A 58,956-nucleotide genomic window follows, 5' to 3' on the forward strand; every position below is an offset into this window, starting at 1 on the left:
CTTTGCAACTTGTCTCCCCCCTCCCCAACCCCATCGTACTCTCTTTCCCAACCCCCACACTTCTGTTCACGCTGAGCCAGAGACTGCCCTTTCCTCTCCCATGCTGCCCCTCAACCCGGGCAGCCCCTTTGGCACCCCTGATGGGCCCCCTACCCCTGATTCTCTTAGACTGTGGGACAGTCTGAGGTCCTCTACGCTGCCTTTCAGAACAAGGGTCTGGGGACTCAGGGCTGCTTGCAAGCCCCCCCAGGCCTGTTGCACCCTTGTCTGTGACCGTGTAAATACACTTTATTTTCCATCTCTTTCCCGCCTGGGCGACGTGTGGAGTGTGAACAGGCAGTGTGCAAAATGGTGGTGGGCAGTGTGGGGGGCACGTGGGAGAGCCCTGTGGGTGCCCACCCTGGTCCCCAGGCCTCTGTAACACTGAGGAGTGGGCGACCGGGTTGGGGGAACTGAGCATGGATCCCCACCCCGGGAAGCGCCAGGGAGATTGCTTTGATGCTGCTCCAGGCTCCAGGAGCACCGACAGGGTCAGGCCTGAGGGTCACAAGGCCCGGGGTGCAAGGGGCTGGGGGCATCGTTGGACTTTGGCACCGTTCTCAACTCCGACTCTGCAAAGATCACGGGACCACCATGAGCAGCTGAGGGGAGGTAACCGCACTGGGAAGCCTCCTCCCCTGGGGGGGGGGCTGGGGACACAGGGAAGGAAGGGGCGCCGAGGCTGGGGACCCCCTTGGAGAGCAGGCTAGCTTGGGTGGGGGAGCCCCTCCATCATTGGCCAAGACACGGTGACAGGAGTGTCTCACACAGGAAGATGTGGGGCGCTGGGGAGGGGGGGGTGTCTCTTCACTTCCTTGCAGCTGCTCTGGCCCCCAAGAAGCAGGGACAGTCACTGCCCAGGCCCGGGCTGGTTCCGCCGTCCGCTCACACCCCAGGTGGCCCTGCACACAGTAGGGGGGACTTTGGTTTCTGCTGCAGGGGCCATGGTGCCTGCACCAGGCAGGAAAGGCCAGCCTGGCCATCTGTGCCCAGCCGCCCAGGGTGCCCAGGGGCATCATGGGGTGGTAATGTCCAGCCCCGAGCTGCCCCTTCTTCCTCAGGCCTCCTTTAGCTCCTGGGCCCTTCCCAGCAGGGCCGCCCTTGTCCCAGAAGGGGGACCGCTGGGGGGAGGGAGCTTCCTGCTCGTCCAGTCCTGGGGCCTCCGGGTCGTCCCCTGCCCTGGCTGTTAAGAGGGGCAGACCCTCCGGGGAACTGGACCCGGATGGGTAAACAGACCAGGATGGGTAAACACTGCTGGGGAGAGCGGGCCTGCCGGGGGACCCTGAGCGTCCTCGGCCCGCGGCCCGACCCTCTGCGGCCGACCCTCTGCGCCCCGCCGCTCTGGGCCTAGCCCTCGGGTGGGCAGGGCCACGGAGGGCGCCGAGCGAGTTTATCAGGTGCGGCCCCGGCCGAGGAGGAGCGGGCGGTGGCCCCCTGGCTCCCGCACGCGGGGCTCGGCCTCAGTTGTCCAGGCCCTGGCTGTAAGGCGCGGCCAGCTCGTCGGCGTCGCTGTCTGAGCTGCCCTCGCTGTCCTTGGCCGGCCGCTCCAGACGGCGGAAGAAGCGCGCGTCGCGCGGGGACAGCGGGTAGAGCGCGTCCTGCAGCGCCGCGCCCACGCCCACGCCCACGCCGAGCAGCTCCTCGTCCGACGACGGCAGCGAGTCCTCATCCAGGTGCCGCGCCAGGCCCAGCCCGTCGAAGGCCAGCGGGTCCTCGAAGGGCGGCGGGCCCTTCAGCAGCCGCACCTGGGGCGGGGAACCGGCGCGCTGAAGGCGCGGACGGACGCGTCCACGGACGGAGCCCGGCCCGCCAGGCCGCTCCTCCCGCGCCCTCCCGGGCGCCGACGCCCGAGCGTCACCCGCCGAGGACGGACCGGCGGGCCTTCCGCTCGTCCCGCGCCAGCCGGGGCGGCCCCGCGCTCACCTCGGCCTTCAGCTCCTCGATCTGGTCCTTGAGCTCGCGGATGTACTGCGACGAGTCGGAGTGGTTCAGCTGGCCCTGGATGCGGCCCTCCTCCCTCTGCGGGGCGGGCCGGGTCACGGGGGGTCAGGGCCGGGCCCGCCCCGGGGACCATCCCCCGCCGCCGCCCCGCCGCTCACCTGGATCTCCAGCTCGGCGATGCGCTGCCGCATCTCGGCCACCGCCGCCATGCTGTCCGCCTCCCGCAGGCGCACGGCCATCACCTCCTCCTTGCTCTGGGGGCAGAGGGGGCGAGGACGGGTCAAGGGGCGCGGCAGGGCGGGAGGCCGGGCCGGGACGGCGGGCGGGGGCGCACCTTGCACTCGGCCTCGGCCTGCTTCCGGCGGCTTTCGCTCAGCTGCGTCTGCAGCCCCTTGTTCTGCGCCGCCAGGTACTGCAGCTTCTCCTGCAGCGCCGCGCGCTCAGCCTCCACGCGGTTCAGCAGGTTGCGGTGGATGTGGTCCTGAGTGCGGGCGGGCGGGCGGGGTCACCGGCCCGCCGCTAAGGGCCCGCCCCGCCCCGCCCCCCGCCGCCGGGCCCGCCCCCGCCTCCGCCCCCCGTCCCGCCGCCGAGCGGGCGCTCGCGGCCACCTGCGTCTCGAGCTCCACCACGCGCTGCCGCAGCTCGCGGCCCTCGGCCAGAGCCTGGGCCTCGCGCAGACGCACGCTCATCAGCTCGTCCTGCACCTCGCCCAGCACCAGCTTCCGCGGGGACTCCTTCCAGCGGCCTCCGCGGGACAGATGGGCCTGGGGGGAGAGGCGGGCGGTGCGTCTCCAGCCCCGAGGGTGGCGCGGGCGGCTCGGCGCGCGTCGGGCGGGGGCCCTCACCTGCCAGGTGTCCGAGAGCTCCTGCAGCTGTAGCTTCAGCTCCCGCGCCGAGGCCACGGCCTCGCCCTCCCGCAGCTTGAGCGCCTTCAGCTCCTCCTGCAGCCGCGCCACGTTGTTCTCGTCCGGCAGCGAGCTGTTCCTCTGCGGGGCGAGAGGCGGTCAGCGCCCGGGGAAGCCGCGCGGCCCTGCCTGCGGGACCAGGACCCCTCCCCTCGCGGTCCTCTGAGCCCCACCATGGCCCCCCGGAGAGAAGGGGTTTGCCCCGGACCCCGGGATACACTGGGAAGGCGGCTCTCCGGCCCAGGCCCCTAGAGAGCAGACGCCTCCCACGTGGCCCTGGGCCTAGATCCTCAGGAATCCCGCCTGCAGGAGGCCCCTGCTGTCATTGGACTGTCGTAGGGTGACCCCCTAGCGCGTGGATCCTCCATAAATGTTACTGCTAGTCACACCAAGTAGGCTGGGATAGCGCAGGTACCCACCCACGTGGGAACCCAAAGTCGCCCCCTGGGGCCCATGGTCAGACCTGGAACCTGACCCAGCACCAGCTGAGAAGGCTGTGGGTCACAGCTCCCTGTCCCTGCCCCTTACTCCCCCAGACCAGGTCAGGCAGCCCCTTTCCCTGGAACAGACCAAGGGCCAGCCTAGGCCCAGGCCCAGCGATCCAAGGGCTCCAGTCTTTTGGGTCAAAATCCAGGGGCGCCTGGGTGGCTTAGTCGGTTAAGCGTCCGACTTTCGCTTAGGTCATGATCTCACGGTTCGTGGGTTCGAGCCCCGCGTCGGGCTCTGTGCTGACTGCCAGCTCAGAGCCTCGAGCCTGTTTCAGAGTCTGTGACTCCCTCTCTCTCTGACCCTCCCCTGCTCATGCTGTCTCTCTCCTAGAAATAAATAAAACATTAAAAAAAAAAATCCAGCTTGCTGCTGGAGGTCCTCACGGACCCCTGTTAGAGTCTGGGAGCTTGGGGGAGGGTGACAGGGTCTCCTGGTGCACATTTCCCTCTCACGTAGAGGGAGGCGAGAGGGAAGCCCAATTCTGGGCCACCTGGTGGAGACTGAGCCGCCCATGGTGGGGTGGAGACACCCTACTTGGGAGGGCATCCCAAATAGTGCAGGCTTGAGGGAGGCGGGGCATGGCTCCTGCCTGGAATGAGTGTGTCTGCTGCCCCCTGCTGGCTGGGGCGCCTCTCTCCCAAGGCTCTGTGGGATTTGGGTCAACATGGAGTCAGGGTGATGGCAGTTGAGGACCCGGGAGATCTGGGGCGCCCTTCAGAGTAGCAGGTGGGAGAAGGCGGTCCAGCCCATCCCATGGGTGGTCTCTGTAGGGGGTGGGGAGGGGGAGAGCAACCCAGATGGGCCTGGCCTTCCCCCCCCCCCCCACCCCGGCCCCCGGGGCGGGGGGGGGGGGGGGGGAGAAGGGGGAGACACACACAGGTGGGACCAGCTGTTCAGGAAGCCAGTGAAAGCCACCACACTGCTGGTCCTTGAGGAGTCATGTTGCTTTGTGTGTGCCCTGACGTGTGGGTATACGTCCAGGGCAGGGGGGTCTGACATGCCCCACCGGCCCCCGCCTGGTCACCCCTTCTCCACTAGGGCCTGCTCACGCCCCTCCCCCCCCGCCATGGTTTTCCCTGCGCCCACCCACTGGCCGCCCAGTCGCACCTTCTCCATGTCTAGGACCTTGTCCTGCATCTCCCGCAGGGCCCCCAGCGTCTCTGTCTCCCGAAGCCGGGACTGCTCCAGCTCCGTCTCCAGGTGGGCCACAAAGTCCTCCGTGAGGCGCGGGTTGTCCTGCGGGCAAGGCAGAGGGCTGCGTCGGGCCCGGGCTGCAGCTGGGGGTCATGAGCCTTCCTGCCAGCTGACCGCAGGCCCAGGCTTTGCACCCCGCCCCCACTCCCCCCCCCCAGCCCCTGGGCTGGCAGAGGGCTCAGGCTGCAGGTAGAGACAGGCGATGAGGTGCCTTCTGTCCCTGGGGGAGGGAGCTAACCCCATCATGGGCTTCTGGTGGGTGCTCTGTGCCTCAGGGTGGAGCCCGCCTGGCTTAGCCTCTTTGCTGGGAAAGCCACAAAGAGGGGACCTTTTGAAGGGGTCTTTCCAGGGTCTCAGGCTCGTTCCCTGGATTGCTGGGGTGGGGGTGGCGGGTTCTCCCAGGAACGCTTCCCGCTGTGAAGGTGGCACCTAACCACACAGTGGGGGTGGGAACAGCGGGGGGCTGGGGCACTCTTGCCCCTCCTTCTCTGCCTCCCTCCTCTCCCTGCACCCCCATTTCAAAACAGGAAGGGATGGGATGGGGGAAGAGTTTGCTGGGATCACGTTCTTGCTCGGCCCAGAAGGCTTCTCACACATACCCCATGGGGAGCCCCAGGGGCTTGGAGACGCGCCTGAGGGGTGAGGGAAGCCCCTGCCCTGGGGCTGGAGCCCAGGCCCCACCTCGATGCCTGGGGGCTGGCACGGTGCTGTCCCCTTTTCCCAGGAGAGGCCTCCCACCCAGCCGCCCCGGGGCCTGCTCGCCGCCTGCCACACCCCTCCACTCCCCCACCCCCGATACTGTGGGTCTCAGAGATTCACGGTGCTCACGGTGAGAGCAGCCCTCACTTGGATCCAGGCCCCACGCTGAGCCCCAGCCCCAGAGGCTGTCTCCCTGCCTCATCCACCCCTGCAGCTCAGGGGCATCGTACCAATGTTGGATGAGCCCAGCCTTGGTTTTCGCATCAGCCTTGCAGCTGCCAGAGCTACAGGGCTGCTGGGCGGTGATCACCTAAGGAAGGTGGCCTGGGCAGAGCCGAAGGAAAATCCTAAAAGCCACCTCCAGGAGAAGTGGACTCTTCACAGTGCTCTGGCTTGAGCCTCCCCACACTGACCCAGAGTTCATGACTCCAGAACTGCCCCCTCACCCCGACTCTGCCAGCTCAGATGGTGGTGCCCTTCTGAGGGCAAAGTGCTGGGCACTGGAGCAGGGAACCCCCTCCTCGGCCCCTCGTTCTAGCCCCCACCCCTGCATGGCTGGCCCCAGGGAAGCCCGACAGCCCTTCTGACCTCAGGAACATGCGGGGTCTCCCCTAGGGACTCACAGCCCCATCAGCTGCGGGAGGGGGCCCTGCAGATGCAGCCTGGTTCCCAGGGGCCCTTGCGCTGAGCCTGCTTTGGTCTCAGTGTGGGGGGCCAGGCACCCCACTGGCGGGTGGGACAGGGAAACCACAGATCTCCGCAATCTGGGTGTGGAGCTGTGCGGAGGGGGAGCTGCATTCCTTCTGGCTTTCTCCATCCCCAACCCTGCCCGCTAGGAAGTAACAGGCAGATCCGGAAGGCCGGGATGGGGGGTGTTGTGGAGGGGGCTGTGGAGGGGTCCCCCCTGAGCACCTGCTGTTCCTGAAGCTGCCGGATGGTGCTCTGCGCCTTCTGCAGGTCCTCGGCCGCCGAGCTACACTGCTGCCGCACCACTGCCAGCTCCCGCTTGATGACATAGTTCTCCTCGGCCTCCTGCGCCCGCGTCACCTGGCCCTGAGCACAGTGAGGACGGGATGCCGTGACTCTCCACTCACATACCACCCCTGCCTGGGGCCCACCTCAGGGGGAGGCCCAGAGAGGGTGGACATAGGGTGGAAGGAAAGGGAACGAGGTCTCCCACACTCAGAGCCTGGGATGGGTCACCCCACCGGGCCTGGGCACGTGCAAAGGGGCACAGGGAGGAGCTGGGAGGGACAGAGCCACCTTGGGCCCAGGCTTTGTGAAGCCTAAGTGGAGAAAGGGGACCCCAAGCTGGGGTCAAGAACAGCTCCTTCCCCTGCCAGCTGGGGGCGCTTGGCCTCTGCCCCAGGTGGGGAGAAATGATCCTTATTTAGGCCGCTGGCATAGTAGAGGCCCCGGTGATGGTGGGGGTATGGAGGCAGCCAGGGCCCAGGGCACTCAGGGCCAGCCCCTCAGGGCAGGGCTGGGAGGTGGAGTGCTGCTCTCCTGCAACCTCTCCTGCCTCTGTCTACCCAGGGGCTAAGACCCTCCCCCCACCGCCAGCCTCATTCCCCCCACCCCACAGAATTCAGGCTCCCCCCCATTCCAGGCTCGGAGCCACCAGGTGGTGGGCAGAAGCTTCCAGATAAAAGCCATTCAAGGTGAGGCAGCAGCAGAAGCAGGTGAGAGATGGCAGGCCTTGCAGCGGGGAGCAGAGAGGAGCGTGAGGGGCCAGAAGAGGGGTGGGGGTGGGGTGTGTGTGTGTGTGTGTGTGTGTGGTAGAGAGACTCAGTGCAGTGCACACACCAGGGCCTGTTGCTGATACAGCCTCAGGGCCCCCACCTGTGTCCCCTGGCGGAAGGAGGCTTTCTGCACACGTGCACGTGCTTACACTCAGACACGCTCACACGCCCCCACACACACCATGCTTTCACGTGCGCACCCCTTCCCTCCCAGGGAAACCCTTGTTTCCCCTGAGAAGCAGGCCCCAGCCGCCCCCCATGCACAGTGCACGGCCTGCCCCCCTGGCCCCCACCCCCCATGGCAGCGGCCAAGGAGACGGCGGTTCCTGGCTGTGGTGTGCGGGGATCAGGACGGAAAGGGATGAGGGAGACGAAGGGCTACAGTACCTGGATTAACCTATCAGCCAGAGCAGCGCTCTCCTACCCGGCGGAGGGGGTTCCGAGCGACAGGGGGAGGAGGCAGAGCGGAAGGCGCGCAGGGACAGGAGAAGGGGAGAGACAGACAAGAACCACTTGTCACTAACGCAGTGGACTATCTCTAGAAGCAGGGGAGAGAGGAGTGAGACCAGAGAACCAGCAGGAGAGGACCCGGAGGAAGACCAAAGCCAGAGCCAGCTCCGTCCTGGAGGGGGTCTGTGTGTGCGTGGGGAGGTGGGGGTGCCCGCGATTACACCCTCCAGGGCCCAGAAAACTCAGCATGTGAGGGGGCGCCATCCCTGGGGGGTGAGGGATGGGGTGGCAGTGCCGGGCCAGGTGGAAGTGTTTTCACTTTAGTCTAAGCAAGAATGGAGACTTTGGGGCAAGGGCGGTAAAATCGGGCGGGGAGCTACCCCCTGTGGGCAGTGGAGGGCCACGGGAGGTGGGGAGATGAGCAGGAAGGTGCCCCCGCCTTTACTGCTGTCTTTAAAAACAGGCTGGGGGCCAGGGTCAAGGCTGTGACATCTCACCACGGCGCCAGTGCTAAGGCCTCCCTTCTCTACTCTATCTCCTTTCTTTGGAGGGTGAGGCTTCCAGATTCCGCGGTTGGAGCCTGTGGCCCAATTCGGGGCACCTCAAAGCTGTGCTTCTGCCTCCTTCCACCCCACACAGGCAGCGCAGGAGGGACCCGTGCTGGCGGTGACCTGGGCTATAACTTTACACCCGATCCCAAGCAAAGCTGCACTAGCGCCCCTGACTGTTTGGCAGCCCACATCTTGGTGGGCCTCAGGGTGGGGGCCCCACGAGATTTACACCATGCTCCTCAGGGCCCGCTGGCTCGGGGTGGGGCCTGGGCCAGGTGGGGGGCTGGTCGGCCCTCTGGCTGCTGGGTCCCACTTGGGGCCCGGAGGAGTTGGTGCCACAGGCTGTGGCCATGCTCCTAACCTTCTCCAGGGTCTCAATCCGTTGTTTCAGGAGCCGGTTCTCCGTCCGAAGCCTCTATGTGGGGAGAGGGGGGAGTGTGTCAGAACCCCACCCCACTCCCCATATGCACAGAGGTCTGTCCCCTTAAGGGCCAGGCTGCCTCTGGGCAAGACGGAGCCATCCTCAAATGTTCTGGGTGATTCCAGAAAAGTCAGGGCCAATCCCTGTTCAGAATGGCCCGTTAGTTTTTTTTTTTTTTTTTTTTAAACAAAACCTGGTTCACTTGAAACAATGTGATCAGGGGTCAGCAGTCAACACCCATGCCTTCCTCTGGAGTCTGTTTCTACCCTACGCTGGGGCCTGTCAAAGGCCAACGGAGCACCTATCGCAGGGCAGACCCTAGCTCTGGGTCTATCAGTCCCTGCCCCTCGTGGCTCTGCTTCTGGCACCAGAATGAACTGTTTTGAGCCTGGGTCCAGGGGTGGGGGTGTTGGTGACACACACGCTTCCTTCTGTGGGACAGCCACATTTCTGTGACACCCACCAAAGGCCCAGCTGTGCTCAAAAGCTGTCACTTCCCTCCGGCTGTGGTTCTGGACGCAGCTTCTCTCCTGCACTGATGGGCTGGGGTTGGATGTCTGTGGTTTTAAGTTCCCCATGGCCTTTTGGGAAGCAGGCGAGGTTTATCTATACTTTGCATCGTAGTTTGTGCCTAGGCACCCCGTAAGAAGTGGGTACGGATAGTTGGATCCGGAATGGGTGCTGAATGAACACCAACCAGACCCTGCGTCTTCCTGGCGTTCATCCTTCTTAATGAGGGCCCCGCCTCCCAGAGGACCACAAAGAACCTTTCCTGGTTTCTTCCCGGGAAGGTGATGGAAACACTCAGAACCCTCCCAGGAAGCCACTGCGGTCAGAGAGAATCTAGATATGATTGAGGGCCATTCACTGATGTCATGGGTGGGGAAACTGAGTCCCAAGGGGGCGTGTCTTGCCGGAGCCTCCCAGCTAGCCTGGGTTAGAGGTGGGTTTCAGGCACGGCTCTTGGCCTCACGCCTGGGCTCCAGTGTCCTGACCCTTCCCCCCCGGCCCCTGCACTGCTCTGCCTCCTCTCTGGCCACGACGCACCGCCGCAGAGACCCTTGAGAAGCTGCCTGTGCTTCCCCCAAAGGGAAAACAGAGACAGGGAGTGAGCAGGCATTACAGGGTCTATACATACACTGGGCTTTTTAAAAAAATTTTCTGTATTTTTGATGCTCTGATCTCCAGCCACCTTGCTAATCTTGGAGAGACTGCCTGGCCCAGGACTTGCCTTTCACATGCAAACCAGCCAGTACAGAGCCCACACCCACCCACCTTCCGTGTCAGGGTTCTCCCTGCCCCACACTGTCCCGGGGCAGCTGAGGACCCTCCTGCAGCCCGCCACTTGCTGCTGAAATTGTTCAGACTGACCAATCCTGAACTCAGACCTGGCTGCCCCGCCTTGTCCAGTCCTTCCTGGGGACACCTCAGGAAAGGAGCTGGCCCGTGCTTTCCCTCTCGTGTCCTCTGCCTCCTGACCCGCTCCGACCCACTCTGGTGCCTCCCCGTGTGGCCAGGTGTGGTGGGTGTGCCCCCTCCTTTTGGGAACTGTGAGTAATAAACCCTTCTTTCAAAGGCAGTGTCGTTCTCTGTGTCTGTCACTTGACCACCCGATTAAAACGAATTCCAGGTACATTTTGAAACAGGCTACAAGTGAAAGTGCCAAGGGTGGGGCCATCCATGAAAGAAGGTGTCTGCCTGGATCCTCTAAGGTCTGTGGGCTCTCAGTCTCCTCTCATGGGAAATTCCTAGCTTGGGCATGCAGTCTGAGTGTCTGCTGTGTCCCTACCTACCGCTGGGCCCTCACGGTCACCAGAGGGGTGCAGGCCCATGACCATGCGTGAGCAAGACAGGCACGCACGTTTGGACTGGTGCATCAGTCAAGCTGCCATTCCTGAGAAAGGGGGATGCTTGCAAACTCAGGACACAAAACTTTCTGGAAAACCAACAGAGGACCAGGACACTGATGCCTTCTTTCCCCTTCAGGTATGGGTGACAGGTGACCTGGATTCTAATCTAGGTTTTGCTTCTGCCTCTCTAAAGGGGGTGGAGAGGTTGATAGTGGTGATGGTAATAAAAATAAAATTAACGACAATAATAATAACTTGAACAGCAGAGCAAATGTTATTCCCATTTTGCAGAAGGGGACACTGAGGCTCAGAGAGGTGAATCCACCTTCCTGGGTCATACAGCTGGTCCAAGGCAGAGCTGGGACATGAATCCTAAAGAGGACGAGGCCAGGTGTGTTGGGGTTTGTGTTTGTGTCTGTCCCTCTCAGTGGACCGGGGGGACCCTCAGTCTCTGCGGTAACTCTGGCACACAGTAGGTGCTCAGTAAATGCTTGTTGCATGAATAACTAAAATCATGCACGGAAGGATGAAAACAGAAGGAAGCAGAGGGAGGCGCGTCTGGGTCTGAGGGGCCACAGTAGGCCCTGTTCTCTGTCCCATGTGCATGCCTCCTGCCTGTCCCCCGCCTCAGGGCTCCGCCTGTCCAGGCCAGCTTCCCTGACATTCCTTGGGTCCCCCAGGCCCGCGGTTGCTCAGCTGCTTGGCCTTCTGCACTGACTCCCTGGGCCCAGAGCCATCGTCCCCGGATCAGCCCCACCTCTCTTCTGCACATTTTCAACCAGAGCACTTTCTGGAGCCCATACTCTGTACCTATTTGTTCCCTGACACCCTCCCATGATAATGAAGGGGGGTCCCCTGAGGGCAGGGACCTATCCACCTCATTTGCCGCCAGGTCTCCAGCACTGGGGTGGGCCCTGCTCACACGCTGGCCTGCTGGCGAATGAGGGGGCAGGTGGGTGGAGGCAGGACGCCTTGGATTCTAAGCACAGGCAAGGCTGTGCTCCCAAGGGCATCCCGTCGCCGCCCCCCACCTCCCTGGCGACTCACTTTGATCTCAATCTGCTCCTCCATCTCCTTGCTCTTCATAGCTGCATACTCCTTCTCCAGCCTGCAGAGGGGAGTCCAGTGAGGTCACTGTCCTGCCCTTGGGGACCCCCTTCCTGCCAGTCCCCTGGCCGCCCGGTACTGACCTCTTCATCTTCTTGGGGTTGTATTTGACCTGGTAAGCCTTGAGGATCAGCTTGTCCGGGCAGCTGTCGAACTGGTGGGGGATCACCCTCTGGAAGTACTGTGGGGGCACAGGCGGTCACTGACACAGGCGCTGAGTGCGGGGGCCACCTGAGCCCTGCTATACTCTGCTTCCCCATGGGAGGGACTGTTCTGCCGGGGGGGAACGGCCACGTCCCAGCTCAGGGGGCAGCGTGTGGTGGCTGCTCCATCAGGGTGTATGGAGCGAGCAAGTGAGCGAGCGAAGCGGGGCCGGGGGGAGGGGGCAGCAGCATCTGCAGCCAGGACCTCAGTTTGCAGGGGAAAAGCAGAGCTTTGGAGCTCCTGCCGGCAAAGGCCGGGTGGTAGAGGGGTCTGAGCACAGGGACCTCTGCAGAGGAAGGGGGAGGCACGTCACTGCCCCTGGGCAGCAAGAGGAGGTCCGTGAGTGTGAGGACTGAGGGCCGTGGGAACAGGCCGAAGGGAAGACCCCTTGGTGGTGGGCCTGCACGCCTGGGCCCAGGAGCCCTGGCAAAGGGTTAAGTGCAAGGCCTGCCCGAGCACACAGCTTGCTGCAGGTCGGCGCCAGGCCGGCTCCCGCCCCTCAGCCCAGCTGGCCCCCTCTGGCAGCTGCGCACAATGGATGCCCGTGTTCACGGACACAGCCGCAGCCATTGTGCATTCTTCCCCGAAGCACCAGCTGGAAGTCGCCGGGAGGGGCAGGGGCCTGCGTGATGCAGACATGGCGGAGAAGCAGCCTGGCCTCTTCTCCAGCGGGCGGGGGCCCCAGGGCCAGAGGGAAGCGGCCCCAGACCCCCTTAGCCCTCTGGTGCCCTTGCCTGGCCCGGTTGCTGGGACCGAAACCACACCCAAGACCCTGTGGTTTGGCTGGTGTTCCTATTTGTTACATTAGACTTTGGAGGACCCAGGGCTCGGAGCGGGAGGTCGGGGGGTGGGGGGGAACTTCCCAGGGCTTGGCCTAAGCCTAGACCTTCCGTCAGACCATTCTGCCTGCTCCTTGGGGCCTGCCTGGGTCCTCCCAGAAGGCCTCGGGGAACAGAGGCCGCGGCAAAGGGACAGGATGCTAGGAACACCTTCGGCCTTTGCAACCCCTGCCCTGTCGCCCCCCATCTCTCAGGAGGCCCTCACTTGCCCTTGTGCCCCCAGTGTGAGGGAATCCCGCCCACCCTGCCCCTGCGGCCCACCTGGGACATCCCCTCCATGTCCAGCTGCATGAGCTCCGTCTGGTTCACCTGCAGCAGGGCGAGGCCGACCCGGAACACGATCTCCAGGCCCTGTGAAGGGGATAGCGGCACTGCTGTCCCGGGGGCCGGCCTGAGCCCTCCCCGAGCCCTGGGCCTCCCTCTGTCCGGGGCCTGGCTGGGGCTTGTTGCCCACGTCGGGTATCTGGGAGAGGAAGGGGTGTTCGGGGTCCTCACCTCGTACATGAAGATGTCAAAGACACGAGTGGCAACAGGGAGCGGGAAGGTGGTCAGGAAGAGTGTGAGGAACCAGGACGAGGCATACATAGATGTGTGGAAGCTCTGGGAGCGGAAGTGGGTGTTCAGATCCGGGAGCTGCTCCTGGGGTGGGGGTGGGGGCAGGGGGGAGGCCAGGCGCTGTGAGGAGGCCTCCGGGCACGGCTGTCTGAGCCTCCAGGGTCCCCTCTACCAGCCAGGGCGGGGCTTCGGCACCCCGTCTCCAGGGAGTCTTACCTGCCCGCCCTGGGCAGCCCGCGGCACTGTGTCTGGGGGAGGCTGAAGCACCCCAGGGCGCTGCGTAGCATGAGGTGGTGGGGATACCTACAGGGCTGGCAGGCATAGCAGCAGCTGCTGGGTGGTGGCAGGTATACACCCGGGGCCCCACTGGCAAAGAGCCCATGGGATCCTCACCATTGCCTCAAGAGGGAGCTTCTGGGGCTCGGGAGTGGTGGTGGTGGGGGTTAAATAACTCCCCAAGTTCACCCAGAGGGCGAGAGGTGGGGTGTGGTGCGAGCTGCAGCACAGCTCACCCCATATTCTGTGACCTGCCAGTTGCCATGTCCACCTGTCCCCCGCGTGGTGATTGTGCCCAGCAATGCTCAGGGGGTGCCTGTCTGACTGGCTTGAACTTCAGGCAGCTGGAAAGTGACAGGAGCTGGGGAAACCGAGGCTGGTCCAGGTGTTAGGACTCCCTGGATGTCCTTCACCAAGACAGAACAGACTCTGGGGCTGTCTCCCCTGCTGCCCTGGGGCTCCCTCCACAGCTGGGGGCTGTCTGTCCAGCTACTTTGCCAGGGAAGGCCTTGGCCACCCAGCCCAGGGTGGGGTGACTTCTTCTGTGGCCCAGGCCACCTGTGTGCCAACACGACCAGGTCCCCTCAAGCGACAGCACTTCCTTGCCCTCTGCTATGTAGAAGTACAGCCCCCCCTGCGGCCAGCTTCTGAAGCAAGCCGTGTGTGTGTGTGTGTGTGTGTGTGTGTGTGTGTGTGTGTGTACATGCATATACGCACGCCCAGTCTCTGTCTGCCAGCCAGGGGCGGGCCCTGCGGGGGCTGCTATATATAAACAGACGGCTGCTCTCCGGTATCAGCAAAGGCAGGCAGACAACACTTTCCCTCCTTCGGCCGCACTGGGGAGCAGGCAAGGGGGGGCTGCGGGTGTATCTGGCAAGAGCCAGCCTGACCCCTCTTGCCCTGGCAGCTCTGGGAGCCCCAAGTTCTCAGCAGTCCTTGCCCTCAGTGGCTGGCCCTTGCCCTGTCCCTGGAAGCACCCTGTGGGGCAGTACCCCCCAGCCCCGTCACAGCACAGGCCCCCCCACTTCTGAGCTGGAACATCTACCTGCGATTTCCCAGCCCTGGAGTTTCCAGCCAGAGAGACTGAACGGGGCAGGTCTAGGTTAGCACCCGCGGGTGTGGGCCAACAGAGAGGGGTGGGTACGTGCAGGCCACCCCAGCCCCCGCTTACCTGCAGCATGTACTCGAACTGGTAGATACACAGCCCCAGCTCGGCCATGCTGGGCTTGAAGAGCTCCCTCAGGCGGTACTCCTGCATCAGCCGCACGAACACACAGAAGGCCTCCTCCTCGGGCATCTGGGGGCGACAGTCAGGGTGGGAGGGGGTGCTGCTGCCCTTCCTACGGCCCCGGTGCCTGGCCCTTCCCCTGCCTTGTCCCGTTTAGGTTTACAGGACATGGACTGCGCAGGCTGCCTGGACCCTCCTAACAGACCTCTGGTAAATACCTTCACCCCGGTGTCATGGATGGGAAGCCTCCGGAGGCTGCGGTCGCCCGCCACAGGCCGGCTGGCAGGAAGCAGGGAGCTGGGATTTGAAGCCCAGGTCTGACCACCTCCAGAGCCTTATGGTTCATCCCCAGCTGTCTCTATTCTCCCCACCTAAGGCTGCGTGTTCTCTGGAGGAGCCCCCCCCCCCCCGCACTGGCTGACCTAAGCCCTCCGCCTGAGGGCCAGCCTCTGGATGGGACAGTGAACGAGACAGGCCGCCAGCCCCTCCGAGCCCACCCATGGGGGGGCTTGGCCTGAGGACTAGCGGAGGTCCTAGGTGGATGGAGAGGAAAGTCTGACCCCAGGAGGCCTCAGGAAAGAGGCATGCTCTGCTTTTGCACGCCCCCTGGGGGCATGGGGGAGGGGCTTCTGCCACAGGCCCCCGCCGGCCACCTACCTGCATGAGGAGCAGCCCCACGATGAAGGCGCTGCCCTGGCAGTAGCCCACCTCCCTGTCCACCAGGGAGTACGCCTGTAAAGGGGAGGAACACAGGCGATCAGAGCAGGGGCCCTCGGGGCGGGGGAAGGCCCTGCTGCCCTGGGCCTCACCTTCATGACGTTGAAGAGGACCTCCTGGCCCAGGCTGTCCTGGCCCTTGAAGAACTCGTGCTCCGGATAGGTGCGGGCGATGTCCCTGCGGATCAGCTTCTCACACGGTGAGGACATCTTGAGCAGCTCCGAGTACTGGTTCTTGACCGGCATGTCTGTGGCGCTGCACAGAAGCTGCCACACGATGGCCCGGAAGTGGTGCGGGATGCCCTTGCGGATCAGCTCCTGGCAACGGGGCGGGGTGGGGACAGGAGGCCGGGCTGGACCCTGTCGCAGGGCTGCCTCCCCCACGGCCACCCAGTCTAGCCCTGAGACAGGGCCGGCCTACAACTCGGCTGTAGTCCAGGGCTGGCGGGGCCCCAGTGCTGCCGACGGAAGCCATGCTGCTTAATGTGCTGTCCCCAATCCGTCACCGAACAGAGCGGGCAGGAAACAAATGGGTACCTGGGACACGGGCCGGGCGTGACAGCCACAGCCTGGCCAGCCCTGCACCGTGCCTCGGGTCTCCTGTGTCCTGGCAAGGCTCATCTCTGTTTCCGTCCTCAGCCCTCAGCCCTTGGGCCTCCCCGCCCCCCCACCGCAGGACCCCGGTGCTGCCCCGGCCAGCCCCACAGCCCCGCCACCTTGAGCAGCTTCTCCTTCCTGCGCCTCCACTCCTCCCACTCGTTGGCGATCCGGCCCCACAGGATCCATGTGTCCTCCTCCAGGTGGCTCAGGTTGGAGGAGGCCGAGGAGCTGGACACCAGCGAGGAGCCGCTATTCCGCCGGGAGCCGTTCATGGAGCGCATGGACTTGGAGTCGGCCTCCAGGAGCCTGGGCCAGAGAGAGCTGCTGGAGGCGGGCAGGCTGTGGGCAACTCCCGCCCCAGCCCCCCCTGGGCTCTAGTGACGCTCTGGGGACAGGGCACCCCCGGGGGAGCCCAGCCCCTCCTCTCAGGAGTCCCATACTGGGCCTGAGATGGTCTCGATGAGGGACCTTGGCCGGTGCCCTACCCTCTCTGAGCGGGTCTTCGTTCCTGCCGTCTGTGTGTCCCATTTGTGCCCAGCACGGCCGAGAAGCAGGCGTATTAGTGGACTCAGTCGCGCACCAGCACCGCAGGGCAGGGTTTGTTAAGATCTACCCTTTACACACCAGGTGTAGGGAGGGTGGGCCGCTCAGCCACCTGCAGGCAGCTGTACAACTGTGTGTTTCTGCTGTTCTGATATCTGGGGCCTCGCTGACCCCCGGGGGGGGGGCACCCATGCCAACCTAGCAGACTCCTAGAGATGGTTAAAGACTTGCCTGCAGGGAAGCGCAGCCTTCCTATGCAGACTGAGCCCCTCCTCTACTCTGATCGCAGCAGGGTCAGGTACCCCTGCACCCCGGAGCCCCTGCTGAGGTTACTTGGGCGAGCAAGTGGGCCTCACTGTTCCCTCCTGCAGAATCCACAGCAAAGGCTCTTGCTCCTATTCTGCCTCATTCCCTCTGTCCCTTGACCGACCCTGGTGCTTTCCTGGTTAGCCCCACATGGTGTGCCGCGCCCCCTCCTCTTGGAGACTGTGAATCACAAACTCCATCTGTTGGCCTCGCTGTATCCGAATAATAATACTGCCTACATTATAAACCCAGGAGGAGGGCCAGAGGAGAAAGGCGGGAAGGCCTGGCTCCAACAGAGGCTCAGCTGGCCAAGGCCAGGTTCACGGGCCTCTTGCAACCTTGGTCCCATCTGAATGGGGAAACTGATCATCCGGGTGGGAGGACAACAGAAGACGTCACTTGTCAAGTCTCCAGTGGGAGATTTACTTTGCCGAGGGACCCAGCTCTTAGTGTGAGGACCCCCCCCCCCGGGAACTCCTGTGTGGGGCCCAGGCTGCCCCCTCCCCAAGGCCACTCCCCACCCCCCCTTCCCCCAGGCCCCAACTCACCGGTTCTGCTCTTCAAGCTTGGCCAGCAGCTCCAGCTCATCGGGGCTGAGGTTCTCGGAGTCAGAGGTGGGGGAGCAGGTGGGGGCCGACAGGGCCTCCTGGGATGAGGAGTCTGGGCTCAGAGTGGGGCTCGCCATGGTGGGCAGGCTCATCTGCTGCGAGCAGGGCCAGGTCACAGCTCTGTCTGGGGGCCGGAGACACATGGTCAGCACTGGGTGGGGGCGCCCACCCTGTCCTGCCGGCTCTGGGCCGGCTGAACCTGCTGCTCACCTGGGGGGCGTTTCCTCACCCCAGGCTGCCCATCTCTGGTCTGTCCCCTCAGTGCCCCCTCATCCCCATGTCAGCCCAGCTGACGGCCATGCTGGCTCTTTCTACACCAGACACTAGTTACCATGACCCCTGCCTGTGTCCAGGGGCAAAGGCTCCCTGTCACCCAGGCCTTGGGGGTACAGAAGCCCCTGCTCAATGGCCCTTCCTGACAGCCCTGGTCCCTGTCTCTGGCTGTGGCCTGTCCTGGGATCCCTGGCTCAGCATCTGACCTTCTCCATCTAATCAACCAAAGTGGGCTGCTGGCACAGCCAGAAACAATTATTCTCTACTGTTAATTGTCTGGTGCTGCCAACGGCCGGAAGAGTCAACTCCCGGGGGCTGGGAAGCCAGGGATGGACGCGTCAGAGTGCTGGGAATGCGTGCCCCAGCCGGTGTGGAGCCAGAGCCACGGCCCTCATCAGTACCTGATCTTGGCCTGCTGTGTGCCCAGCGGGTGCCAGGCCCATCTGTCTGATTTTTCTTGGGGAGGATCGGGCCCCACCCTCCTGGGGGCTTCCAGAACACTGGCCCCTCGCTTTCTGCTGGCTTCAGGGCAGGCAGCTCAGCACCCGGCCGAGAGCGGGGGCTCTGGACTCAAACGAACCTGTGTCTGAACCGCGGATCCCCCTCAACCAGCCAGACCTGCTCCAGAGGGTGGCCGTGAAATGGAGTGAGGCGCCGCTCGTCACATGGGAGAACGGTGCCTGAAGCTTCAGGATGGCTCTCTAGATGTTGGCCTTTATTACTCATCCCGGGGCCAGGGCCAAGGTCCAGCTGGCCTCCAGGGTTCTGCTGTGGCTGGTGTGGGGTGTGGGGACCGTGGCAGGGGCTGCCATCACCCTGGTTGATGGGAGGTTTCAGGGGTTGGGGATGGCTAGGGGAGCGACGGGAGGGGCCGGGGTGGTGTTCTTTCTACCCAGTCCCGTTTCTGGTAAGCCCAGGCTAGCGTCAGAGGTCTGAGAGGATGGGAATCTCCAGGGCCACGGAGGCAGGAAGAAAACGCTCCTCCCCTGACTGTCGCTTTAGACGCGTCCTTCATGCCTGGAATCCACTATTGCCCTTGGACCCCACGTGACTTAGCTCTGACAGCTCCGCCCAGAGGGGCCCTTGTCCGGGCCCTGGAGAGGAGGCGTTTGGTCCCCCAGGCAGCAGGACAATGACAGAACAACAGTAAACCATTTCGTACCTGCCATCAGGTCACTGGGTGCCTACTCACAGCCCAAACTCAGACCCCAACTAACACCTGAGTGCCCACGGCTTGGCTGGGCTGGACCCTGGCCATGCACTTGATTCCAGCCTCCTTGCCTTGTGCTGCCCTGTCACGGGGTGGGAGCGAGGGGGACATCTTTCTTTTTTCCCCTTGTAGGGGGCCCAGAACTCTTCCTTCCCAGGTCCCTGTGGCTCCTCAGGGCCACTGGCTCTGCCTCTGGCTCCCAAAGACTCTCCAGTTCTGTTGGGTGCCGAGAGCTCTGGCTTTGGTGGGCCGTACGAAGTCTCTCGGTGGCGAACCCGGCAGAACCGTAAGACCTCATCCTCCCACCGCCTCGCTGGCCGGCGACGGCTGCCCCAGAGAACAGTCCACCCGACACCATCTGGCCTGGAGTTACCTTCTCCCGAGAGAGGGACAGGGGGGCCACTCCGAGCCTATTACCAGGTCAAAGTCTGTGACCAGCCAGGGCAGAGGCGGGCTGTGCACAGGAAGTGCTGGCCTAGAAGGATCTCTCTGGGTGCGGAGGAGCTGGAAGGCGGGCTTGGGAGGTGAGGAAGAGGTGTTGGAGACCAAGAGACTGCACGCGGCCAGGGCGGTGGTTCGGGCCAGCTGTCTCCTTGCTGAGCCCAGGAGCTCCAAGCCCTGGGGTGGAAACCCGTGCTGCCGCCCCCAAAAGGCCCAAGAGGATGGTTGGAATCCGGGCTTTGGATTTCAGATCACAACCAGGGGCCAGCCACTACCAGAGTTTGTCCAGATATTTATCACATATTCATGTACACTTCATACAGGAAGTAAAATTGATTCAGCTCACAGGGCTGAAATTTGCAGTCTGAGAGGCAGAACCTTCTGATTCCTCAGGAACTTTCTCTTGACTCTTCACCAGACTCTCTAAACACTGCCTGGCCCTGGAAGCCATCTTCCTGATGTGCGCGTGCGCGCGCGCACACACACACACACACACACCCCATACACACTAACACACTCATATAACTGACCCGCACCCCCCCTACACTCACACACACACTCATGCACCATCTCACATCCCCACACACAATCTCGCACCCACACTCATGCATACACACTCAGATACACGGCCCACTCATACACTCCATCTCACATCTACAGATTCTTGCGTGCACGCACACACATACATGCCTTTCCCGCACAGACCAGATCTTGCCACCTGTGGGACTGAGTAGGTTGGGTCGGACGCCGGCTCGCTGCCCTCTTAGCTCTGAGGGTGCCCTGCCCCCCCTCCAGGGCGTCACAACTCTTCCCGGCTCAAGCGGTCCTTCGTTGATGCCCACTGAGGGCCATCTGAGTGTCTGGCACTGTTCTGGACACAGGGAAATGGGCAGAAATAGGCAGATGAGGCCCCGCCTCCCTTGCCTGATGGGCACAGAGACCCACAGATGGGGCAGGAGGTTCCCTCAAGTGCTGAGGGGCCACGGGCCTGAGACGCACACGCAGGTCCACTGGGTCTGAGGTCCCGGCCTCTCAGCGTCCTTAACTTCAATCCCCTTTGCCTCTGCTCCACCTCAGCCACTTGAGGGGGGTTCTGGGCCCTGCAGAGTAGGCAGCGGGCCACCTACCGATTTGCCTGCAGGCACTACCACCCTCCACACACCCACAGGGTGCCCCATGGCTTATGAGGCTGAGCCAACCTAGAGGGGTGGGAAGACACTGCCAGTGCACTGGGCCAGGGGGTGCGGGGGCAGAAGGGCCCAGATGCTGGCTGTTTTCCACCTCCCTCTGCCTCTCCCTCTTCCTCTCCCTCTCCCTCTCAGAATGGGGCTTGGACTCTGCCGGCCACACGTCCTTCTTGAAGTCTTCTTCCACCTGGCCTCTCTCCTGCCTTTCTTCCTGGGCTTCCCAGTCTCCTGCAGGGCACCTCTTCCTCCACGGACCTTGCCTCGGCCCCTGTCCCTTCATGCCCCCATGGGTCTCACTGTTGAGGCTTAAATGACCAAATACATGCCAGCAGTTGGGACGCTCTCCTTTTCCCAGCTTTCCCTTTCCCCTGAGCGCCAGCCCAGATTGCCAACTGGCTCTTGAACACTTCTATCAGATCCTCTACCAGGGTAAGAATCGCCACTGTCCGGGTCCTTGTCACTGCGGTGCCTGCACTGAGCCCCACGACAGAGGAGTTGAGAGATTGGACCCACCTGCCCACCCACCGATATTTACCGAATGCCTGCGAGGTGCTGGGCACCGTACTGGGCAAACACCAATGCAGCCACAGCCCTCCCGGCGCACACAGGGCATAAAGAGAGTAAGAAATGGCCATCCAAACTTTCTATCACAGAAGGAGAGGCATGCTCAGGAGAACAGATAGAGTGGGAAACAGTCTGGCAATTCCCTAAAAAGTTAAACACGGAGTTACCCAGCAGCCCCGCTCCTAGATATCTACCCAAAAGAATGGAAAACACACGGCCACATGCAGACTTGCATGTGGCTCTTCATAGCAACGCTATCCGTATCAGATAAGAAGTGGAAACAACCCAATGTCCATTGATGGATGAACAGAGAAACAAAATGTGGTCCATCCATACAATGGAATATTACTCAGCCATTAAAAAGGAAGGAGGCTATGAAACCTGCTACAACGTGGGAAGGACCTGGAAGACATTATGCTCAGCACAAGAAGCCAGACACAAATGGCCACAAGTGACATGATTCCATTTGTATGAAATGTCCAAAGTAGGCATATCTATTGGGACAGCAAGTTGGCTAGTGGTGGCTGGGGGCTGGGGCCTAGGGCAAATGGGAGAATAGGGGGATGGGGGATTTCTTTTTGGAGCGATGGAATGTTCTGGAATTAGACAGTGAGGACAGTGTACAACGTTGTGAATGTACTGAAATCCACCGAACTGTTGGCTTTGAAAGGGTGAATTTTACGTTATGTGAATGATCGCTCAGAGAAAATGATGCTAAGGAATGGGGTGGGATGGCAGAGGGACCACAGGGCAGAAGCAGGAGGGAGGCCACTCTAGAAGAGACTGGGGATTTCTGCAGGGCCAGGCCCCCACAGGGCCCTGTGGGCTAAGGCGGGAGCCTGGCTGGCCTTGGCTTTTAGGAAGACCTTCCTGGTCCACAGTGTGGAGATGCTTTTCACACTCCCCCGTCTCCTGACTAGAGCCAGCCGCCTCTCCGGCTACAGGCAGGCCTGCGTGCTGTCCTCCACCCGCCTGCTCACCCAAGCCTGCTTGTCCAGACCCTCAGCCACTCCCTACTTGGAGACAGAGCCCAAATGTCCACTGCACACAGCCCTGCTAGCCTCCCCTCCTCCCGCATGCCAGCCCCACCGTGCTCAGCCCTCCGCAACCACCTGCTTCTTTCTGCCTGTGTCTTCACACACGCTGTTCCTCTTGCTGGAAAGGCATTCTCCAACACTTTGAATATTTTTTTCCTGTGAAATTGTTCCTGTCACCCCCATGTCCAGCCTGCTGGCTCACTTCTCTCCTCTCTGCAGATAGCTCCTACACGTGGCCCAAGGAACGTTCTATGGCAATTACTTCTAGTGTGTGTGTGTGTGTGTGTGTGTGTGTGTGTGTGTGTGTGTAGCAATTACTTCTACACATGCCCGCCTGCCCTCCAGGGTCATGAACATGCTGAGGGCAAGGGCCTATCTTCTTTAATTTTCTACTCCAAGCTCCTAACACATCTGGAATTTAGCAGGTGCTCGGTAAACATTTGCCACAAGAAGGAAGACAAAAATTTCTGTGCTGTTCAGCCAAGTGATCAAGGTCAACACAGACAGTGATAAGTCATACTGAGAGCTCGGGCCCGTGATGAGATGACAAGGGCATGTCACCTCTGTGTCTTTCTCCCCAGAACACATCACCCCAGTTTAACTATGAGAAAAACATGTGACAAACCCAGACCAGTGGACGTTTTAGAAAATTCCTGACCCGTCCTCCTCAAAACTGTCACCAGAAATAGGAATAAGCCTAAGAAATTGTCCCAGTCATGAGGAACCTAAGGAGATTTGACGACAAGATGTTACGTGGATCCAGGAAATTAGGAAAAGAAAATTAGGGGAAAGCAAAGGAAACCTGAATAAGGTGCTGACTGTAGTTAATGTATCAATGTCAGTCTGTTAATCATAACAAACATGCCAGACAAACCGAAGACGTTACTAAGAGGGGAAATTGGGTGTGGGGTCTGCAGGAACTTTCTGTACAATCTCAATTTTTTTTAAAGTAGGCTCTGGGGCACCTGGGTGGCTCAGTCGGTTGAGGGTCTGACTTCAGCTCAGGTCATGATCTCACGGTTCATGAGTCTGAGCCCCGCGTCGGGCTCACAGCTGTCAGTGCAGAGCCTGCTTCAGATCCTCTGTCCACCCTCCCACCCCCGCTCCTCCCTTCCTTGCGTGTGTGCGCTGTTTCTCTCAAAAATAATTAATCATCGGGGTGCCTGGGTGGCTTAGTCGGTTAAGCGTCCGACTTTCGCTTAGGTCGTGATCTCGCGGTTCGTGGGTTCGAGTCCTGCGTCGGGCTCTGTGCTGACTGCCAGCTCAGAACCTGGAGCCTGTTTCAGAGTCTGTGTCTCCCTCTCTCTCTGACCCTCCCCTGCTCATGCTGTGTCTCTCTCTCTCTCTCCTAGAAATAAATAAAAATATAAAAAAATATTAACCATTAAAAAAAAATAATAAAGTAGGCTCCATGCCCAGTGTGGAGCTTAAACTCATGACCCCAAGATCAAGAGTTACATGCACTGACAGAGACCTCCAGGCACCCCGCTATCCTCCGTTTTTCTGGAAATCCAAAAATGTTCGAAAAAATAAACTCTATTTTAAAAATAATTTGGAAAAAAAGATGCTATATCAGTGTAGACAGAAGAGTAAAGAACAGCTGTAACACACGCCAGGTGCATAGCGAGCAGGACACGCACCAGGGCCCTTGACCAGGCTGCGGGGGAGGAAGGCTTTGAACTTGGATTTCCGTCCAGAACTTCTGCCCTCTCTGTTGTGTTTCTCCTTAGAAATAATCTACATAAAACTCGAACTGCCCAATTTACTGGGCACCAAGGAAAGTGCAGTCGTTGGTTTTCAACAGGGAAGAGGGAGTGAGTGTGTTGTGTACCCTCATTCAGAGCTTGGCATTTTCAGAGGCAGGAGTAGAGACCCCGGGGTTTCCTTTCAGTTTGGCTCCCTACATCCCCTCCCCGCTGGCTTCTGACCCTCTACTTGGAATGGTGATGGGGGACACAGAACCATTTCCGAATCTGATGCCTCAGGAGATGCCACGTGACCCCCTGGCTCCAGCTCCTCGGGCAGTGGCCTCACGTCTGGGCCCTTTTCCTTGGCGAGGGGTTCGGGGCTTACTGCCTGTCCCCCTCATTTCCCCAGTTCTAGCTGCAACTCCATGCTGCTCTAGACTTTTCCATACCCGTGTATCTTCTTCCATGGCTCTGTGTGTGTGTGTGTGTATATAACTGCCCCCAGATCTCTGGGCCTCCTGGGGGAACTTCAGAGCCAGTAGCCTGCGTTCAAATCCCTCCTATATCCCCTTCTATCTTTGGGATATGCTTTGCCTCAGTCTTGTCATCTGAAAACAGGGTTAACTGTTAAATAGGCCCACAGGTTTGGTTGGGAGGAATGCCTGAGCCAAATAAACTTGTCAAGTGCTTAGGACAGGAGCTGGCCCATAGTAGTGTTCCCTGCAGGATGGAAAGTTCCATGAGCGCAGGGGCTGTCCACCCCAGAGTGGTGGCCCTCTTTAAAAGTTAAATTCTGGGGCGCCTGAGTGGCTTAGTCGGTTAAGCGTCCGACTTCAGCTCAGGTCATGATCTCGCGGTCCGTGGGTTCAAGCCCCGCATTGGGCTCTGTGCTGGCAGCTCAGAGCCTGGAGCCTGTTTCGGATTCTGTGTGTGTCTCTCTCTCTGCCCCTCCCCAGCTCGTGCTCTGTCTCTCTCTGTCTCAAAAATAAAGTTAAAAAAAAAGTTAAATGCAGTAAAACCATAATTATCATTATTGGTAATAATAGCAGAAGCAAATACCTTTCAGACTAAAGTCTGAGAGGTAGGCCATTATGACCTGTGGAATCCGTTCTGACCTAAAAAAAAAAAAAGAAAAGTTTACTACCCTGTATCATCACCAACTTTCTTTCTGAAACAGTTTCATTCCTGGCAAACCCCTCATTCCTCTAGGTCCCCAAGAATGACGAAGAACATTTAGAGCCTTTATGAGCCTTCCAGGGACAGGTGAATAAAAGAAGTGGCGTCTTGCACTTCCGGTGCCCGCGTCAGCTGCACAGCCTCGCTGGGCCAGGGGGCAGGGGGAGGTGAGTACGCCCTGCCTTCGGGAGCTCTCCAAGGCCAATGGGTCGAACTCCTTCTGGGGAAGAGATCTGGGCACTCTTTTGTAAGTGGGTTGAGTAGGAAGGCTGTCAGATCTGAAAACGATGCAAGTATTTACTAAGCATCTGCTGTGTGCCCTATACTCACGTGAGGCTCAGCCGTGAACAAACAGAGAGGCGCCCTGCCCTCATGGGACTGGGGTTCTTGTGTGGGAGGCAGACCTCAAGGAAAGGGTCTCACAACACATCACAGCACAAGGAGCCATGAGAGACAAGTGCAGGCGAGTTGTGCGGCCGGGGCCTTCAAAACCTCCCTGGAAGGGATACGTCTCTTCCCTGGCTCTGGTGAGTTCTTGCTCCTTTCGCTGCCGCTGTTTGGCTTCTGAAGCCCACATGCTACAGACTCCTCTGGGCAGGGTAGGCTTTGCTGCCTGTCCGGGTTCTTCCAGCTACGGGGCCCTCTTCCCCAGGGAGGGGCACACGGTGTGGGCCCCGTGGGTCGCATCTGGGACACAGGGCCCACCAAGCGCAGCACGATTCCCTGGATGCACCACACTGGCTCCTCCTCTGTGGGCCCCTGTCCAAGCACCCTGCCTGCCTGGAACACCCTTCCCTGCCAGGCCTGCCCTGTGAGCCCTTCTCTGGGCCCCTGCGTCATCCTTGCTCCACCTTCCCTGACGACCCGGGGCTGCATTGGACCCTGCTCTGTGCTCCGCTGCAAGCTGTGTGCAATTCCAACTCATGCTTCCACTCGGCAAGTGGCGGGCGTGGCGGGAAGCGCACATGCTGGAAACTCGGTTCCTCTGGCTTGTTTGGAGGATTAAATGAGATAATATGTAAATGGTGCCTGGCACAGGGCCTAGCATGTGGCACGGGCCTGATCACAGGGCACAGCAAGGCTGGCTTCAGCTCTTGCTTCACGATGCCGAGAGGGTCTCTGGATGCAGGGCAGGGACCACGTGTGACACTCTTTCCTGCCCCAGCACCTGCCTCAGTCCCTAGTACTTGGTGAGGCTTAACCTAGAACAATCAGCGTCTCTCTCTTGCAAGAGGAAACTGAGATCACCTTCTCCTTGCCCCCTGCACCTGCCAAAGCACACGGATGCGAAGATACAGGCCTGCACCCCCATCTAGGATAAAAGCGCACTGGGGCTGTTCACGAGCCCTGCCTGGGAGCTTTCTCATGTTTTCCCTGGGAGTTCATACTTAGCCTGTTCTGAGGAGCCTTCTGACCCTGCTGCATCTGCACAAGGTCCCACCCGGGGGGAAGCCGTGGACACCGTTTCCTGTGTACCTCGTGACCTTCAGGAGTCTTTACCACCCCTCCCTTCAGCAAGTGGGCAGCGCAAACCTCTCCCTACCCAGGTCTATGCATCAGAGCCGTACGCGGGGGCCAAAGGCATTGCCAGCAAGCGGCCCCCCCCCCGCCCCCGCTACCCTCCATCCCCCTGGGAGGCTTCTGCGTGGCCACAAATCCCACAACAGACTAGCTCTCAACCCCCACCTGAGCCAGCTTCCTGAGACGCAGCCGGGACACAGAGAGACGGCCATTACCCAGTGAGGTGTCAACGAATGACAACCAGGGGACAAGGGCAGCCAGTGATCCTGCTGGCCCCCGTGGATGGGCGGCTGCCCTGCTGGCCCCCACTGACCCCTTCCACATGGCGCCCAGGGGACATTCAGGACCACATCCTAATCTCGTTGGCTCCCTTGTGGTACAGAGGAAGGATCTAAGGATTTATCCTCCCATTTTCCAGATGGAGAAGTTGATGCCCCGAGCCAACATGGGCTTCTTCCCAGGGCCGCCCAGAGTCCCCTGGTGAATATCCACCCAGATGCCTGCCCTTGGTTCTCTGGGGCTTTCCAGGCAGGCTTGTGGCTGCACAGGAGCCCAGACAGGCAGAGCTGGGGCTGGCCGGGCCTGGGTTGGGCCGGGCCGGGCCCCAGGCTCCTCCTCACTGCCTGCAGGCCCGGCCACACCACCGCGCCCGGGCTGAGATCTCCTTTCCTCGTCTCTGTGCCTGGGCCAAGCCACCTGCAGCTCCTTCCAAGCCACCCGCCGTTGGCCACAGAGGCCCAGGGGCACCCACAGGTTGGATCCGAGGGTGAGAGCCGTAGGGCGGCAGGATGGGGTGGGGAGAACGAGCAAGACCGGGGAAGCCACGCGGGCTCGGATGCCGTGGAGCGGGGGGGGGGGGCCCTCTGGCTCGACCAAAGCCAGCCCAGGGACAGACCAAGCTGACTACTCACTTGTGTTCCCCCCAAAGCCTCTTCAGCACATTCTTCCCCTCTGAAAATGTTCCTTAACAAAGAGCTGTGTGCTTCTGGCAGCCCCGACCCAGCCCACCGAGCCCCAGACGCCAGGGCAGAAGGGAGCCGGTTCATGGTGGCTCGGCTCCGGGGCGTGGGGGAGGGACTCACGCAGGCGGTGAGGGGCTGCACCTGCCGCAAGGCTGGTCCCACTTGAGGCCTGGGCCAGGGAGAGCGGAACCCCCCTCCCCTCCCCACCTGGGGGTGGCCCACATCAGGGGGAGACTTCAGTGTAGGAGATAGAGACAGGACAGTGTGGTGTCCTTCCTTCTGTCTGAAGAAAGGCAGAGTGGGGAGGGCCGGGTGGAGGGGCAGAGGCCCCAGGGTAGGTGTCCACAGGGGTGCTGGAAGATTCTGGGTCACCCTGCCACCCTCCAGGGCCCCATTGGGGACTCCAGGCAGGCCAAAGCTGGGGGCTTTGGGTGCCCTGGGGGGACCTGGGCAGCTGGCGTCCACAGAGGCATGTGAAGGTGCTTGAGGAGTCCTGCGTGTGCGAGTGTGTGCATGCGTGTGTGCGCGTATGTGGGGGGTACTAATTGCATGTGTGTTGGAGGCCCTAAGTTTTCCGGTGTGCGTAGGGGATCCAAGTATCTGTGTGTGTGTGTGTGTGTGTGTGTGTATGTGTGTGTGTGTGTGTGTGAGCGTGCACGCCCGCACATGGGGGTTCCTGGATGCCTGTATTAGGGGACGGCATGTCCGGCAGTCTGAGTTGTGGAGGGTCCATGGTCATGTCTCTGTGCGCCAACTGCCGGCTCCCAGATGTGCGTGTGTGCCGCGCACCCGGTGCATGGGGGGCTCTCCAGAGGCTGTGTGTCTGGGAAGGGAGGGGAGGGGAGGGGAGGGGGATATCTGCTGGGAGGTCCTGAGCCGGAGGGGAGGCTGGGTGTTCGGGAAGCAGGCTCAGGGGTGTGTGTGGAGCTGCTGGAGAGTGCGGGGAGGAGCCTGTGGAGTGATTTTTCCGGGTGCCCTTGGGCATGGGGTGCTGAGGGTGGGAGATGAGCCCGCAGGCTGAGGTCAGGCCTGTGGGTACGAATCCTGATTTACAGAGGCTAAGGGAGGGGTGCGTGGGGCTGGAAGGCAGGGGTAGGGGTCTGAGGGTTCTATCCTTGGGGCCGCGGGCAGGTCTGGGCCCTGAGAGGGTGCCAGGAGAGGCGAGGGAGGGGGGTGGCGAGGCGTCTGAAGATGGGAGGGGTCCTGAGGAATCCGGACAGAGGGAGGGCGGGGGGGGGGATCCTGGGCCTGCGGGGGGCGCGTGGGGGGCGGGTCTGCGGGGTGGGGGCTGGGGGAGCCCTGAAAGGTCCGGGAGGAGTCCTGCGCTTCTGTGGAAAGGGTGGGCGGGGGTTCACGGCCGAAGGGGGTAAGGCTCTTGGGGAGGGGGCGGGATGGGGGAGGGAGCGCCCGGAAGGGTCCGGGGAGGGGCCCCGACGGGTCCGGAGGCACCAGGAACGAGGGTGGGCGGGGGCCGGGGCCCAAGGCTTGACGGCCAAGGGTCCGTGCCCTTAGTGCCGAGGGCTCCCGGCGCGGGTTCCGTGGCGAGACGGCCCGAGTCCCGGTCTGGCCGGGCCCCCGCGGGCCGCAGCGCGGAGCCGCCGGCCTGAGAAGGAGACCCGGAGGCCCGGCCCGCGCCGCCTGCCTACCTGCGCCGAGCGCGCCGCCATCGCCGTGCCGAGCCTCACCGTCCCGGGCCGCGCCGCTGGATCCCCGCCGCGCCGCTCGCCCCGCAGCCCCGGCCCGGCCCCCTCAGCCGCCCCCCGGGACCGCGGCCGCCGCCGGTTCTGCCGCTGCCATTTCACCCGCTGACAGGAGCGGCTGCCCCGCCCCTGAGGCCCAGTCAGCCAATTCGCCGCCCCCAGGCACCCTGGCTCCGCCCACTGCCCAGGAGTGACGGGATGTCGGACCAATCCGTGGCCATTCCGTGAGGAGGGCCCTGGCTACGGCCAGAAGGTTGCCGCCTCTAAGGAGAGAAGCAAATTGAAATTAGGGAAGCTGTGAAGGACGGGCAGTTTTTCCTATCGACATGTGGCATCCTGTTGAGCAACACCTGGCGGCACCAATAACGAGGAGGGAGGGGTGTGTCTCTGAGGGAAGGCTGCGGCCCTGAAGAACCCGAGACAGAGGCAGCCAAGCGTTTGGCTCTAAGCCCCGCCCAGAGCCGGGCTTTCTGCCCAATAACGAGACGTCCTGAGCCGTCCATTATTATCTGCCCCTCAAATCTCGGCCATGGCAACTGTTGGGACTCTATAAAGAAGATTGACACCTCGGGACCCAATAACACCGAAGGAAGGCGGTGCAGTAACACTCTCTGACCAATGGGATCGTGAGGTTGGTTTGAGGTTGGTTTGAGGTTGGTCTCCCAGGCGGTGGGGCTTGAGGCCTGGATTGAATGAAATAGGGGAGGGGCTGAGAGGGGCGTGACCCGGACCAATAATGGGGCGGGGCCAGTAAGGGAGAGGCTAAGGGGTTGGGTCTGAGAAGGGGCGTTGGCAGGCTGAGGGGGCGGTGCTGGGACCGCACCTTGAGAACGGCTTTATGCTGGGGGCGGGACTGTTGGGGGTGGGGTCACACCCAAGGCTCACGCCAGTTCCCTGACCTAGTCTAGGCCGGGTTAAATATCTTCTCTGGGGCTCGCAGTGCCTTCTGTTCACCCATCAAAACTCTGATCAGGCTGTTACAACTGCTTACACGGCCCTCCCACCATCCTCCACCTGGGGTGTGGGCGTGAGCGGATGATGTAGGGTCAGGTGTCCCCGGGGTCCCCGGCATTGCTGAGCAGGGGCCTGGCTCCTGGGAACTAAGTATAAATGCTTGATGAATGAGTGGATAAATGAATGATAGCCCCGAGACTCTTTTAACAAGGAAGAAAAGGGTGGGGGAGTGTCACTCAGGCTGGGGAGGAGCATGTAGGGACAGTCACTGATGGCAGGCAAGACTTAGCAAAAAGAACACCCCAAGGTGTTTCAAGGAAATTTCAAGCAAAAATTTCCACCCCAAGGGATGGACCCTGGAGGGGATGGGGCAGGAAAGGACCCTGTCACAGAAGAAAGGGTGACCTTGTAAGTTCAGAATGGGGGCTGAAAACGGGAGACAGAAATGGGTATGGGAGGGCTGCGACCAAGAGTGGCCCATATCAGGACCCTCTGAGATCTGAGATCTCAACTTTCTAAATACCAGGGGCTTCTATCTGGGTTTGGGAGCAATGACTGACATCTGTTCGCTCCCTGCCCCTGGCCATCTCTCTTTGCCTCTGTCTACACTCTGTTCCATCTACATTTTGCTTCTGTCTTCATTCTCTCTGCCACTGTGTATTCTCTCTGCCCCTGTCTAACACTCTGATTCTGTCCACACCCTCTTTGCCTCTTTCTCTCACTACATTACATCTATTAAAATTCTGGGACTGTAAGAAAAGCCCCAAAACATATTTCTAAAAACTCTGGTGGTAAAAATAAATATAATCCATTCCTTCTCCCCACATGCCCATATCCCCTCTCCCATTTTTTTTTTTTCTTCAAAGAACAGATCTTTACCTCCCTTCTCTTAAAGTCAGCTTATGTGCTGGGCATTTCAGAGTCTTGACAAAGTTATAAGGTGATTTTGGATTTGAAGAGTACGAAGCTGAAATGAATCTCATTGACATTGTCCCCTGATTCCTGGGTGGGCTCGAGAGGGGGCCATAGAGCTGCATGGACATGGTTAGAAATTCGATAGGGGGTGTTAAGTCAGGAAGGAGGGAAGAGTAATGCCAAGATATGGTAAGGATCAATTGACCAGCAAGGGACAATCCTTATGTTTACTGCCCATGGTCCGTCACTGGGGGGTGGGGGTGGGGACTGAGGAGCCATCATAAGGGCCAAAGTCCTGGGGTTTGCCCGGGTTTCCAGAGGTCTTCCCCACTAATGATCCCCTCAAGAAGGAACAGTTTGGTGTGAGCCACACCTTCCGAGGAACAGAAAAACCTGGACGACTAGCCAGGATCTGAGAGACAAAAAGATCTGTAGAGGCACACGTCTGGGTAGAGTCCGGGGTACCCCAGAAAGGGGTCATGACCAATTCATTTCTGGGGTCTTGCCTGGGAGGTCAGCAACATCTGGTGTCTGGCGAATAAAGTCAAACACAAGAAAGATGCACAGGACATTTGACCCTCATGTCCTCACATGGCCATTGTCACACAAAGGATGATTTTATTCTGGGGACACTTTGATTCCATTTTTATAAGCACAGTGGAAAAAAATCCAACACATTTCTGTTGGAAAATACTTTTGAATCACAAACTGCATTTAGCCAATTAGATTCCTGGATCTATTTAGTGCAGCTAAACCGTTCCCAATTTTTTTTCCCTATGCTCATTTTTACTTGATTGAAATCATCTTTATCGGGAACATTTTTTTCCATGTGATTTTTGGAAACATTCGATTCATTAATCAGGCTCATTTTGTCCAATTTTTACCAACTGTCAATTCTACCACTGTGATTTTTTTTTGGTGTGTGGCTGTCATATCTTCAGAGTCGAATTTTGCACATTCAAGTTTATTAAAAGACTCTTCGCTCAGTATTTTGCTGATAACCAATTTTAGCCCAATCAAAAATTTTTTCTGGGTTAAACTTCGGACTCAAAATTCTTTTGCTATGAATACTGACCATGGGAGCCTAGAACTTATTTGTCTCAGACAGAACCAAAAAAGCCACAGTATCTATAGGTCCTCTTATGAAGAGGTAGAGTGTGTTTTCTTATTACTTGAGACCGACCTAGGTTTGTCACTTGCTCTGACCAACAGAATGCAACAGAAATGATGCTGGGCTAGTTCTAAGCTTAGTCCTTAATAGGCATTGTGACTTCTTTTTCTTGTTTTGAAACATGTTAATCGTGATAGAATATATATAACATAACACTTGCCGTTTTTAAGACTACAGTTCAGTGACATCGAGTACATTCACAATGTTGTGCGATCATTGCAAATCATTCCAAGATGTTTTCATCCTCTGTCTCCATTAAACACTAACTCCCCATTCCCCCCTGCCCCCAGCCCCCTGTTACCTCGGTTCTACTTTGAATCGGGCTCTACTACCTCAGTCTTTATGAATTTGCCTATTCTAGCTACCTCCTGTAAGTGGGATTATCCAATATTTATCCCTCTGTGTCTGACTTCTTTCATTTAGCAAGATGTTTTCAAGATTCACCCATGTTGTAGAATGTTTCAGAACTTCATTCCTTTTTTATGGCTGAGTAATATTCCATTGTGGGTGTGAACTACGTGCTGTTTATTCACTCCCCTGTTGATGGACACTTGGATTGTTTCCATCTTTTGGCTTTTGTGAATAATGCTACCTTGAACATGGATATGCCAATATCTCTCTGAGTTCCTGCTTTCAATTCTTTTGCTATCTAACTAGGAGTGGAATTGCTGAATTATACAGTAATTCTGTGTTTGGGTCTTTGAGGAGCCACCAAAGAGTTTTCCACAGCAGCTGCATCATTACATTCCCATCAGCAATGCACGAAGTTTCTTATTTCTACACATCCTTACCTGTACTAGTTATTTTTCACTGAAAAAAATTATAGCTGTTTTACTAGGTGTGAAATGTGATCTCATTGTGGTTTTAATTTGTGTTTACCTAGTGACTAATAATGAGAAAGCATCTTTTCATGTGCTTATTGGCCCTTTGTATATAATCTTGACAGATATGTTCAGGTCTTTTGCCCATGTTTAAACTGAGCTGTATGCCTTTTTGTTGTTGAGTTGCAGAAACTCTTTATATATTCTGTATATTAAATCCTTGTTATATATATGATTTAGAAATATTTTCTCCCATTCAGTCAGTTGTCTTTTTACCTTCTTGAGAATGTCCTTTGATGCGCAAAGATTTTAATTTTTGATGAAGTCCAATTAATGTTTCTCTTTTATTGCCTGTGCTTCTGATATCATATCTTAGAATCTATTGCTAAATCCAGTGTCATAAAGATTCAACCCTATGTTTTCTTCCACAAGTTGTTGGGTTTTAGTTCTTATATTTAGGCTGTTGATCAATTTTCAGTTAGTTTTTATATCTGGTGTGAAACAGGGGCCCAATTTCATTCTTGTGCATGTGGAGATCCAGTGGTCCCACACCGTTTATTGAGGACACTATTTTTCCCCCATTGAATGGACTTGGTACCATTGTAAAAAATCAACTGATCGTAGATGTATGGGTTTATTTCTGGGCTCTTATTTCTATTCCATTGGTTATATGTCTGTCCCTCTGTAAGGACACAGTGTTTTGCTTACTGTAGCTTTGTATTAAGTTTTGAAATCTGAAAATGTGATTCTTCTAACTTTGTTTTTCTTTTTTTAAAGATTGTTTTGGCTTTCTGGGGCCCCCTGAAATTTCATATGAATTTGAGAATTGGCATCTCCATGTCTGCTACAAAGAATGCTGGAATTTTAGTATTTTTGAATCTGTTGATAGCTTTGGGTAAGATTGACTTTTTTTTGTTTGAGAGAGAGAGAGAGAGATCACAAGCTGGGAAGGAGTAGAGGGAGATGGAGAGAGAAAGATCTTAAGCAGGCTTCATGCTCAGTGTGGAGCCCGATGCAGGGCTTGATCTCACAACAATGAGATCATGACCTGAGCAGAAATCAAGAGTCGGACACTTAACCAACTGAGCCCAGGTAGTATTGACATCTTAAGAATATTAAGTTCACCTATCCATGAACACAGGGCATCTTCCCACCTATTACGTACTACTTAATTTCTTTCAGCAATATTTTATAGTTTTCAATGCACAAGCTTTCCACCTCCGTGGTTAAATTTATTCTCAGGCACTTTAATGCTTTATTCTTTTAATTTTTTAATGTTTATTTTTAGAGACAGAGACAGAGATAGAACGTGAACTGGGGAGGGGCAGAGACAGAGGGAGACACAGAATCCGAAGCAGGCACCAGGCTCTGAGCTGTCAGCAGCACAGAGCATGATGTGGGTGGGACCCAAACTCACAAACTGTAAGACCTCAGCTGATAACAAAATACCATAGAACGGGTGGTATATAAACAACAGAAATTTACTTCTCTTTTGTTCTGGAGGTTGGAAATTTCAAGATCAAGGTACTGGTAGATTCAGTTCCTACAAACTTCCTTCAGCATTTCTTTCTTTTTTTTTTTTTTTAATGTTTTATTTATTACTGAGAGAGAGAGACAGAATGAGCAGGGGAGGGTCAGATAGAGAGGGAGATACAGAATCCAAAGCAGACCCCAGGCTCTGAGCTAGCTGTCAGCACAGAGCCCGACACGGGGCTCGAACCCACGGACCGTAAGATCATGACCTGAGCCAAAGTCGGACGCTCAACCGACTGAGCCACCCAGGCGCCCCTCCTTTAGCATTTCTTTCAGGGCAAGTCTAGTGGTTATGACCTTTCTCAGCTTTTGCTTGTCTGAGAATATTTTCATTTCTTCTTTATCTTCGAAAGACAGTTCTACCAGATATAGAATTCTCAGTGAACTTTTTTTTTTCTTTCAGCACTTTAAATATGTCACTACAGTCTCTTCTGACCTCCATGAGTTTTGATGAGACGTCAGCTCTTAATATTGAGGATCCCTTGGAAATGATGAATTACTTCTCTTGTTGCTCTCAAAATTTTCACTTTGTCTTTTGACAGTTTGATTATAATGTGTCTCAGTCTCTTTGAGTTTATCTTATTTGGAGCTCATTGAACATCATGGATATGTAGATTCATGTCTTTTACCAAATTCGGGGAGTTTTCAATCATTGCTTGTTTGTTTGTTTTCAAATAGTCTTTCTACCTCTCTCTCTCTTCTCCTCCTTGGAATCCCCTAATGTGTCCATTTGATTGCATCCCAAAGGTCCCTTAGATTCTTTTTCTTTTAAAAAAAATTTTTTTTATGTTTATTTATTTTTTGAGAGACAGAGCATGAGTGGGGGAGGAGCAGAGAGAGAGAGGGAGACACAGAACCTGAAGCAGGCTCCAGGCTCTGAGCTGTCAGCACAGAGCCCGACGCGGGGCTCGAACTCACGAGCCCTGAGATCATGACCTGAGCCAAAGTTGGACGCTTAACCGCATGAGCTACCCAGGCACCCCTGTTTATTTTTCTTCATTCTTTTTTCTTCCTGCTACTTGGGTTTGGTAACCTCAATGGTCCTATCCTCGGGCTCTCTGATTCTTTCTTCTGCCTGCTTAAATATATTACTGAACACTGCTAGTGATTTTAAATTTCAGTTTTGTACTTTTCAATTCAATGATTTAAAAAAAATGTTTTAATGTTTTATTTATTTCTGAGAGAGAGAGAGACAGCGTGAGCAGGGGAGGGTCAGAGAGAGAGGGAGACAGAATCTGAAGCAGGCAGAGGCTCTGAGCTAGCTGTCAGCACAGAGCCTGATGCGGGGCTTGAACCCATGAACCGTGAGATCATGACCTGAGCCGAAGCGGACGCTTAACCGACTGAGCCACCCAGGAACCCCAATTCAATTTTTGTTTGGTTCCTTTTTAATTCCTATCTCTTTATTGATGTTCTCATTTTATTCATACATTGTTTTCCCAGTTTCTTTTAAATCTTTGTCCATATCTTCTCTTAGCTTGTTGAGCACAGTTTAAACAGTTGTTTAGAAATCTTTTTCCAGTAAGTCCAATATTTGGACTTCTTCAGGGGTGCTTTCTGTCAATTTGTTTTTTCCTTTAAATGGGCCATACTTCTATGTTTCTTTGTATGCCTTTGATGTTTTTGTTGTTGAAAACTGGACATTTGTATATTTATAATGTGGTAACTTTAGATATCAGATTCTCCCTTGGCTCCAGAATTTGATGTTTGCTGTTTTTGTGTTTGGTTTTTGATTGGTGAAAGCTCCAGTAGTTCATTTTTTAAGTAAGTGACTCCTTCAAACAATTCTTGAAAATACCATATTCCTTCAAGTGTGTGGTCATGAAGTCTTCTGTCGCTTAGTTTGTGGTTCAGCTGCTGGTTGGTTTTTTTTTTTTTTTTTTTTTTTAGATTTGTCTGGAACACTAAGAGCTAAAAAAGCAAGCAAATAAAATGAAACAAAAATCCCACCTTTCTGTCTTCACAAACTGCTTCTGTGCCAGGGCACTCCTTCAACACTTAGCCAGGCAAGCACGGAGCCTAGAATCAGCCTGAAGTAAACCTTGGGGTCTTCTCAAGTCTTTTCCAAGCATGGATTTTGCCTTGGGCGTGCACCAGCTTTTGATCCTGAGCCCCAGGCAATGTATTGTATGATTTGACCATAATCTTTGCCCCAAATGCCTCTGGGTTGTTAAGTCAAGCTTACTTGAATGCCAAGAAAGCAAAACAGAGATGTGTACTTTATGTCAGTCTTTCAGGTAGTTTCCAGACAGGTTAGAACAGGCATTCATTATACTTTTTGAATAAAGTCTCCTCTGTTTCCTCCAGACCCAGGGACAAGGGTCTCACACTGGGAACATGGGCTTCCCTTTTTAAGACACTGCCACACCAGGGAGAGGGTGGCACAAGGGCAAATAAAAATGCCACAAGGCCTTTTACCATTTTGAACTTGCCCTTATCATTATCATTATTATTATTATTATTATTAATTCAGGATTTACTTGGTTGCTAATCTTACTTGGTTGCTAAATCTTTGACTGTTTTCCAGAGTTCTGAAAATCTGGTTGTGTCACAACAACAAAACATTTATACTTGGTATTTTTTTTTTGATGTTTCTGTTGGGGATTTGGTGAAGGCTGCTTACTCTGATTTAGCCCAAGCTAGCCTAGGTTACGAGAGATATATGACTCCATCACTCCTATGGCCTCAATCACCGGCCAATCAACCTCCAGCTATGAGTGAGGCCATCTATTCTAATTTTTTATTGCTGTATAACAAACCCGGTTCACCTTGGAACTCACTGGCAGAAAACAGCAGCCATTTTTTAAAAATATGTTTGTGGGGGCGCCTGGGTGGCTTAGTCGGTTGAGCGTCCGACTTTCGCTTGGGTCATGGTCTCCGGTTCGTGGGTTCGAGCCCCGCGTCGGGCTCTGTGCTGGCTGCCAGCCCGGAGCCTGGAGCCTGTTTCGGGGTCTGTGACTCCCTCTCTCTCTGGCCCTCCCCTGCTCACGCTGTCTCTCTCTCTCTCTCTCCTAGAAATTAAAAAAAAAAAACGCATTAAAAATATGTTTGTGGATTCTGTGGACAGGATGGGGGGGGGGCAGGGAAAGAGATGTTTATTTTGCTCCATGGCATCTAGGACTTAAGCTAAGAAGACTCAAAGTGCTGGCGTGCCTGAGTGGTTGGGGGCTGGAATGATTTGGGGGCCATCTTTATTCACATGTCTGGTTCCTGGCTGGGACTGCTCAAATAGTTGGGGTCTCATTGAAGGAATCTCTCTCTCTGTAGTTTCAGGAACCTCCATGCGGTCTCCCCACATGACATCTACAGCATGGCAGTCTGGGGGTAGTTGCACATATTAATGATGCCCCCAAGACTCTGGAAGTGAATCTTCCACGTAACAAGGGAGAAGCTTGGGTGGTCTTTAATGATATAGCATTAGAAGTCATATAGTATTGCTTTTGCTATACTCTATTGGTTGAAGCCGTCCAAGCACACTCAGATTTAAGGTGTCCTCATCTCTTGATTGTCTAAGTATTTTCATTGTCATAGTATTTTCATCTATGTTTTAAAACTGCACTGGCTAAGTAAATAAACTTAGCTGACCTACAGATGTATGAATGAGCCCTGCTATGCTCAGCAGAATTTTCTATCTGAGCCTGACCCAAATTTCTGAACCACACAATTGTGAACCAGATAGGTTTTTTTTGAACTATTGATTTGGGGGGTGGTTTATTATGCAGCAATAGCTAACTGATACATCTTGGCAGGCATATCGTACTCATCCAACCTAATATCAACTGATTACTTCTTGGAGCCCTACAAGATGATTCAGGTGAGCAGACCCATGGCTTCTATAGGCCAGTGATTCCTCCTTGTCTGTGTTCACCCTACAGTCTGCCACCCATGGTTTAAGTGCTATGAAAACTCCACCCATCCCACTGCTCATTGATTCATTTCAACATCCTGTGAACAGAACCCCTGAACATAATAAAAGGCACCTTGAATTAAACAATTCCTAGCTATTCTACTCTTGGACCATACAGCTTAATGCATTCAATATTTCATTTGACAAATATTAAATGAGCATCTGCTATAGGCCATTCACCCTTCAAAACATTGGAGAAGTGACAGTTAATATGAAGTAAAGTGTTGCTTCTGTAATAGAGTTTGTATTCTGGTGGGATATGGTAAGCAATTTCTAAAATTGTTCCCAGAGGTCTCCATCTCCTGGTATTCACGGCCATGTGGAATCTTCTTCCAAGGAGTAATTTGCTTCTAACTGATATAATACCTCATCATTGAAGAAATGCCATTTCTGCAATTAGGTTACGAAAGATTCTGACTTCCGTCTCTCTGGCACATTTTCTCCCTTGTTGGCTTTGATGAAGCCAGTTGCCATGTAGGAACAATTCATGTGGCAAAAAACTGAAGGCATCCTTTGGCCAATAGTCAACTAGGAACGGAGCCTCTTAGTGCAACAGGAGTTGAATGCAACCAAAAACCACGTGAGTGACCTTGGAAATAAATCATTCCCCAGTTGAGCCTTCCAATAAAATCCTAATCTTGGCCATCCCCTTGATCACAGCCTCATGAGACACCCCAGGCAAAGGATCCACTAAGTCATGTCTAGATTCCTGACCCACAAAAACCTGGGATGATAAATGTGTGTTGTTTTAATCCATTTGGTTTGTAGCAATCTGTTTTGCAGTAATGGACAGCTTCCGTGTGAGGAGAGTTGGGGCAAACAAAGACATGAACAATTCAGAAATGAATCACAGAGTGAGACAAGCTATCCAAAGGATGCAAGAATGGGGTGCCTGGATGGCTCAGTGGGATGAGCATCTGGCTCTGGGTTTCAGGTGATGATCTTGTGGTCTGTGAGTTCGAGCCCTGCATTGGGCTCTCCACTGACAGAGCCTGCTTGGGATTCTCTCTCTCTCCCTGTCTTTCTGCCTCTCTCTCTCTCTTTCTCAAAATAAATAAATAAACTTACAAAACAAAACAAGGGACCTAAGAAGTGGGGAACCTAAACAGACTAAACATCACAGGAAACACTGGAAAGGAAGGTAAAGATTTCATACGTGAAACAGCACGGAGCCAAGATGGTTCCACAACCTCACCCTGATCTCCCCATACCCTTGACCATTTAATTCCTATGGCCAGTTTGGACTTTAATTCTGGACCTGATGGATCTTGGAGGGTTTCTCCTTTAGTAATGGCCTTGGTGGCTCCCTCTGACTTTGCTGTCCCTGTAGCACCAGGCTGGCTTCAGTCTAGAGAAACTGGACCAGCAGTCTATCCCTGGCTGCCTTTTGTCCTCAACCTCCCAATAGCAGAAGGGGATCTGGATACCAAAGATTCATGAGCGACAGGTGCATTTCAAGGTCAGGCAGAAGAAGAGGAGCCTGTGGAGGGGATGGAGGAGGAGCTGGGGAGATCAAGGAGACCCCAGAGATGAGGCTATCAGGGAGGGAAGTCCTGGGAGAGCAGAGCTTCACGCAGGAAGGAAGAGGCTCTTTTTATGGGCGGGTGATGATGACCCAAGATGACAATGGGTCTGTTGATTTTCCCAAGGCCAAGGTAGATACTGTCATTGGTCATTTTCACAGAGTGGTGGGAGCCAGCAATGAGGAAAACTCATTTCCAAGAAGTCTGGTGACCCCTAGAGGACTGAGGAGGCTTCCCCCCAGCCCCCTCAAAGATGAGAGAAGCATGCCTATGTTCCTGGAAGTCTCCCCATTCCAAGACGTGAGGCAGAGATCACCCGCATCCCCAGGAACAGAGCCTTCAGGACTGAAGCAAGAGTGGACCCAGGCATTGGCCTCACGGCAGGGCGGCCTCTATGGTAGGGTCCGCTCTCTTTCCTGGAGCTCGCCAGGCCAGCTGTGCCCAGGAAAGGCTAACGCTCATGGCAGGAGAAATAAGCAAACCCAGAGGACTGTGACGTCACTCTCAAACATGCTAAGGTAGGCAAGATGGAGGAAGCAGAGGTCCCAGCCAATGCAAGGCAAGGAGGCAGGCACGTGTGGCCTGTGTTCTGTGAACCAGCGTTGAAGCCGCCTTGGGCACTGGGTGGCACTGTCCAGCCTGGTGAGAAACCCAGCAGGCTGCCTGTTTCTTGATTCCTGACCACAGCCCTCGGTGGTCTCCTTCTGGCCTGTGGATGTTAGCTGACGGGCATGGAATCCTGTGGCTGACAGTGTCAGAGAGGCCAGCCCAGTCTGGCCAACACTTCAAAGAAGGAGAGAATAACATCTCTAAAGCCACAAGTGTCAGTTATCTGAACCATGAGAGGTAAGTGGGTTCTACCCTGGGGCAGGTCTTTAGGGGAAATTTTTGCATCAAGTCAAAGCGTACAGGGCGTGGCAGAGTCCGTGCAGCCCCGTTTGTTTGGGAATTGGGTGCAAGTGGGTAGGGATGGAAGACTTGCTCGAAGAGATGGTATTAAAAGATAATGAGATTTGTCGGTGGAAGAGAGGTGAGAATACGGGTGGGGAGGTAGGACTGAGCAGCCACGTGTGTCTATGTGTGGTGTTGAAGTTGAACTGGGCAGTGGAATGAGCCAACATTTGCTTATTCTGTTCACTGGACATTTACTGCACACCTATTCTGAGCCGGTTTTTCTACGTAGAACTCGGTCTGCGGGTGGGAGACAGATCTGAAAGATCCAGGAGGCACCTGACCCCGCCTGGTGGGAATCTAAGCTGGCTTCTCTGGTGGAATAAGAAATATATTTAGTTTTTGTGTTTGGCTCCTGGCACAAAGCTCCTAAGAGCTTTGTAATTCTCTGCACGATAAAAGTATCATTTATTATTTATAAGGCGCGCCTTTGGATCATACCTGAGTTTACGTTAATGAGATGGTTTAGCCAAGGGCCCGTCCACAGCCTCAGATAGGCCTGGTCACCAAGAAGGTCAAGTGATTTGAAGGTTGGAAATTCTAGGGGCTGGAGGTTAAGCTCTACCAAATATCCTTGAACGACAAGACGTGGTTAGCTTCCTGACTAGTGAGGTGTCCCCATGTGGGAGGCTGTGCCGCCCAGTTCCATGGGGACTCTCTGGACTCATTCTGTGACCCCATCATCTGGGGTCATTCTAGCAAGCTATTTAGAGAGACCTGAGGAGGCGAGGAGGTGGGAACCCCTGATTTATAGCCAGTTGGTCAGAGGTATGGGTGGCCTGGACTTGCAGTTGATGTCTGAAGCTGGGGACAGTCTGGTGGAACTACTCTAAGCCCCACGGTGCCGACCGAAGGTTAACTTAATCATAGTTTTGCTCCCTCAGAAGTGGACATTTTTTTTTAATGTTTATTTTATTTCTGAGAGAGAGAGAGGGAGAGAGAGTCTGTCACCGGGGTAGGGACAAAGAGAGAGAGAGAGAGATTGAGAGACAGAAGCCCAAGAAAGCTGCACACTGATAGCAGGGCTCAAACTTATGACCATGAGATCATGACCTGAGTGGAAGTCAGACGCTCAACCAACTGAGTCACCCAAGAGCCCCTAATCGACCTGCTTTTTTGGCCTCGCACAATTTCCTCGTTCTTGCTCTCTTCTGCCTCTAAAATCTCTTGCCTTATAAACTCCTCAAAACTCCCTTCTATCCACTATTTTAGATGCTGCTCAATTCATGAATAATTGACTAAAAGCAATAAGATCTTTAGACTTAACTCAGTTGAATTTTGTTGTTTGTTCTTTTGTTTTTCAACAGATCTGATGCTACCTCCAGGTCGATGACGTCAGCACTGAGTGAAATTTGTAGGATGTCCATTTGGTGTCAGCTGAGGCTTAGAAAACCGATCGGTGACACCGGAAAACATCCAGAGCTTCCAGAGAGAAGGAGGTTGCGCTTTGGGGGAAAGGTCACATTGCGGAGGACGAACTGCTTGAGCAGGGGCGGAATGGGGCAGCGGGCGTGAGTGGCATCAGTCGGGGGGATTGGCACATGCAAAGATTAGGAAGTGAGACAGAATGTGACTTCCCGGGGGAACTGAAAGTCTGTCAGCAGGACTCCAAGTCCCAGGAGGGAAGACTGGACGGCCGGTCTGGGATCAATCACGAGGGGTCCAACCCCAGACGGAAGCGTTGATAACACAGGTGGTAAGATGAGCCCGCCCGGGAGAGGGGATCTTGTCCGGCGGCCCGATGAAGGGTTGATGTCACAGCTCTGCTCATGTGTCATAAGATGGGACGTCATCTCGAAAGGGTGCCAGCCGAGGCAGACTTGGACCCCGGCTCTGCCTCTCATGCTGCGTAGCCGCGGGCAGGTCTCCGCAACTCTCTGAGCCTCCGCTGTCCCCATATGTGAAATGTACAAGCGATATTAATTAATTGACGCAGACCTTTATTTATTTACTTATTTATTTATTTTTTAATGTTTTTATTTATTTCTAGGAGAGAGAGAGAGAGACAGTGTGAGCAGGGGAGGGTCAGAGAGAGAGGGAGTCACAGACTGAAACGGGCTCCAGGCTCTGAGCTGTCAGTCAGCATAGAGCCCTACGCGGGGCCCGAACCCACAAACCGCGAGATCATGACCTAAGCGAAAGTCGGACGCTTAACCGACTAAGCCACCCAGGCGCCCCCGCAGACCTTTAACAGTCACGGATGGAATGTGAGTCCTTGACACTGCAGATAGAGCAGTGATGAAAACAGACTCAGTCTCCTCCCCCCGAACAGCCAGCCCCCCGCTGTTTTTATAGTCTGTCAAAACGCAGCCCCTCCCCCCCATTCCCTGACATGCTGTCTGCCGTCAGGTCCCCCCACGTTATGGTGACAGAGGCTGTATGCCTTACAAAGCCAACGAATATTTCCCACGTGCCCTTTGGAAGAAAATGTTTGCCAACACTTTGTCTCAAAAGTTACATTCTGGGAGAGAGAGGGGGTTGACAGATCAACAAATTTGGAGCCTGAATTTGCCCCCCCCAAACTCTTCCTTCCCTCAGACTTCCTAAATCTGAGGGGCAGCACTATCACATCCCGCCCCCCCCCTTTTTTTCAGCTGGTTGGAGTTTGGGGCACAGAGCGGAAGGAAGAGGGTGTGGTTTCTTGGCTTGGTCTGTCTAGCAGCTCCTGCGTTCAAGGGCAGGGGACATAACCCCAAATCTCTTTTTGCTCTTAGGTAAAGTGGGAATGACAGTAGCTGTGTTATGGGAATTAATGGAGATCATGTCCAAAATGCATTTATTTAACCCTAAATAAGTACTCAAGGAATGCTGGTAGGATTTTCACTTCTGATTAAAATGTAGAAGGACCGGGGTACCTGGGTGGCTCGGTTGATTGACGTCAGACTCTTGATTTTGGCTCAGGTCATGATCCCAGGGTTGAGGGATTGAGCCCCAGGTCGGGCTCTGAGCTGAGCATGCAGCCTGCTTAAGATTCTCTCTCTCTCTCTCTCTCTCTCTTTCTCTCCCTCTTCTCCTGTCCCTGGCTTGTGCGCGCTCTGTCTCTAAAATAAAAGCTGTAAGGGCACCTGGGTGGCTCAGTGGGTTAAGCATCTGACTTCAGCTCAGGTTATGATCTTGCAGTTCAGGAGTTCAAGCCCCGTGTCGGGCTCTGTGCTGAAAACTCAGAGCCTGGAGCCTGCTTCAGATTCTGTGTCACCCTCTGTCTCTGCTCTTCCCACTCGTGCTCTCTCTCTCTCTAAAAAATAAATAAAAACATTTACAAATTAAAATAATAGGGGCGCCTGGGTGGCTTAGTCGGTTGGGCATCCGGCTTTCGCTTAGGTCATGATCTTGCGGTTCGTGGGTTCGAGCCCCGCGTCGGGCTCTGTGCTGACTGCCAGCTCAGAGCCTGGAGCCTATTTCAGAGTCTGTGTCTCCCTCTCTCTCTGACCCTCCCCTACTCATGCTGTCTCTCTCTCTCTTAGAAATAAATAAAAATTTAAAAAAATTAAAATAATAAAAGATTAAAAACATTTATTAAAATGCAGAACACCCAAAAGACCCTCACTTTCATGGTGACTACTAGAAAAACCCATTCTTTCCAATAGAGCCAACTAAGAGTGGTGGATGAAAGGGAGTTTTGACGAGCTGGTTTTCAGGGATAAAATGAGCCCTTCAGAGATGCATCAAGAGCCGTGGCATCTTCTATACCAAGGGGTGAGCAGATGCCAGTTGTGGGGATGGGAAGGCTTGCAGGGATAAAGAGATGTTTCGGGGACAGAGGAAAGCAGCCAGTTACTGGATGACAAGAGGAAATGTTTCAAGTGGTGGCCACTGGTGAGGAGGACACTGACATGGAGGGGTGTACTGGTGTGGGGCGTCAGAGCCCAGCAAGGAAAGGACAACATGGCGGTCAGCCAGCCTGGTGGGAGGAGTCAGTGTCCAAGCAAAGTAAGGAAGACATCCATGCAGGTAGAGGATGGTGGCGGAAAAGGGAGATTGACCACATGTCTGGGCACTCATTCATTCAGGATAACGGGGACCGGGTTTCCCAGTATCAGAGAAGATGCTGCAAAGTCAAATGGAGAAAAACTAGAATGAGTCCTATTGCATTTAATTGGAGGTGTTGGTGTGAAATCATGGCTTTCAAACTATTTAGAGGTTTGTGTGTTTGTGTGTGTGTGTGTGTGTGTGTGTGTTCCCATTTGTCTACTGAGAGGTGTCGGGACCAGTGATACTTCAAAGAAAGTAGGCGCCTGGGGGGCTCAGTCAGTTAAGCGTCCGACTTCGGCTCAGGTCATGGTCTCACGGTTCGTGGGTTCGAGCCCCGTGTCGGGCTCTGTGCTGACAGCTAGCTCAGAGCCTGGAGCCTGCTTGTGATTCTGTGTCTCCCACTCTCTCTGTCCATCTCCTCCCGAAAATAAGTAAGCATTAAAAAATAAAAATAATAATAATAAAAAAAGAAAAGAACAGAAAGGAGTACACACTTAACACCCGGGTCCTGGTTTCTCAATGCCATTCTCCACTTCAAAGCAACCCAGCCTCTTTGGAAAATGGCTGATACCAGAGCTGGGACAGGGAAAAAGAGCCTGGAACATCTAGTTTTAATAGAAAGGACGTGTTGGGGTAGGTCATCGAGAGGACCACTAGTTGACCTGTGAGCTGGGCTCGGTCACTCAGAGGCTCCTCACCCCTTCCTCGATCCTTAGAATTTCACTTGCCTTCTCTATTCCCAGAGGCTGCCCCGAGGACATGGCCTTGAGGTAGTGATGTGGTGCTGAGGCCATCTGAATGGATATATGGGAATGAATTCCATTAAGATTTCACCAGATTTCACCAGAATCCCTTTTAAGATTCTGGTGGGCAGGTGTGGAGACCTACTTGCCTTGCAGACATCCAAGACAAGCCTCGTATGTCATTCCTTTGCTTATTAAAACTGCTACCTACCGATCTGGAGTGGCCTGCTTCACTCTTCTCCTTCCTTCTGCCCTATATGTATTGGGACTAGTTTCAGATTTCACCGAAAAGAAAGTCCTGAGGTTGCAAACCAACAGGAAGGAAAACTGATTGGCCAAAAAAAAAAAAAAAAAAAAAAAAAAAAAAAGAGAAAAAAAAAAAAAAAAAAAAAAAAAAAAAAAAACCACGGATAAGCAGATGTCAAAAGAACACAGAAGCCAGTTTGAAAGGCCTCCACTGGCCAAATCAAAGACAATTTAAGCATCAAAAATATGGGAGGAAAAAGTAACATCAGCAAAAATGTCAGAGTAAAATTTGCCCTTCTATAAAAGCAATGGAATAAACTGCAAATATGTCGGAATCAGCATTTTTACAACTCTGAAAATCAACCCAAATCTCACAATAATTCAGGGAGCATGTAGTAAGCGAAAGAGCCGGATCTCAGTAAAGAACAGTGAGCTCGGTAGAATCTTTACTTTCTGTAGTTCTATTTCCCACTCTCCAACTCGGAAGTAGCCTTGAAGAGCGACAGTGGATAGCTGGTCCTGGAGGGAGAAGAACACAGCCGGAGCTCTTGAAAATCCTCATTGCCAAGCAGGAGTCATCATTTGATCTGTCTGATCTCCCTGGAAGATCACACTTGAAAAGCTGGTCTTTAATTGACCCTGCTTGAACTTGCCCAGTGCTAAAAGCCTCTCCCCAGGGGACACCTGTCAAATGTTTTAAGAAGACACCTGCAATGAGGCAAATAACAGCATAATCAAAAGTCTCAAAAGGAAAAGTTCAGGAATGAGAGATGTGCTTGGGGCTTGGAAGAGTTCTGATATATTCTTGGGATCTGGAAGGTCACCTGTACAAGGCTTTGTGTACACCTAGGAAAGATCTGAGGAAGCCCTAAGCTCTCACTTCTGGCTGGCTTTGAGGCTCTCTGAAAGCAGGAAGTGAAGGCTAAGGCAGAGATTCAAACTTTCTGGCTGCGTGTTGAACTTGGTCTGAACATACAAAGATCTTCAGCAGAGATTGGGAGACTTTTAGAGGCATTCAAGGAAATCTCTGTCCTACCATCAGCTAACTTCTAAGCTGAGTAAGTAGAGATTTCCGTATGCATACGTGACGGAGAATATAGACTTTACAGAATTAGTTCAGAAAAGTCATCAAATAAGCGAAAACAACAAACAGGAGCGACAGGAAATCTTTAGGAGGAGGGAAAATCTGATTTACATAGCTGCCACAGTATTTGAATTGTCCATTTTTTTAACAAGAATATTATGGAACATACAAAGAAACAAGGAAGTATTATCAGTATACGGGGCGTGGGAGGGGTGGGCAGGAACAGTGACTAAAGACTGTCCCTGAGAAAGCATAGCTGTTGGAGTTAGTAGACAATGATTCTAAGTCAGTCATTTTAACTAAGTTGTTATTAGTCCTACCTAGATTGTTATAAATTAAGACGTTGGGGCGCCTGGGTGGCTTAGTCGGTTAAGCGTTCAACTTTCGCTTAGGTCATGATCTCGCGGTTCGTGGGTTCGAGCCCCGCATCGGGCTCTGTGCTGACTGCCAGCTCAGAGCCTGGAGCCTGTTTCAAGTCTGTGACTCCCTCTCTCTCTGACCCTCCCCTGCTCACACTGTCTCTCTCTCTCTCCTAGAAATAAAAAATAAAACATAAAAAAAAATTATAAAAAAGATGTTAATAGCAATCTCCAGGGCAACCACTAAGAAAATAATTTAAAAATATATAGTAAATGAAACTAGATGATTAGAACGGCACACTAGAAAATATCTATTTAACGCAAGAAAAGGGAATCAAAAAGACATAAGACATACAAAAAACAAATGCAAAATGGGAGATATAAACCCTACATTATCAGTAATTACATTAAACATAAATGAACTAAACTGTCCAGTTGAAATGTAGAGATTGACAAGAAATTAACAATAGAGCTACCCTACGACCCAGCAATTGTACATCGAGATATTTATCCAAGGGACACAGGTGTGCTGTTTCTTTTTTTTTTTTTTTAATTTTTTTTTAATGTTTTATTTATTTCTAGGAGAGAGATAGAGACAGCATGAGCAGGGGAGGGTCAGAGAGAGAGGGAATCACAGACTCTGAAACAGGCTCCAGGCTCTGAGCTGGCAGTCAGCACAGAGCCCGATGCGGGGCTCGAACCCACGAACCGCGAGATCATGACCCAAGCGAAAGTCGGACGCTTAACCGACTAAGCCACCCAGGCGCCCCTCAGGTGTGCTGTTTCAAAGGGGCACGTGCACTCCAATGTTTATAGCAGCACCATCAACAATAGCCAAAATATGGAAAGAGCCCAAATATCCATCGACGGATGAATGGATAAAGAAGATGCGGTATACACACACACACACACACACACACACACACACACACACACACACTGGAGTATTACTCGGCTGTCAAAAAGAATGAAATCTTGCCATTTGCAACAATGTGGATGGAACTAGAGGGTATTAGGCTAAGCAAATTTCATCAGAGAAAGACAAATTTCATATGACTTCACTCATGTGAGGAATTTAAGATACAAAACAGATGAACATAAGGGAAGGGAAGCAAAATAATATAAAAGCAGGGAGGGAGACAAAACATAAGAGAGTCTTAAACACAGAGGACAAACTGAGGGTTGCTGGAGGGGCTGTGGGTGGGGGAAGGGCTAAATGGGTGAGGGGCATTAAGGAAGACGCTTGTTTGGATGAGCACTGGGTGCTGTACATCGGGGATGAATCACTGGAATCTACTCCTGAAATCATTATTGCACTACATGCTAGCTAATTGGATGTGAATTTAAGAACTAAATGGCTAGAATGTAGAGCTTGACAGAATGCCCTAAAAAAGATGATTCAATTATATGCTGTCTACAAGAGACCTTATTTGTTTTTAATGTTTTCAAAATGTTTTAAAATGTTTTTACTTATTTCTGAGAGAGAGAGAGGCAGCGTGAGCAGGGGAGGGTCAGAGAGAGAGGGAGTCACAGACTCTGAAACAGGCTCCAGGCTCTGAGCTGGCAGTCAGCACAGAGCCCGACACGGGGCTCGAACCCACCAACCGCGAGATCATGACCTAAGCGAAAGTCGGACGCTTAACCGACTGAGCCACCCAGGCGCCCCTAATGTTTATTTATTTTTGAGAGAGTGAGAGATAGAGAGAGAGAGAGACAGGATTCGAAGCGGGCTCCTTGCTGACAACAGCGAGCCCGACCTGGGGCTCGAACTCATGAATGTGGAGCTCATGACAAGAGTGGAAGTCAGACACGTAACTAAAAGTAACTGAGACACTCAGGCGCCCTAAGAGACTCACTTTAGATAAAAAAAAAAAAGAGAGAGATAGTAACATATAACCAATTAAACCAAGAAGGAAACCAGGGATCCATACATATGTAAATGGAGACTTTGATATACACAGTTTCAGAGAAACTCTCCAAAATGCTTCATAATCACAGAGGAATAGAGAAATTGCTTCATAGTCAGTTAATCGGGGTAAGGTTAAACAGCGGTTAAGCAGGGACTCAGGGGTCCACCTGCCAGGGCCCTACTCCGAGTACCACCACTTACAAGCTGTGTGACCTCAGGCAGTTGCTTTCCCTCTCTGTTTCTCAGTTTCCTCCTCTGTAAAGCAATATAAAAGCGGTACCTTTTTCATAGGGTTAATGTGAGGTCTCTCAGTGGCCACCTCCCCCCCCCCAGCCAAAGACCACCAGGAACACACCCGTGGTTGAACCAGTTCAGATGTAGTGCTCGTTTCCACAAGGGGGAACACACATCCTGGGGAAAAACCGCGAGGCACACGCCAAGTGCTATTACTACTGAGTATCTATGGGTAGAATGTGCCACGCGTACCCAGGACTAGCGCGCGGTGACCAACCTCCCAGTCACAGTACGAGGCAGGGGGACTGTCCCCTTTCACACCTGAGGAAACCGAGACTCTGATGAGGCCAGGCCAGCGGTCGCGGGACTGGGTACGGGTTGGAACAGCACCTTCCCTGGAGCTGACCGCGCGGCCCTGGCCACCACCCTCTCTGATACTTGTGTCAGCACTTCATTCCTCCACCCACTTTTCCGAGAGGAAGCAGTGTTCTCTTTCGTGTTCTTCTTCCTGAACCGGGGAGGAATGTTCCTGAGGAAGGGCTGCCGGGGCAGCACGTGGGGTTATAAAGCCCACAGTCTGGCGAGCGGCCGGAAAGCGGAGGAGAATGGCGGAGATGTGTGACCCCAAGGAGCCGGGTGACCCCAGTGAAGGTGAGCTCCCGCTCCGGGGAGATGGGAGGGACGGAGGTCAGGGCTCCAGGGTCCTGGGGTGTCGGGTCTGCGGCCACCAGCTTGCAGCCCCCGCGGCGGGGCTCGGGCAGGCTTGGCTTCAAAGCTCAGCCAAGTGCGTTCTGTCCCGGTCAGAGGAGGAGATGTTTGGGGGCCAGAGACTGGCGAAGAAATACACTGGATTGCTCAGGAGCTCACGGAGCCTGCCAGGTACTGAGGCCGGCGTTTCCAGAACTGCCATCTGGAGAAGCGGCGGCTGGAAGCCCCCCCCCTACCCCCACCCCCGACCTTACCCGGCTCCAGCAGGGGTGGGTGGGGCAGGGTCTGTCCCTGAGAACCTCAGCTCTGCCCATCTGCCGGTCCTTCAGGGTGTCTGACCCGGGCCCATCTGCCTCTGCTGCTGCTTCTCATCTCTTTGGGCTTCTTCATGCTCCTCGTGACCACTCTGATCCAAGGTGAGTCAGAGGCTGGGGGCTTGGAGTCTTGGGTCCCTTTAGGTTTTCCCGCTGGGATGCTCTTTGCCCTATGCCACGGTCCCCAAACCCACTAGGACTTGGGCATTTGGGCTCCGCATCGCCTGCTGTGTGACTGTGGGCTGGTTACTACCTCTCTCTGAGGCTGTTTCTTATCTTCCTCCACACGGGACCTAGGCTCCCCGAGACCTTGAAACCAGATTTGACACCAGGTCAGGCCTACAGATGGGGCTGATAAGAGGGGAATTCTCGGGGTGCCTGGGTGGTTCCGTTGGTTGAGCGTCTGACTTTGGCTCAGGTCATGATCTCATGGTTCGTGAGTTTGAGCCCCGCATTGGGCTCTGTGCTGTCAACACAGAGCCTGCTTTGGGTCCTCTGTCCACTCCCTTCCTCTATCCCTCCCCTGCTTGCTCTCGAAAATAAATAAACATTAAAAAAATAGGGGCGCCTGGGGAGCTCAGTCAATTCAGCGTCCGACCTTGTCTCAGGTCATGATCTCACGGTTTGTGGGTTTGAGCTCCGCATACATCGGGCTCTATGCTGACAGCTCGGAGCCTGGAGCCTGCTTTGGATTCTATGTCTCCCCCTCTCTCTGCCCCTCCCCTGCTCGCGCTCTGTCTCTCCTCTCAAAAATAAATACAGATTTAAAAATTTTGTTTTAATACAAAATAAATAAAGGGGAATATTCTCGTCTGTTCTAGTCTCCAGGATCCACCAGTCCCTGCAGAGGGAGACGGGGAACCATCAGGAGACAAGCCGTCAGGGGAGCCCCGGCCTAGGTGAAGGGCTAGATGCCAGGTTTGGGCCAGGAGAGGGCTCAGAGGCTGTGTGGCTTTGGATGAGCCACGGATACCCCTCCCCCCAGGGGTGAGGGAGGGAGGGTAGAGGTGGGGGAGGAGACTGGATCCCTGGGTGCGACCCCGGGGCATGGTCGGGCAAGTCATCTCTGAGCCTCCGTTTTGTCGTTCGCATAACAGACTCTCGGGGTCCCTTGTGAAATCTATCGGTAATGTCACCGGGGCCCTCTCGGCACCACGCACACACTAGGTGCTTAATAATTGAAGTCGTCTTCTTCCAGGGGATGCTTCTCGGGAGCAGAAACCATCAGACCTGGAGGAGATCCTCCAGCAGTTGACGTGGATGAATGTCACCCTGGGTGAGGGTCAGACACCAAGGTCGGGGGTGGGGGGGTCCCAGGTGGGGCTGTCGATGGCTCGTGGCTTCCTCAGGCTGGGGTCTCTCATACGGATTTCTCGGGGACGGAGCTGACAGCTGAACACAGGGGCCCTGGGTTCCCAAGACCTGACGCCCGTGCCGGGGGCCCATCTGACCCGACCCCACTCCCCTCCCCAGCGGGCCTGTGCCGCCACTGCCCCTGGAACTGGGAGTTTTTCCAGGGAAGCTGCTACTTCTTCTCCCAGACCCAGAATATCTGGAAAGAGTCCATCACCGCGTGTCAGAGCATGAGGGCCCAGCTGGTGATCATCAACAGTACTGAGGAGCAGGTGGGCTGGGGCGGGGCGGTGGCCGGGAAGGCTTCCTGGAAGAGGACCCACAGTGGCCTTGGGAAGGTCACGTGAGAGAACATGCGAGCGGAGCCCATGTGTGAACAGAAAGGGAACTCGGAGCCCTCTTGAGGCCGTGCAAACTCCTTCCCCAGACACAAAGCTGAGGCTCCAGTTAACACGTGTCCGCACGTGTGTGCACACTAACACAATCACGACACACGTTCACGTGTGAAGGCACACAATTTAAGTGAGGGCTAGAGGCTGGCCCACAGGTCTTCCCCGGGGGGCCGGGGGCCATGGAGGCAGACACGGGGGATGGGTGATCTCTTGCTGCCTTTGCTCCCCCGCCCCAGAAATTTCTGAAGGCTTGGAATTCGAAAAATAACCAGCGCGTATGGATCGGCCTCAGTGACCACCACAATGAGGGATCCTGGAGGTGGCTGGACAACACCCCCCTCCAGCTCAGGTGACCTCCCAGGGACGACGGGCTGGGAAGGGGGGGCACGGAAACCCAAACCCAGGGGCGCTCAGACTCTGGGGTTGGGAAGCATCACCCGATGGGCTTGCTTGGTGGAGATGCAGAGCCCCGGCTCCGTCCCAGGCTGGGGGAGCCTGCTTCCAGAAACCTAGGTAGGGGCCCAGGAATCTGCATGTGCACTTTGCCGGCGCCCATTCTGAAGGAGGTGGCGTTTGAACCCTTGTTTGGAAAACGCCGCCTCTGAGTCCTCGCCACTCTCCGGCTGCTGCTTGGATTTTGCTGCCAAAGGCCAGGGGCCAGCTCTTCCAAGGGTGGGCTGGGGGGTGGGCTCTGGGTGGAGGAGGGGGGCTGATGGATTTGATGGTGTTCACAGCTTCTGGAAAGAAGGAGAGCCCAACAACCATGGAGATGAGGACTGTGTGGAATTGTACAGCGACGGCTGGAATGATAACAGATGTAGCACGGAAAACTTCTGGATCTGCAAGAAGCCCTCGTCGCCCTGCCCTGGCCCCTGAGGGCCTGAGCTCCCCCCACCCCACCCCGTCTCGAGAGACGAGGCAACGTGGGTACACATGCTGTCACTTTTCCTCTGGCTTCATTCTTTCCGCCTCTCCCGCCGGAGGACTCCCAGCCTTCTTCTGCATGGAGGTCTTTAAGATCCTGAGAGGGATTCTGAGGCCCCTTCCCTTCTAAGGTCTGTCCCTTTAGAGGCTCTGGACATCTCCCTTCTTCTGTTGATGGTCTCAGCCCCCCAACCCTCACTGACATCCCCTCAATAAAGTCACATGGTGCATTATGTGTTCCATTGAACTTATGTCTATTTTTTGGCCACTGTTTCAGTTACTAGAGTTTCATATTGTGTTTGATAGAAACCAGGATATTGTTTTCTTTCACTCGGTTTCTCTCTACTACTGTGTACTTTATTTCTCAGGAACAGTTTTGAATTAATTTGTAATTTGGGTTGGGAATATACATGTATACATAAATGTATGTACATGTCTATGTGTCTGGCTATCTATTTATTTATCTATCATTTATCTATCTATTTATCCCCTATCATTTATCTATCTTTTTTTAATGTTTATTTATTATTGAGAGACAGAGAGAGACAGAGCATGAGCAGGGGAAGGGTCAGAGAGAGAGGGAGACACAGAATCGGAAGCAGGCTCCAGGCTCTGAGCTGTCAGCACATAGCCCGACGCGGGGCTCGAACTCAGACGGTGAGATCATGACCTGAGCCGAAGTCGGACGCTTAACTGACTGAGCCACCCAGGTGCCCCTATCTATCTATCTATCTATCTATCTATCTATCTATCTATCTTATCTATCTATCTATCTATCTATCTATCTATCTATCTATCTATCATCTGTCTATCATCTGTCTGTCATCTATCTATGCATTCATTCATTCTTGAATACATCGTGTCTTTATACAGTATTTTTTAAATGTCCTTTAGTAAAGTTTTGTGACTTTATTCATACAAATTTTTAAAAACTTTATTGCTAAATGTGTGTGTTAGTTTCCTATTGATGCTGTAACAAATTACCACAAACTGAGTGGCCTAAAACAGCACAAATGTATCTCTTACAGTTCCAAATATTCAGTCTCTTAATTGCCTTTGTGGCCTTAACCTTTTTGACAAGAATTAGTCAATTATTCTTTCTTTTAAGTTTATTTTTATTTACTTTTGAAGGTGGGGGGAAGGAACAGAGAGAGAGCCAGAGAGAGAGAATCCCAAGCTGTCCACACAGAGCCCCACACGGGACTCGAACTCACCAACCGTGAGATCGTGACCTGAGCTGAAATCAAGAGTTAGACACTTAACCAACTGAGCCATCCAGGTGCCCCAAAAGCACGGGTCAATTGTTCTACAGAATGTCCCTCACTTGAATTCATCTGTGTGTGCGTGTGTGTGTGTGTTTTGTCTCTCATAATTAGATTGAGGTTAGTAATTCTTTTTTGCAAAAATACCACAGAGGTGATGTTGGATCCTTCCCAGCACCTCATCTCAAGGGTTACATGACGTCAAGATGTTTTATTATTGGCAATGTTAATCACAATTACAGATTACTCCATTGCAAAGCTACTATTTCCCCCTTGGTGATGAATAAATATCTTGTCAGGAAATACTTTGAGACTACAAAAATACTCCATTTTTCATAAAATTCCCATCCTCTCACTTGGGCATCCATCATTGGATCATCTGTGGCAATTATTATTGTATTCTTAGTAGTGATTTTCTTAATTATCCTACCTTTATTAATCGCTCTTTTCTGTAAGAAAGACGTACCCCCTCTCTTCCATTTATTTGTATATTCACTGATTTATTTAGATCGGTATGGACTCAAAGATATTTATTTCATTCCATGGGTTATAGTCCAACACTATCATTTATTTTCTTGCACAAAATGTTCCAGCTTTGACCATTAAGAATTCCTTCAGGTTACGGGGTGCCTGGGTGGCTCAGTCGGTGAAGCATACAACTTCAGCTCAGGTCATGATCTCACAGTTCATGAGTTTGAGCCCCGAATCCAGCTCTCTGCCCTCAGGACAGAGCCCGCTTCAGATCTTCTGTCCTCCCCCCTCCTCTGTGCCCCTCCCCCCTTGCACTCTCACTCTCAAAATTAAAGATTAAAAAAAATAATTTCTTCAGATTTACATCTTGTTTTTTCCTCACCCAAGATCTGGGATCAACCATTCTTCCTTTTTTTTAGAGATGGTACTTGGGAGCCAAGATCTGTGGGCTCATTACTGTTTTGTCTTGCCATTTTATTTATTTAAAAAAAATTTTTTTAGTGTTTATTCCTTTTTGAGAGACAGAATGTGAGTGGAGGAGGGGCAGAGAGAGAGGGAGACAGAATCTGAAGCCGGCTGTCAGCACAGAGCCCGATGTGGGTCTCAAACCCATGAACTGGGACATCATGACCTGAGCTGAAGTCAGACACTTAACCAACTGAGCCACAGGAGCCCCTATTTTTTATTTTTTAATTTAATTTTTTAATTTTTAATTTTAAAATGGCATCTATGCCCTTTTATAATTTAAATTTTTAATGTATGTTTATTTTTGAGAGAGGAAGGGGGAGAGAGAAACAGCATAAGCAGGGGAGGGGCAGAGAGAGAGGGAGACACAGAATCTGAAGCAGGCTCCAGGCTCTGAGCTGTCAGCACAGAGCCCGATGCGGGGCTCAAACCCACGAACCACGAGATCATGACCTGAGCCGAAGTCGGACACTTAACCGACTGAGATTACCCAGGTGCCCCTCCCCCGTCCTTATTTGTAACATCTTTCTGCAACAGTGAGAAATCTGGCTCTCATTATTCACAATATATTTGCTAATAATTTACTCAACCTTAGAATACACAGGAAGTAGTTTCAGAATTTATAATTCAGATCCCTGCGAGGAACAATTATCCTGTTGTTGAAGACTAATGGGTAAGACTAATGGGTACAGAGTTCCTTAACATCTTGTGCATTATTGAAGGACAGCTGAGCTGGGTATCAAATCTTTGGTTTGCACTTTTGTTCATTGAGTTCTTTGTTGTGTTGTGTTTTTAAATTTGGGTTTTTAAAAAAGAGAAATGGAGGACGGGCAGGGGAGGAAGGAGAGAGAGAATCTTAAGAGCCCCGACGCGGGGCTCTGTCTCACAAATGGTGAGATCATGACCTGAGCCGATGGTTGCTTAACCAACTGCACCACCCAGCATCCAGTTTTGCTGTGTTTTTCAAATGACACTCATTGGTGTCTTGTTTTGAATGTTAGTTTTCAAAAGCCTTAAATCAGTAGAATTCTTTTGACTTGGTAAATTGTTTGATTGGGAGGACTTAGGGATTTAATCTTTGAAATTGAATAGTTTAAAAATATGTCTCAGAGTCGGCCATTCTGGGTTAATTTTCCTAGGTACATGGTGAGCCTTTTCAATGTGTAAATTCAAGTGATTTTCTATTTCTGAAAAAAAAATTGCATATGGTTTAAATATTAGCTCTGTTTTGTTTTGTCTTTCTTCTTCAGGGACTCCAATAAGACACACATCATTCTTTCAGTGCCTGGAATTCCATTTCAATCCATTTCTCCCCGACTCTGTTTCACTTCTTTCTCAATGTCATTATTTTTTTTGTTGTTGTTTTCCTGCCTTTTTTCCACTGCCCTTTATCAAATTTTCATTGGAGTCTATTCTCTCTTGAGTACTTTATAATGTATTCTGCAGTTCTGAGATAATTTTGCCTTTTTCTTCCATTTCTTTCCTTCATTTATCCCTGTCCATGTCAGTATTTTAGTTTTTGAATTTTTGATGCAAGGAGGTTTTCTTTTTTTTTTCATATTGGCAAATGCCCGTTTCACTATACAGTATCGAATTCTGCTTGGAGCGTTGACTTACAATTTCCTTCCACTCCTTTGACTCCTTTCTGGGAGTCATATTTCCTTTGTTGGTTTGTGTGGATTTTCATTTCCTGAATTCTTTTTTTTTTAACATTTATTCATTTTTGAGAGAGAGAAAGAAGAGAGCGTGGAAGGAGCAGAGAGAGAGGGAGACACAGAATCGGAAGCAGGCTCCAAGCTCTGAGCTGTCAGCACAGAACCCGATGCGGGGCTCAAACTCACTGACCGTGAGATCATGGCCTGAGCCGAAGTCGGACGCTTAACCGACTGAGCCACCAAGGCGCCCCTCATTTCCTGAATTCTTGCAACTACTCTCTGTGGACTTACTATGTTCCTTTTGTTCAATGTTTTGTTACTGGGAATGGTCTATGAGCTATGTGGCTCTATGGCGCCCTCTTCTGTCACCGCACCAAAGAGGTAATTTAGTATTCTTGGTGCCGGAAATAGGTTGAGAGATCTCCAATTCATAGTTTTCTTTTGTCTTGGAGGGCCCTACATTTGCGCCTTCCATTCCTCTTCCTCTCTTCCCTTTTCTCCTTCCTTTCCCCAGAAGCTATGCATATTGAAGACTGTCCCTTATATTCATTCCTTTTCTAGAATTCACAGTCTGATCTGCTCAGACATCATTATAGTATTTTCAGACTTAGGGTGAGCTTAGTCTTTCCAGAGCTAGTTCTAGATTGTTTTTCGCGTTTCCCTTTTATGTATCCACTGTAGTTTTTCTCCATTGCCTTTGGTCCAGGCATGGAGCACAAGGTGGGGATCTCATATTTCAATTCCATGATTGGGAAGAAATATTTGGGAAACAGGTAGATCTCCCCACGGTGGGACACTCTTGAGATTCTTCAAAACTGTTCCGATACAAATGGATAATGTTGTTAACACCAAAAGCCATGAATGGCATTAATAGTGTTTTTCTAGGCTTACAGGGGACTCCCAGTTGAGTTGACTTTATCTGCCAGACTAAAGATTGACCACAGCCTAACAGGATGGCGGTCTGCAGTGGAGGGTACGATGCAGGCGACAGAGATTGTGGCATCAGTAGACAGAATTGCTATCATAGATGTACAGGGTGCTGGGGAAAGGTCAAGTGAAAGCTAACAGTTCAGCACTATTCACAATAGGCAAAAGGAGGAAACAGCCCAAATGCCCATCAGCCAATGGACGGGTAAACAAACTCTAGTATATTCATACAATGGGATATTATCCAGTCATAAAAAGGAACTAAGTACTGACACCTGCTACAACATAGATGAACTTTGAAAATATTATGCTCAGTGGGAGGAGCCGGGCACAAAATGTCACATAGATGAAATGTCCAAAGTAGGCAAAACTTCATAAAGGCCAAAAGCAGATTCATGTTGCCAGGGACTGGGCGGGGGGGGGGAGTGGGAAGTAAGTGTTAATTGGTCTAGGATTTCCTCTTCCTGGTGATAAAAAGTTCTGGAACCGGGGAGTGGGGATGGTTGCACAACACTGTGGATGGGCTTAATGCCCCTGAATTGTACACTTTAAAGTGGTAAAAATGGTCAATTTTATGTGATGTGTGTTTTACCCCAATGAAAAGGAAGTTAAGGTTTCACTAAATATTCTGCTCTGTCCATTTGAATCTATGAGGGGATTGGATCTGTCACTCAGCATCCCCCAAATGACGGGTTCCTGGCAAATGTGGGAAAGCTGGGGGGAGGGTTTCTCTTGTCCACCTTCACGGCCACGTGGGTGACCTTGTGGCCAGCACCATGCTTCTTGGCTATAGGTCTGTGAGATTCTTCTAGAGTTATCAACTGTGAATATCACCTCCTGGCTTATCATGTGGGAAGCCTGTCTTCTCTTGACTTCATCCTTTCTTGTCAAAATCAGATGAAAATTTCTAGACCTCTATGGGCAGAAAGACTAACTCGGAGGTGCCTGGGTGGCTCAGTCAGTTAAGCAACCGACTTCAGCTCAGGTCACGATCTTGCAGTTCGTGGGTTTGAGCCCCGTGTCAGGCTCTGTGCTGACAGCTCAGAGCCTGGAGCCGGTTTCAGATCTGTGTCTCCCTCTCTCTCTGACCCTCCCCTGCTCATGCTGTCTCTCTCTCTCTCTCAGAAATAAATAAAACATT

At 53.9% G+C, this 58,956-nt stretch overlaps 2 protein-coding genes across 7 annotated transcripts; one reads left to right on the forward strand and one right to left on the reverse strand.

The window, feature by feature from the left end:
- Window positions 1-268: 268 nt before the first annotated feature.
- EVI5L (ecotropic viral integration site 5 like) lies at window positions 269-29,029 on the reverse strand. Of its 5 annotated transcripts, none has more exons than XM_039251628.1 (20): window positions 28,969-29,029; window positions 17,204-17,387; window positions 15,923-16,112; window positions 15,300-15,524; window positions 15,148-15,222; window positions 14,434-14,559; window positions 12,927-13,070; window positions 12,693-12,782; window positions 11,472-11,569; window positions 11,329-11,389; window positions 8,372-8,425; window positions 7,397-7,429; window positions 6,180-6,320; window positions 4,482-4,610; window positions 2,826-2,966; window positions 2,589-2,744; window positions 2,315-2,461; window positions 2,139-2,234; window positions 1,963-2,058; window positions 269-941 (listed from the first exon to the last, which is right to left on the reverse strand). In XM_039251628.1, exons 2-20 carry the CDS (start codon window positions 17,353-17,355, stop codon window positions 621-623), a joined length of 2,475 nt encoding a protein of 824 aa, XP_039107559.1. In that variant the 5' UTR covers window positions 17,356-17,387; window positions 28,969-29,029; the 3' UTR covers window positions 269-620. The 5 variants fall into 5 exon arrangements, with proteins under 5 accessions (XP_039107559.1, XP_039107560.1, XP_039107561.1 ...); XM_039251629.1 differs by having other exon boundaries at window positions 17,204-17,383; window positions 28,969-28,989; XM_039251631.1 differs by having other exon boundaries at window positions 850-1,784.
- Window positions 29,030-49,870: 20,841 nt separating this feature from the next.
- CD209 (CD209 molecule) lies at window positions 49,871-53,282 on the forward strand. Of its 2 annotated transcripts, XM_039251598.1 has the most exons (8): window positions 49,871-49,995; window positions 50,149-50,223; window positions 50,382-50,468; window positions 51,188-51,265; window positions 51,565-51,642; window positions 51,840-51,991; window positions 52,348-52,460; window positions 52,846-53,282. In XM_039251598.1, exons 1-8 carry the CDS (start codon window positions 49,950-49,952, stop codon window positions 52,985-52,987), a joined length of 771 nt encoding a protein of 256 aa, XP_039107529.1. In that variant the 5' UTR covers window positions 49,871-49,949; the 3' UTR covers window positions 52,988-53,282. The 2 variants fall into 2 exon arrangements, with proteins under 2 accessions (XP_039107529.1, XP_039107530.1); XM_039251599.1 differs by lacking the exon at window positions 50,149-50,223.
- Window positions 53,283-58,956: the final 5,674 nt, after the last annotated feature.

The sequence above is a fragment of the Hyaena hyaena genome, unplaced genomic scaffold (assembly GCF_003009895.1).
Source record: "Hyaena hyaena isolate Hyena2069 unplaced genomic scaffold, ASM300989v1 scaffold_396, whole genome shotgun sequence".
Lineage (NCBI taxonomy): Eukaryota > Metazoa > Chordata > Mammalia > Carnivora > Hyaenidae > Hyaena > Hyaena hyaena.

Coding starts and splice junctions, on each gene's coding strand:
- EVI5L (XM_039251628.1), bottom strand. CDS start 17,355: ATGAGCCTGCCCACCATGGCGAGCCCCACTCTGAGCCCAGACTCCTCA. Junction 14,560..15,147: donor TGGGGCTGCTCCTCATGCAG/GTAGGTGGCCGG, acceptor TGTCGCCCCCAG/ATGCCCGAGGAGGAGGCCTT. Junction 13,071..14,433: donor AGTTCGAGTACATGCTGCAG/GTAAGCGGGGGC, acceptor CCCCCACCCCAG/GAGCAGCTCCCGGATCTGAA.
- CD209 (XM_039251598.1), top strand. CDS start 49,950: ATGGCGGAGATGTGTGACCCCAAGGAGCCGGGTGACCCCAGTGAAG. Junction 49,996..50,148: donor GCCGGGTGACCCCAGTGAAG/GTGAGCTCCCGC, acceptor TGTCCCGGTCAG/AGGAGGAGATGTTTGGGGGC. Junction 50,469..51,187: donor CGTGACCACTCTGATCCAAG/GTGAGTCAGAGG, acceptor CGTCTGTTCTAG/TCTCCAGGATCCACCAGTCC.